Genomic DNA, 71,772 nt, shown 5'->3' on the forward strand with positions numbered 1-71,772 from the left:
TTTGTTGGTAAAGTAATGTCTCTTTTTAATATGCTGTCTAGGTTGGTCATAGCTTTTCTTCCAAGGAGCAAGTGTCTTTTAATTTCATGGCTGCAATCACCATCTGCAGTGATTTTGGAGCCCCCAAAAATAAAGTCTGTCACTGTTTCCATTGTTTCCCCATCTATTTGCCATGAAGTGATGGGACCAGATGCCATGATCTTAGTTTTCTGAATGTTGAGCTTTAAGCCAACTTTTTTTTTTTTTTCATTTATTTTTATTAGTTGGAAGGCCAACTTTTTCACTCTCCTCTTTCACTTTCATCAAGAGGCTCTTTAGTTCCTCTTCGCTTTCTGCCATAAGGGTGGTGTCATCTGCGTATCTGAGGTTATTTCTTCTGGCAATCTTGATTCCAAATTGTGCTTCATCCAGCCCAACATTTCACATGATGTACTCTGCATATTTTAAATAAGCAGGGTGACAATATACAGCCTTGATGTATTCCTTTCCTGATTTGGAACCAGTCTGTTCCATGTCCAACTCTTTGTGACCCTATGGACTGTAGCCCACCAGACTCCTCTGTCCATGGGATTCCCCAGGCAAGAGTACTGGAGTGGACTGGCACACCTTCCTCCAGGGGATCTTCCTGACTCAGGGATCAAACACTCCTTTCCTGCATTGGCAGCTGAGTTCTTTACCACTAGCACCACCTGGGAAGTGGGTGGTTCCCTAGCCAAAAAATAGGCTTTCTTGGAGTCCAGGGATGGTACTAAAAACAATTTGGATCAGCTGGTCCAGAAGCCACTCTATCACACACGAGTGCTTATGTATGTGTTGCTGTCTAGGCTGGATGAAAGCTTTGTGGCTAGAGCAGTGACCTGACCCTAGTATCTGCCTGGGCAAAGCAATATAAAAAGCCCTTAAGATAGAATAAGTTTACCAAGTTTACTTATACCTGGGTATTTGCACATTAAATCCTTTCTGCAATTAAAAGATTTACTCTTAGTGTGATATCCTGTAAGCTGAAGCTTTCAGTTTACAATCCTTTTTTTTTTTTAAAGCCACATAGTAATGGGTGTGAATACTCAAAATCCAGATGATATGTTTCAGATTTGTATCAAACTCAAATTATATGAATTTATCAATAAAAGTCAAAGCAATTTAAATCTGTATTTTTGTGCTACATCAAAGATGGTAGACAGACCTTGTCTTATGAACATGCCAAAATCAGCTACCTGCAGAACAACGTCAATGAAAAAGACCAGAACCAACCAGAAGAGATCTTCTACAAAAAGACATAAAAAAAGAAACTACAGTGAGACTGGGAAGGAGGGGCAGACATGGATATAGTCATGTTCCATACCACACCTCCTGGGATGGGAGACCCACAAACTGGTACAGTTCTATTGCAGAGGTTCTCTCATAGGAGTAAGTTTTGAGACCCACATTGGGCTCCTCAGCCTGAGGGTCCTGCACCAAGAAGTTGAGCCCCAGAGCATTTGGCTTTGAAGGTCAGTGGGGCTTATTTCTCCCAGTCCATTGGGACTCACAAAATTGACTCCCCCTTTAAAAGGCATACAATCTCTCTGCAATGAGACCCAGGGTAAAAGCAGAAAATTGACAGGACCTTAGGCCAGACCTACCTGCTGATCTTGGGGAGTCTCTCAGAGAGGGAGGGGGGTGGCTGGCTGCAGCTGACCCTGGGGACTCAGGCATCAGCAGCAGCCATACTTGTGAGTTCCTTCTACCACGTGGACACTGACTGGATGGGCAGGCACTGTTGTGGGATCCTCTCTCTAGCTCATCAGTGCCAAGACCTGGCCCCACCCAACAGCTGTTAGGGGCCAGTGCTGGAACACCTCAGGCCACACAACTTACTGGGTAGGATTACAGTGGACAGGTTGTATAAGGGGAGGCGGGGGAGAGGGGTACCGGACCTCAGACTCAAAACCACAATCTTGCAGCCAGTGGACCCAGCCTATCCACAGCTAGCCACACCATGTCCTGGGACAAGCTGGGCCTGGTCCTGCCCACTAACATGCCAAAACAAGCTTAGGGCCACCGCATACCCAACTGTGTCAGGAAGCACACCCCCGCCCCCCCACTGACACCAGCTCTGGGATCTCTGGGCCCCACAGCCTGACTCCAGGGTCTAGCTCTGCCTGCCAGTAGTCTGGCACTAATTTGAGGACCTACCCTGGGACCTGGCATGAAGCCCATCACCAGTGGGCAGGCAACAGCCCCAGTCTTTTGGACCTTGGCTCCGCTTACCAGTGAGCCAGCACTAGCCTTGCAGCCTCTGGGGTCCTGAAAAAGGCTGCCCAGAGACAAGGCCCCACCAACCAGCAGCTGGCAGCCTGTGAACCAGGCATGGCACCCAACCATAATAGGAGCTAACTAAGCTTACCAGACTCCCCACATAGCCTGCCTGCCACAATCAAGGACCCACACCACCCTCTTGGGGGGAATGCCTAGAGCATATAGCATAGGAAATGAGAGGGGACTGCACTGCTAGAATGCATAAGATGTTTCCTAGAGAAGGCCTCTTCTGCAAGGAACAGACAAAATGAGAAACATGTTCCAGACAAAGGAAGAATGAAGTAGATATACAGCTTAGCCAAGAAGAATTCAGGGTAATGATCATAAAGATGATCAAAGAACTTGGGAGAAGAATGAATGCACAGAGAAGTTAGAAGTTTTTTAACAGTAAGAACAGATATAAAGAACACAATAACTGAAATGGAAAATATACATGAAGGAATCAAAAACAGACTAAGCAACATAGAGAAATGAACCAGTGAGCTGGAGACCTCTGGGACTACAATAAGCACACTAACTATTTGCATTATAGGGGTCCCAGAATGAGGAGAGGGGAAAAAGGAGCTGAGAACATACTTGAAAATACACTAATTGAAAACTTCCCTAACCTGGGAATGGAAACAGTCATGGAAGCAGAGTCCCAGAGAGGATTAACCCCAAGAGGAAAATACCAAGACATTATAATTTAAATGAGAAAAATTAAAGAGAATATTAAAAGCAGCAAGAGAAAAACAATAAATATACAAGGGAATCCCCATAAGACTATCAGCTGATTTTTCAGCAGAAATTCTGCAGGCCAGAAGGGAGTGGCACAATATATTTAAAGTGATGAAAGGGAACAACCTCCAACCAAGAATACGTAGCAAGGCTCTCCTTCAGATTTGGTGAAGCATCATGGATGAGCAAAAGCAAAAGAAAACAGCACCACCAAACCAGCTTTACAAATGATAAAGGAACTTCTCTATGCCAAAAAACCCACAATAAATGCCACAACTAGAAACAAAATTATGCAATGAAAAAGCTCACCAGTAAAGGCAAACATACAGTAAAGGTAGAAAATCATCCAAGCACAAAGCTGGTAGGAATGTTAAAAGACAAATCATCTATATCCACAATAAGCAGTTAAGGGATACACAAAATAACTATATAAAACATACCAATAACAGTAACCGAGGGGAGAAAAGTACAATGCATTTGAAATGAAGAGACCAGCAACTTAAAACAATTGTGTGTGTATATAATATATAGATTGCTATATAAGAGTCACGTCTGACTCTTTGTGATCCCATGAACTGTAGCCCACCAGGCTTCTCTGTCCATGGAATTCTCCAGGCAAGAATACTGGAGCAGGTTGCCATTTCCTCCTCCAGGGGGTCTTCCTGACCCAGGGATCAAACCTGGGTCTCTTGTGTCTCTTGCCTTGGCAGGTGGGCTCTTTACCCCTGAGTTACCTGGGGACTGCTATAATATACAGATTACTATATAAAAACCTCATGGGAACCACAAAATTAAACATCTATAATGCACACACAAAAAGGAAAACCAAACAACATTTAAGATCATCATCAAATCATGAAAACAAAAGGGAAAAAAAGACCTACAAAACTCCCAAACAATTAACAAAATGGCAATAAGGATATCATGTTGATAATAATCTTAAACACAAATGGACTAAATGCTCCAATCAAAAGACATACAGTGGCTGAATAGACACAGTAAGACCTGTACACATATGCTGCCTATAAGAGACTTCATTCAGATCGAGAGACACACAATGAAAGTGGGGGGATGGATAAAGTTATTCCATGCAAGTGGAGGTCAGAAGAAAGCTAGAGTAGCAATACTTATTAGAGAAAATAAGACTAGAGGGCAACTGCAAAAAAGCATAAACGTGGACGTGGACGCTAAGTAAGACACTGCTAAACCACCAGTGGGTCACTGAAGAAATCAAAGAGGACATTAAAAACAGAATACTTAAAGGTAAATGAAAACATGCTAATCCAAAATCTATGAGATGGGATAAAAGCAGTTTTAAGAGGGAAGTTTACAGCAATACAAACTTACCTCAGGAAACTAGAAAAATCTTAACAACTTAACTTTACACCTAAAGGAACTAGAGAAAGAACAAAACCCAATGTTAGTAGAAGCAAAAGACCAGAGTAGAAATAAAGACTGAAAAACAAAGAAAAGACCAATGAAACTGAGTTGGTTCTTTGAATAGATAAACAAGACTAAAAAACTTTAGCTAGCCTCATTAAGGAAAAGAGGGGAGGGCCCAAATCAATAAACTGAAAAATGAAAAAGGAGACATTACAACCCAGGCCACAGAAATACAAAGGATACTAAGAGACAGCTACAAACTATATGCCAGTAAAATGGGCAAACTAGAAGAAATGGACACATTCTTATAAGGGTACCATATCCCAAGACCAAATCAGGAAGAAAGAGAAAATATGAATGGACCAATCACCAGTAGTGAACTTATTAAGCTAATAATTTTAAAAATTCACAACAAACAAAAGTCCAGGACCAGGTAGCTTCACAGGTGAATTCTACCAAACATTTAAAGAAGAGTTAACACCTATCCTTCTCAAACTATTCTCAAAAATTTCAGAGGGAACACTTCCATATTCATTCTATGAGGCCAGCATTACCCTGATACCAAAACCAAACAAAGACACCACAAAAAAATAAAATTACAGGCCAGTATTACTCATGAACATAGTTGCAAAAATATTCAAAAAATATTAAGCAAACTGAATCCAATATAGTAAAAGAATCATTCACCATGATCAAGTAGGATTTTATCTCAGAGATGCAAGGACTTTCCGGTACCCACAAATCAATCAATGTGATATACCACATTTAAAAAACTGAAGAATTAAAACCATATGATCATCTTAGTAGAGGCACTAAAAGCTTTTGGAAAAATTCACATCCATTTATGAAAAAGAAAAAAAAACAACTCTCCAGAAAATGGGCATAGAGGGAACATAAGATAATAGAAGCCATATATGCCAAACTGACGCCTAACATCATACTCAATGGTGAGAAGCTAAAAGCATTTCCTCTAAGATCAGAAACAAGACAAGAATGCCCACTCTTACTGTTTTTATTTAACAGTCTTGGAAGTCCTAGCCACAGCAAAAGAAAAAGAAATAAAAGGAACCTTAATTGGAAAAGAGTTGAAATTGTCACTGTTGCCAGATGACACAATACTATTCATAGATCCTAAAGATGCCACTGAAAACTACTAGGGCTAATCAATGAATTTGGTAAAGCTGCAGGATACAAAATTAATATACAGAAACCTCTTGCATTTCTGTATACTAACAATGAACTATCAGAACAAGAAACTTAGGGAACAATCCCATTTACTGTATCAAAACAAATAAAATACCTAGGAATACAGCTATCTAAGGAGGTAAAAGATCTGTACTCAGAAACTTATTAATAAGACACTGGTGAAAGAAACTGAAGACACCATAGGTGGAAAGATGGTGCCGTGTTCTTGGACTGGATGATTTAATACTGTTGGAATGAGTAAACTATCCAAGGCAATCTACAATTCAATGTGATCACTATCAAAATACCAAGGGTATTTTTCATACCTAGAACAAATAATTTTAAAACGTGTATGGAAACAAAAGACCCCAAACAGCCAAAACAATCTTGAGAAAGAAGAATGGAGTTAGAGGAATTATGTTCCCTGACTTCAGAGTGTATTAGAAACCTACAGCAATCAAAAGAGGATGGTACTGCCACAAAAACAAGACACAGAGATCAATGGAAAAGTATAGACAGCCCAGAAATAAAACTGAAGTACTTATAGTCAGTTAATCTATGACAAAAGAGGCAAGAATATACATTAGCAAAAAGAGAGTCTTTTCAATAAGTGGAGTGGGGAAAACTGGAGAGCTATGTGTAAAAGAACAAAATTAGAACATTCTCTAACACCATATACAAAAATAAACTCAAAGTGGATTAAAAACATAAATGTATAAAGTTCCTAGAGGAAAACACTGGCAGAATACCCTTTGACATAAATTGTAGCAGTATTTTATCTGTCTCCTAAAACAAAGTAAATAAAAGGAAAAATAAACAAATTTGACCTAATTAAACTTAAAAAGCTTTTGCACAGCAAAGGAAACCATCAACAAAATGAAAAGATAACATACTGATTGGTAGACGATATTTACAAATGATAAGGGGTTAATTCTTTAACCCCTTAAGGCCTATAAGGGGTTAATATCCAACACAAATAAACAGTTCATAAAACTTGGCATCAAAAAACAGCCTGATTAAAAAATGGGCAGAATTGAACAGATATTTTTCCTAAATAGGAAATGCAGATAAGATAGGCACAAGAAAAGATATTCAACATTGCTAATCATCAGGGAAATGCAAATCAAAGCCACAATGAGATGTCACCTCACACCTGTCAGAATGGCTATCATCAAAAAGAATACAAATAACAAATGTTGGTGAGGATGTGGAAAAAAAAGAATCCTTGTACACTGTTGGTGGGAATGTAAATTGGTGCAGCCACAGGAATAAATAGTATGGAGGTTTCTTAAAATACTACAAAATGCAAGAAACTACGAATAGAATTATTATATGACCCAGCACTACATATCCAGAAAAAACAAAAACATCAACTCAAAAAGATAATACATGCATCCCAATGTACATAGCAGCATTATGACTGAAAAGATATGGAAACAACCTAAGTCCATCAAGAGATGAATGAATAAAGATGTGGTATCTATATACAATGGAATACTGCTCAGCCAATTAAAAAAAAATGAAAATTTTGCCATTTACAGCAACATGGATGGACTTGGAGCGTATTATGCTAAGTGAAGTAAGTCAGACAAAGACAAATAGTGTATGATATCACTTATATGTGGAATCTAACAAACACAACAAACTAGAGAATATAACACAAAAAAAGCAGACTCACAGATACTGAAAACAAACTAGTGGTTCCCAGTGGGGAGAGGGAAGGGGGAAGGGGTAATACAAAGGATAGGGGATTAAGGGATAGGTACAAACTATTATGTATAAAGAAGCCACAAGGATATACAATACAGGGAATATAGGCAATATTTTATAATAACTAAATGGAGTATAACCTTTAAAATTGTGAGTCACTATATTGTACACCTTATATAATAGCATCAACTATATTTCAATCAAAAAAAAATTTAATGGGACCACAGGGTGGCAGGGGAGGGGGGGAATATGTATTCTCTGATTATCTGATCCTCTCTATATACAAAGAGTTACCATAGGGATTTTGTATTCATTTATTTAAGTATGACCTGAAGACTCTGAACTTTCATATACACTATAAAAACATCTCCTGAGTTCTGTCATTACTATTTTTTAAAAAAGCCTACATTTTCTGTCATCTATCTACATAAGGATTTAAAATTTCAACCTGTAGATGGCAGAATAACATCAAAAGCCCTGGAAAATGGTTGTTCAAAATTGTTACCAAGAAAATAGAGGAACTATCTATTATTAGTACATTTGTTTAAGGACCACAGCATCAACAGTTCTGCAGTGTATGCAAATCATCTTTAGTGAATATCTAAGTATTTTTTAACCATCACTCCACCATTCAAATATATGCTTAACACCAAATACTAGCAACAGAGATAATGTATCAAAATCAGGGAGGATAAACTCCAAAAAATTCATTTTTGAAAGTATTTATGGAAGGTCTGGGGGAGGGTCACATTAGAAAGGAAATATCAATAATATCATGCTGAGATTATCATTTAGGGGCTTATTATTACTAATTTGGAAACACATTTACTGTCCAAAAGGTATGAGAAAGTTGGAAGATAATCTTTTACTACTCGTGCCAAATTGCTTTCTAAACAATGCCAAATGATAATATACTCAGTGAGATAGGAGAGTAATTTCTAATCCAACAGTAGAAAACAAAAAACACTCTTTTTCAGTTTCTGATATTAAAAAAATTAAGTTGCCCCCCTCAATAAATCTTGGTATTTGTGATGCAAGTATTATTCCCTCATTTTAAAGACTCCCAATTAATGCAGAATAGATAGATATTTCAAGAACAAGACCAAGAATCTAACAAAGGAATTCTAAATTCTAATTCTAGAGTTAGCCCTATTAAAATTATCTACAAGGCACAATGCCTTGTATTACACCTAAAATCTGCTGAAAGTATTAACCAATGCTTTAAGTTATGAAACAAATAAAATAAAAACAAAATTCCATTCAAAAGAACAATCTACATTCCAAAGACAACTTGAATAAAAGATCATTATAACTGAAGAAAAAGACCCTAGTGTGCCCATATTATAAATAAGATTCTACTACATGATTTTAAAAAGCATAAAAATTAAGTGAGAAAGTAAAGATTATTCAAAAAGTTGTTATGAAACAACTGGATAACAACTTGGAAACAGAAAACTAGTGAAAAGCCATATCCATAACAACGACATCAAATACCAGGGTAATTACATCATCACATGATGGGGAAAATTATGCAAAGAGAACATTAAAAAAAATGACAGAGGAAAAACTGATTTCACTACAATATAAAAAATACCGTGTGTAAGACATACACTTAAAGAAAAAAGATGGGAATAAGATAATATTCTTAATATAAAAGGAATTTTCAAAATTCATCTTCATTTCAACCAGAAAAAAAGAAAAGCTATTTGAACAAAAGACAAGCAGTAAATGCTACCTGAGCACGTTAAAAATAAGCACTGACAAAACAATAAAATAAAGGACAAGGAATGTGACATGAGAACTATGGGCAAAAACCACAATGTTATCACTAAAAGGTCAAGATGCAAAAAAGACAGACATATTTGACTATTAAATTGAAGATGGAGATCAAAAGGTACAAAGAAGTCCCAGCGGTATAATGTTAAGCATGGTGACTATTAGTAATACTATACTGTATATCTGAAAGTTGCTAAGAGCAAATATCTTAAAAGTTCTCATTACAAGAAAAAAGTGTATAACTATGTGTGGTAATGGAAGTTAATTAGGCTTGTGATCATTTCATAATATATACTATACAGAACCATCCTCTGCTAGCTGCGATGCTTTGGCCTTCCCTCATGGTTCAGATAGTAAAGAATCTGCCTGCAATGCATGAAACCTGGGTTGGATCCCTGGGTCCAGAAGATCCCCTAGAGAAGGAAATGGCTCCAGTGATCTTGCCTGGAGAATTCCATGGATAAAGGAGCCTGGTGGAATATAGTCCAAGTGGTTGTAAAGAGTAGGAAACAGCTAAGAGACTAACACTTTCACTTTCATCGAATCATTATGTTGTAATATAATATAATAAACTAATATAATAAATTAGTATGCTAATATACTAATTTAATATAATATATAAAATGATAAGCTAATATAATAAAACAAATATAACACCAGTTATAACTGAACTTTAAAAAATTGAACAGCACTGTCCCCATAAAAATGACACTGAGGAAAAAGTCTTTGTAGCTAATAGGACATTTAAAACAACAGAAAGGAGTAAATAATTCACATATAAAAAAATGCACAGGCTCAATAAACAAAAAATTCACAGTTTTCAATAATTAAATATAAATACAAACAGTAAATAATGAGAACTGCAAAGACTTCCTTTGAAATAGTCACTAAACACATTATGGCAAAAACACATATTCACACACTCCTGGAAATATTTTTCAAAAGTGTAAAAGAGCCTACACTGCTTCACTCAGATTTTACTTAGAATTTATCACAGGGCAATAGAGATGGAAAAAGTTTTATGAAAGAGTATTAAATCTTGCTTGATTTATGATAAAAAAATTAGGGTTAGATATTTAATTATAACCCATAGGGAAATGGAAAAAATATGAAGACATATTCATGGATAAAATATCGTATAGATATTTAACACTTTCAAAGAAAAGAATCTGTGAAAATCATTAAGACAAAATTAAAGTGAAACATTATGATGTAGTACAAGGCCAATTAGTAACAGCTATCTTAATGCTTCTCTGTATATGTTTTATGCTAATCACTTTATTAATGCCCACCATCAATCCCATGGACAAACTGGAAAATGAACCTTGGAGACGTCAACTTACCCTAAGGTCTTCCAACTGAACTGCAGACAGAATGTTGTTTTCACTTCTCAATAGTCCGTTTCGGTAGTTTTGAGTGAAATTTTCTGTAGGTGTATATTTTGTCTTTATAATCAGAACAAGATAATTTTAATTAGAAACCAGAAGAATTTGAACATGATTAAATATGTTTACTTTGCAGGTAAAGTACAGAAATACTACTCTAGGCAAGTGGGAAAAATTAAGTATGGATTTTAATCTGGTTTAAAAATGCAATGTTTTTCTTAATGCACATGCATTTGATAATTAAGGAGAAAACATCTTATATACTACTTTCTAATATATATTGATTTTAGAAAACTTGGAGAAAGCCATAATAATAACAGTGTGTGTCTCTGGAAGTTGAACTTACTTCATCATCCAGATTTCAGCTTAAGGTTTGGCATATTTGCAATATATTTGACAAATGTCTATAGAATGCCTTCAATGCAGGAGACCCTGATTTGATTCCTGGATAGGGGAGATCTGCTGGAGAAGGGATATGCTACCCACTCCAGTATTCTTGGGCTTACCTGGTGGCTCCACTGGTAAAGAATCTGCCTGCAATGCGGGAGATCTGGGTTTGATCCCTGGGTTTGGAAGATCCCTGGAGAAGGGAATGGCTACCCACTCTAGTATTCTGGCCTGGAGAATTCCATGGTGTACAGTCCATGGCATTGCAAAGAGTCAGACATGACTGAGTGACTTTCACTTTATACATAGGTAAATTCACAATATATCTTGTATTAACGTTACCTTTGAATGTGGAACCATTGATAATTTACACCTTCTGTTCATTTTTATTTTCCTGTACTTACCACAGGGCTCTCCTGGTGGCTCAGTGGTAGAGAATCCACCTACCAGTGCAAGATGCGGGTTTGATCCCTGGATTGGGAAGATCCTCTGGAGAAGGAAATGGCCATCCATCCCAGTATTCTTGCCTGGGAAATCCCACGGGCAGAGGAGGCTGGTGGGCTGCAGTCCAGAGGGTTGCGAAGAATCGAACACAACTTAGCGACTAAACAACTTACCGTTAACAGACAAATTATTTTTATAATCAGAAGACTTAACAAAAGTCAACTTTTGACCCTATCAGAAAAACTAAAACAAGAAATTAAAATTTAACAGAATGTTTTATAGGCTTACAGTTTTTATCCTCTTTTAAATATTTTTCTACAGTCTAAATTTTCTGTTAAAAAAATCCCTAACTATCAGCTTGTTAAAACAGGTATTGTCCCAATCATTTCAGTCACCTGAAATTTCCATATCTGTAAGGAAGGAATGCCAGAATTAATATATTTAATTAGCAAAGCACCAGTGAGTTGTTTTATGATTATCAAGAGACCTATAAACTGCAGAAAATTAAAGTAAAACGATGAGCGTTGGGATGTGTGAGGCTGGAGGTAGGGGGTATAGGTGGAGCAGTTAACTTACCTGGCTAAACAATACTTAATTACCAAACAACAGGGTCAAATGTAATAGAAGGCAGAAACCTTTTCTCAACAAGGAAGAGAAAAGCTTATGCAGAACAGTACCATTTCAGCATGCAGAATTAGCACCAAAAAAGCAATACATCAAAATGACATAAAAAATAAAGGAAACTTGGCAAAACTATACCCAAAAAGTCAAAATGCAAAAGATGGACAAATTTGATCTCAGAAATTAACTGAATGCCCTGTCCTGTAAACATCTAACAGACTGAGAAAAAAAAGTCAATGCAAGCAAATGTCAGTTAAATTATATTTATTATATAAAGAGATGCTATAACTTGATATGAAAAAGAAAGCAACTCCAATAGGTATTACAAGAGCAAAGACATTAACATTTGATTAAAGAGAAACAGAGCTACTGAAAAAATGCAAATATTTAACCTAATTAATAATTAAGGAAATAACTGAGATGCTTTTTCTTATTTGATGCACAAAGTTATTACAATTTCTACTTTTTCTATTTTCTAAATGTACTCAAATGTGCTATATTTAGTAATAAAAAATTGAGTCATTTAAAAAAATAGGAAGTATGAAAATTTCTGCCAATGCAGAAATCATAAAAGCATTAAAATGTAAAGGGCAGTGAGGCTCAGATCCCTTGAAGCCAATTCCTTTCGTTTTGGTTCCTGAGATTGTCAATAACAAGGCTGTTTCTGATTTATACTATGACAACCTCCCAAGTACAGGGGTATAAATGTTAATATATATGTAAATGTATGTATGTAAACTTTTCCTTCAGGCAGGCAATTATTCCAGGGAAGTACCTCTTCAGATTCTTCAGAATCACTCACTTCAGAGGACTCATATGATTCCTTTTGCTGATAAGGTCCCATTAAGATCTCCCCTTGTAGTTCTCAACCAGTAGGGACGCCTTTGGTGTTGAAGAGGCTGAAGATCTACTTTAGTACTGCCTGCAAGAAAACAGTGTCCCAGGCTTTCTATAGTTGGCTTCTTAGGGAATCTGAAGTTGGCCCTGTCCTTGAGACATAACCAAAAGGACATTTTCTGATGTGATGCCAAAAGTACATCTTCCGCTTGCTCAGATCACAGCCTCAAAGATGCATCACACAAAGCTCAGAATGCACACGGGATGGAGCAGCACCAGAGCAACCACCTCAAATCAAATAATCATGTCAGAGTAACTAAGTTTGAGAGACTGAACTTAAAAACCTACAGCTTTGTTGAGCATGCTTTTGTCTTTTTCATAAGTTTTACTGAACCCAAAGGTGGAAAGTAGCAGAGCCTAAATTTACCGAGCAAAAGTAATTGTCTGAAACTTGAACTGTGCTAAATAATCTGTATAAAGGCAACTCTACAGAAAACAATATACAAGCAGGAAAAGTTAAGTTTCATCTGTAGTAATGATTCAGTCAAATGACAAATTCGGTTATTAATAATTTAATGTTGAAGTCCTTATCTACATCACTGCAGTAAGACTACATAGACATTTATTCTCTAGTAGTGAATTCCCATTTGAATAGAAATAGTTGCTAAGTAGAAGAGTTTAAATTTACAATTTCACTATAGCTGAAGTGCCAATCAATTTAAAAATTATATATGTATATACATATGTATGTGTGTGGTAATGTATTTTCTCTCTTCCTCTCCCCAGAAAGAGATATGAAACCCTGACTTGGGGTTTTACTAGTTTTTGAGTTAATATTCCTCCAGTCTGCTGAAGAACTGCCACATATTCTGAATGTACCCACACAATCTGGTGAGTCAGCAGCTATGTCACAAACCATGAAAAAAGGGAAGCAGCTAATAAGGCTTGGCGACCTTTTTTGTTTATTATTTTAGGTTACAGCAGGCACCCTCCCTTTGATGTTTTGTAGTCAAAGATGAAAACTTTCAACTTTGAAGCATAATGAACATAATTATACATTTACTACAATCACTTACACTTTGCCTTACACACCACCACAAAAAGATATCTAACAATCATTTTTCTGCTTTTTACATTTGTTAAAATAGCTATGTTGAATACGTACATTTGCAGAATACATTTGTTAACCATTTGATAAACATACTAAGCCAAACAATACAAAGAACATCAATTACATTTTTAATCTAATAACTGTACCAATCATTGTAAGAAGATACAACTGAAGTGGAATTATAGGATCTTCCTTGATGCACTGCAAAGGTATTACACCTTGGTCCTAAGAATGATCTGAAGGTGCTGAAAGAGGTGATTCTCTGGAAGGTGACCCAGGATTTTCTTCAGGTGGAAAAACTGTGAGAGTACAAGCTCGAATGCCACCAAGTGACTCTGGAAGGTCAAAAACTTTATGCCATTCATCCTTTTCTGGGTCATATTTCTGGACAATTTCTACCATACAACGATTATTCCAAGAATATCCACCTACGACATAGATTTTATTTTCAAAGACAGCAACTCCAACATCACTTTGACCTCTTAACATGGCAGCAATTGGTGTCCACTGGTCAAGGGTTGGCGAATAGTATTCACAGCTTAGAACATCATCATAATCACTTGTTCCTCTGAAGTGATTACCACCAATGACATAGAGCTTGTCTCCAACCGTACACATGCAATGCAGACCTCTGACTGTAGTCATTGGAGCCTTCTGTGTCCATTTGTCTGTATCAGGGTCAAAACACATGAGCTCATTTTGGAAAGTGTCATGAGTAATTCCTCCTGAAATATACATTAAGCCTCCATACACTGTTCCAGCATGGCCATAGTGGGGTTCACTCATTTTCGCAACATAGCTCCACTCATTCATTCTTGGATTGTAACATTCTACAGTGGCCAGTTCACCAGCTGCACTTCGCCCACCAACAGCATACAAATGTCCCTTGAGGGCGCTCAAGTGAAAAAACGTGCGCTTTTCATTTAATGATGCAACCTGCATCCACTTATTATATCGAGGATCAAATCTGAAAACCGTATCAACAGCAGTTTTTCCTTTTGTATCATAATTACTTTGACCACCAACTACATAAAGAAAGTTCCCAATGACAGCAATGCCATGCTGATAACGAGGAGCATCCATGGGGGCTAAAGATCTCCACTCTTGAGCCCTCTCATCATACATCCGTAATTCTTTACTGACAACCAGCTGCTGCCTCAAAACTCCTCCTAATGTAACCAAGTGTGTCGAATCAGATCGAATGGCGGTTCTATCTGACTGCATCACTGGCTGCATATATGGCATCATTTGGTAATTGCTAGCTTCCAAAAGCAAATTCACACACGTATTGTCTGTTCTCATGAAATCTACTGTCTGCACATAATTAATGAGATCCTGTGGTGTCATCAGTGGAAATCGAATATTCTTCATTAATTTTGCAGCATAATCCATCCGAGGATCTTCCAACCTTAGCCAGCGACAGGCAGCCTTAAAGAGCTCAAGTTCAGTACAGTGCTTAAGACTATTACTAGAAAGCACAAAGGCAAGCCGTTCAAAAGGGAGTTTTAGAAACTCCCCAGTACTCAGTAAGGCAGGAAAATTCTTCAGAATGAAATTATTGACATATTTATCTACTTCTATAAGATTGTAGGTGTTAGCAATTCGTCCAACTTCAACACAGTTATCTAAAGAGACTCCTGAAATAAGAAACACTTTACAGAAGTCTAAAACAGGCAAGATTTGCAAAAAGCTGGCAGCTTCAAGAGTGTCCTGAAGAGTGTCCATATTAAGAGAAAGCTTTGCAGTATAAATAAAATCAATTATTTTCTTCAGACCAACTTTGTTCACCCCGTGAAGCTTAATGCACATTAAATCCTGTTCTTTCATTCCACCTGTGAACATAGCCTTGAAGTAATCACTAGCAGACGCCATCATAGCTCTATGAACAGGGAAGATTTCATCTCCATCACCTGGTACCAGAGTCACATCACAAAGCAATCCTTCTAATCTAAGTTGATCAAAACCTTGCAATACCACCGAACTGTGAGTATTGCTAGTAAAAAAACGTGTGGTTCCTGCCTTGCAAGGCTGTAAATGGGCGGAGACGCCCATGTCACCGTTACCGAGAGACACTTTCATGTGAACGTCTTCCTCTTGCACAAAGATGTATGCCGGACAAAGAGGTCACGGCCGGAAAGCTTTAAAGGAAACGAGGATGTCCCAAGAGCAAGAGAGCTCGCTTTCCTTATCAAGGGCAAACTGTCACTGCAGCACGCCTCAGAACACAACAGTCACACATTGAAAACTGTCCTGCAGCTGGCCCACAGAGGGCTGTGGACCTCAAATCTGACTACTATGTAGACGATTCATCACCTGAGGCAGTTAAGTGACCCGGTTCATCTGGTCCGGCCTGCGCTGCTCCTCTTCCCGCAGTTCTGCGCGGGCCAAGGGGGAGGTGCCGCCACGTCTTGCGGCCCGGCGTCTCGCTCGACGGCGAGGGCCGGCACCTCAGAGAGCGGCCCGCCGCTCCCTCCGCTGCCCTTTGAGCGTCGCCGCGCCTACCGGCCCGTCCTGGAGCAAGGACCTGGAACACGAGCTTGCGCCTGGAACACCGGCCGAGCCCCCTACGCCGAGCCGGTCCTTCCGGAAAGGCCTCGTCCCAGGATCCCCCGGGCTAGGAGCGGCCGTGGCGGCTACTGCGGCTGCGCAGCCGTCCGACCTCGCCAGTAGGCGGGCATGTGGGGGATGGGAGGATGTGGGCGGTGCCTCGAGGAGGCGGGGTTTGGGTCAGGCGGGGCTGTGCTGGGTGGGCCAGCGGGGTATCTTCAGGGTACTTTGTATGTGGTATTATTAAATAGGAATGGGTGCGCGGATGTTATTTTTGATATAAATCTTTCACTGCAGCTGAGCTGTTCCTCTAAATGAATACTTCGAGATTTACAATTCTTGGCGTCTGCCTTTTGGATAACAATGAAATGCAGCTTTTCTGGAAGCTGAAGCCTGGCAGAAGGCTTCCTTAGGGGAAATATGCTTTTAGTTTTCCTCTATATTAAAAAAACAAACAAACAAAAAAAAACTTTGTTAATTCTCATCCCACGCTGGGAATGCCCTGGCAGGTAAGTGGTTAGGACTGGGCACTTTCACTACTGTGGCCAGGGTTCAAACCCTGGCTGCAGAACAAAGAGCCTTCAAATTCCTCAACCAAAAAAACGAAAAAAAACCCTCTATCCCACACAATTTAATAGACACTTCAATTATAACTCTGGGTAGATATTTTCAAATTTTAATCATTTAAAACAGGTCATTTGCCTCTCTTAAAATACCAAATTATGACCATGTTATGTAATAATATAGGCTGAATTTTTGCCGTGCAGCAGAATTCCATCAGTACATTTTTCGTGCTTTTGTTTTCCACTCACAAGTTTCTAAATGGATAAACAATTGTCATTTGTTCCTGAATATATACTTCCTTGTTCTCTAATGTTATAGACTCCGAGCACAAAACTTCCCGTTTTGGTATAAATCCTAACGCTAGAACGCTGCTTGAAGACATACAAAACTTTTTTCCAAAATAGTGTCACCAGAGATGTTTTGAAAAACTACAAATTGGCACTTTCCATTGGCACTTGCCATCTACCTCTACAAGGATTAAATCACTCCTGCTGTTTTAGCTGCTGACCTTCAACACCACCTGATGGGTGTTCAGAGTTGAGATCAGAAAGGAGGCACTCTTTTGCTCTGGAAAAACTGGCAGAACAGGTCTTCAGATATTTTCAGGAGCTGATTTTATGAGCCCAATTCTTGCATCTCCTCATATCTAGAAAAGCACTAAATTCCTTCATGGTGATGTCTGCTCCCTTGTGACTAGCAAACCCTTCTGCAAAAACATGTGCTTGATTGCACATACCCCTCTCTTCACCAAAATCACACATATACCGACCTGTTGGGGCCCAGCCTCCGAAGGTCCAGGAATACCCAAGGGATGAGTGGCGTCGGCGAGGAAGAAGACAGACACACACAGAAGGTTGCGTAGAAGAGGTAGCTTTTTTTTTATTTTTAGGATAGCTCAGTTTTTATAGAATGAACGTTACCTCCCCCTTAAGTCACCACATATTACATCAGATATTGGTTTGTGCTTCTGTCAATATTTTTCTTTCCCATGTTTTTCCCCTATGCATTCATCTAGAACGTTTCCAATTACAGGGTTTTTTCTTAAATGTCCCGTACATAGTCTTCTTGCCTCAATGGCTTAACATTTTCATTCTAATAAAACAATGTTCTACAAATCTCAGGTATAGTGTAAATTCTTTGGACAATAAAACAATACATGGGATGGGTCACAGTAACATGTTTGACATTTCTGAGAATAGTACCATAAGAAAAACCTTGGTATTTTTCTTTACCTGAAACCACAAAACCTCAATTTACAATGATTAACTATTAAACAGCAAAAACACCTTCTAAAGCAGCAAAACACCTCTATTAATAATGAGATAATGGCAGTGAAGCTGGTTAATATAAATCTTCTATTGAAATCCTATGTACCCCATTTCCTAACTCTACAAAAATACCCATAATATCCCATGTTGTTTAAAGAAAGGGAAACAATGGACAAATAGCAGCAAGGAAATAGCAATAATGAAAACCCTCTCAACCAAGGAGCAAGTAAACTGAAGCAGTATATCTACTTCTAAATCTAAATGCCTCTACTCTTTTCTATTCTAGAACATTATAATCTTTTAAGCAAGCAGCCAAACTATACCTGTGGCCTTTTCTTTTTTGACTTGATGTTTATGGTCGTGTCCTGAGCCAGAGCAATCATGAGCATTTCCAAAAAGGCTTGGACTTTTCCAGGGAGGCCTTATTACTATATATTATATTTCCAAAAATTAATAGAAAGCCCAACAACAGTAAGACAGAAGGAAGAAAGGGACATACCGGGCCCCCGGGACAACCTCGAGGGGAAGAGCTGCCTTGCAGGTTCCTCTCTCGTCCCATGACCTTGTCACGGCCTGGGCATGTCCTGGCGGCTCCCGACACCAACCTTCCCTCTACCTCTTTGGAGCAGCTTCCCAGAGTATGTGAAATGCTATCTCCAGGGCTATAGTCCTCATTTTGCCCCCAATAAAATTTAACTTGCAACTCTTTTTAAGTACTTTTTTTTTAAGTCGACACTTTGAGTGTATATTTACCCTGCTACTGATCTTTCCCTTAATGGATATTTTATTAACTTACATTTTTAAAACATCAAATATAGTTGATTAACTTATATATTAAAAATTACTAGTTAATTTAAATTTGGGTATATGAATAAATGTATACTTTGACAACTGCTTCCAACATTTTCCACAGTTTGAAGTTATTACTCTCTTTTACATCCTTCCAGTTTCTTTATGTATAAGCTAACTGATGAGAATATAGATATATTCTTTTATTACACTCTCCCTTGTTTTTATATAGAAGATAACATACTATACTCACTGTTCTGCACCTATCTTTTTTAACCTGGAGATCTTAGTCATTTACAGAGAACTTTATCTTTTTAAATAGCTGTATTGTTTCCTACTGAATGGATGGGTCCTACATTATTTGATTAGTCCCCTAAAGATGGACATTCAGCTAGCTCCAGAGGTCTTCTGTCGTTTCTGACAAATGGCAGCAAGGTCCAAAATGCTCAGGTCACTGCTATGTTCCATCAGAGGCTTCAGCAAATCATCAAACTGTTCAGCAGAAGAGGTTGGTTGGAATGAGACCAGCATGGAGGAATTCTTCACTGGGTTTCATCAGCATGGACAAGTCCTGGAGGCCTGCTTGAAGCTGGGGACAGAAGAACTCCCCTGAACTGTGAAAATTCCAGAATGGTTGTGAAAAAGCACTTCCAAGGAAACAGTTTCTCTCTGGAAAAGAAAGAACAGAGCTGCAATACCTGGGAAGTTGTCAGAGCAAGAAATCATGAAATCCTTCTCTTTATTATCAAGCTTGCAAGAGAGTCTAAGAGCTGAGGAATTAGAGGTATGCTCTTAAACAATTGCTATGGATGGATACAACTCATCATACTCCCACGTTAGTAATTTCAAAAGCCTCTTTCTTTCTGCCTTCATCATAAAATAAATGGATTAAATTTGTCAAAACATTTATTGGTAGTATTAAACAACTATACGTAAAAGCATTTAGTTCATAGCAGGCACCAGACAATTGCAGATAATCTTACTAATGTACTTATATACTTAAATATCTATTTTACTATATCTCTTCTATTTCAGTATTTTTGCTTGTTTTGTGCTAATTACACAAGTGTTCATCTTTTTATTTTAAAATTATTAAAGTTTTACTTTCAAATCTTTTTGCATTTGTTTTCTCTTAAGAAATTTATGTCGAGACTGATTTCACAAACTCAAAGGGTGGAAGTGCAGTTCATTTATTCATTTCAATAAAGTTATGTATCTAAATCACAGGTTTTATGCCTTCGAAGGATTAAAAGGTGACGATGAAGGAAGAAAATGAAGTGCCAGCCCTCTTGGAACTTCCTTTTTTGCTAGAAGGAAACATAAAAGTATTAATCAATTGGTTAATTCATTTGAACTACATTATATACAACACCATATGCAAAAGAAAAGGCTCCTGTCACCAGAAACTGGAGGATGCAGTTTCAAGACTCTAAGACTTGACGCTGGATGTACAGTTGTAGAACTTAACAGAGTGCTATGGCTAGAAGTGGTAACCTGGGAATTGGGTTATCCTGGTCCTGGAAAGCCCAGAAAGGACTGAGGACTTTTAGGAATAGAGTAGAGAAGAGGAGGACCAAGAACTGAAGCTTAGGAACCTTCACGTTTTAATGTAGGGAAGAGAAAGGAGACTGAAAAGAACCCCGGAATGGAATGCAACACAACAGAATGATAACCTGGAGACAAGTGGTGACGAGAGAATGTTTCAGGAAGAAATACATTTAAAACATGGTATCTTATATTAAGAGAAAATGAAGGCTGGTTTGGCAGAGTTAATTCTGCAGAATCCAGATTGGAGTATACCAACTAAGGTTAAATAGGAGAAAAAGGTTTTGGAGACAGAATAAATAGAAACCTCTTCTGAGATTTATCTGTGAAAGAAGGAAGAGAACTAAGGTAGCACCTGGAGAATAAAAATGTATGTTTCTATTGATATAATTTAAAAAAATTTTACGAACATTTTTTGGGGTAGATTTCAAGAAATATATGTAGTAGCACAAACCACACAAAATAAATATTTTATTTTTTTAAAAAAACTGCTTATATAACAGGCTAAAATATTAAGCATCACTGTTAAACCATTTGTAAAGACTAGTGGGCTAGAATGCCTTTTCATATGCTCTGTTTGCTCTTTTTAGTTTTTTTATTTGTATTTCATTTTAAAACATTAACTAGTTGTATACTGTCCTTGTGAATTATGTCTTTGTGTTGTTTGTTAGATGCTCAGTCATGTCTGACTCTTTGTAACTACATGGACTACAGCCCACCAGGCTCCTCTGTCCATGGAATTTTCCAGGAAAGAATACTGGAGTGGGTTGCCATTCCCTGCTCTGGGGATCTTCCCAAACCAGGGGTCAACCCTGGTGTCCTGCACCACAAGAGAATTCTTTAACCCTGAGCCAGAGGTTGGGGCTTCCCTGGTGATTCAGAGGGTAAAGCATCTGCCTGCAATGTGGGAGACCTGGGTTCGATCCCTGAGTCAGGAAGATCCCCTGGAGAAGGAAATGGCAACCCACTCCAGTATTCTTGCCTGGAAAATCCCATGGACAGAGGAGCCTGGTAGGCTACAGTCCATGGGGTCGCAAAGAGTTGGACATGACTGAGCGACTCTCTTTCTTTCTTTCTTGAGAGCTTAACTTGAATGGGACACAAGGCAAAAAAAAAAAAAAGTGTATTCAGAAATGATTGTCCAAGTAGACCAGAACAATCAGAAGAGATATTCCACCTGGTCTTCTGCCCCATACATCTGGTCATTATGTTATTGTGCCCCTACTATCTAATGATAAACTAACTTTTCATCAGAATGTTAACTACAAATGGGTGCTTGCCAAGCGCATTTGCCATTTGCTTCTGCAGGGAGTGGGCTTCCCAGGTAGCTCAGCTGGTAAAGAATCCACCTGCAATGCAGAAGACCCCAGTTTGATTCCTGGGTCGGGAAGATCCCCTGGAGAAGGGACAGGCTACCCACTCCAGTATTCGGGCCTGGAGAACTGTATAGTCCATGGGGTCGCAAAGAGTTGGATACGACTGAGCGACTTTCACTTTTTTCTGCGGGGACTGAATTCTTTGCTGCTGCAGCTGCTGACCTTTGACACACCTGAAGGGAGTTCAGGGTGGAGAACAGGAATGAGGCACTCTGTGCTCCAGGAAAACTGGTGGAACAGGTCTTTTAGTTAGATATTTTCAGGAACTGATTTCATGATCCCAATCCTTGCATCTCCTCACATCTAAGAGAAAGTGAAAGTGTAGATTCTTTACCATCTGAGCCACCAGGGAAACCCTCACATCTAGAAAAGCACTAAATCTTTTCATGGTGACATCAGCTCCTTGTGACTAGCAGAAAACCTTTTGTAAGATAAGTGCTTGATTGCATGAACTCTCCCTTCACCAAAACCACATGTATTTAGCTCCCCCTATCTACCTTTCTGGGCCAGCTTCTCAGAGTTATTTGAGTTGCCATCTCCCAGGTTACAGTCCTCGTTTTGCTCCCAGTAAAACTTAACTCGCAACTCTCCCATTGTGCATCTTTTTAAGTCGACAAGAGAAAGAGAAGTACCTTGTTTTTAACTCCAAGAAGTAGCTGATCCAAATGGTCCACCTGGGAAGAGTGATTTTTTTAAAAAGTAAATTAATCTCTTAACAGAGCCCTATGAGCAGGGCTCATTCATTATTTTTTATGTCTGGTGGTTAAAAATAGATCTCATATGTTATGCTACTATAGGTCAAATACCTTGGAAAGCAGACTGATAATTGGATGAAGGCTGCCCCAGGAGGGGGAAATAACTTTGGGCTGAATGACTCACCTTAGCCAAGAGCAGTTTCCAGAGAAGATCTGCATGCATGAAGCATGACACTCTATCAGTAGCTATAAAGAATTAGTTCTTAGGTCTTTAAGAGAGATTTGAATGGTGCATCAAATGTCTATTATAAACGCCAAAGTGCTAGATTATATTCATAGGATTGTAGGAAACAACTGAACTATAGAAATAATATTACTAGACTTGATTTGTAAACTAAATATTGTTGGCTCCATTTTGGACGAGGCACTGCTTTGAACAAGAGCAGTGTTCTTGTTCAAGAACAAGACCACTTGTTCTTATTCAAGAAGAATTGAACAAGAATTTAATAAGAATTGAATTCTTGTTCAATTTTTCCCGTTAGTTTCCTTAAGAAGGTACCGTAGAGGTTGGTTCAACAAAATAATTCATAGTATTTCTCTGTAGTCTTCTTCCTGTCTCCAAATTTCTTAGTCATCTGCAAAAACAGTGCCATCTTTCCAAGTCTTGTTACCCAAGTAAGAGATTTCAGGTCCCTTTGGAAAGCATAGAAAGATCTTCAAGAGCCATGACTACAAAAAACTCAGTAACAGAGGAGGCGAGTAACCCTGGAAGGGAATGTAATAGGTGGAAAAGAATATCATACTATTCAATTATTGCCTCATTATCAGTGGCAGAAATCAGTTCAGCAGTCTCTATAGGTATTGTTCTTTGTTTTCCAAAAATACAAAAATTGAGTAACTGTACCTTTACTTTGGGTTTCCCAGATGGTGCTAGTGGTAAAGAACCTGCCTGCCAATGCAGGAGACATAAGAGACACAGGTTTGATCCCTGGGTCAGGAAGATCCCCTGGAGGAGGGCATGGCAACCCACTCCAGTATTCTTGCCTGGAGAATCTCATGGACAGAGGAGCCTGGTGGGCTACAGTCCATAGGGTTGCAAAGAGTCAGACACAACTGAAGCAACTTAGCATGCACCATTTTACTTTATTATTCTTTTTTTAAAAGTTATTTTTGTTTTTTTGTTTTTTCTCGCTCTTCTTCTCTTGTATGGATCTGGTCATACTCAAATTTTCAACTGGGTTCATAATCTGCAGAAAAGTCTAACAAGATTGTGATGGACAGGACTTTCCTAGTGATCCAGTGGTTAAGAATCTGCCTGCCAAAGCAGGGGACATGGGTTTGATCTCTGGTCCAGGAAGATTCCACATGCCACAGAACAACAACTGAAGTTTGTGTGCCTCGAGCCTGTGTTCCACAAAAAGAAAAGCTATCATAATGAGAAGTTCACACAACCCAGTGAAGAGTATACCCTGTTCTCCACAATGAGAGAAAGCCTACATGCAGCAATGAAGATCCAGCACAACCAAAAAAAAGAAAAAAGAAAAAAGACTGTGATGGACAAAGGACACTGAAAACAGTGGCCTTCTGATGTTTATTGTAAGCAGTTTATGGATGTGATACTTGTTGTCTCCACCAGAGGGCGTTACAGTGGCAGATGGGATGGGACAATTGGCTTGGGCACCTCCAAAACCATGTGGATAAGGATGCAGAGACTGGGAAACCAAGGATGGAATCCAGGTGGAGGAGGACACCTTATCTGTCTTCATAGAACTTCCCTAAGAACTGCCTTCCAGCCATGATTTCAGGACCTGGAAGCTATGAATGATAAAACCAGTGTGAAAAAAAATTTGAAGCTAATCTTAAGAAAGCCAGAGGCTAAGAATTAGGCGCTGAGTCACAGGAGTGAGAATGTTCTAAGGTTGCTGGGGTTTACATAGTTCTTACCTCTTCTCAGGCTTTATTTTTTAACTCTCACCTGGATTCTGTGAGATATCACAGTATTCCTAGAATAATGACCTTGCAGCTCATATCAATGCAGACTGTCATATCTTCTTAGAAGTGCATGTATTTTTTGATGACAAGTCATGATGTCCCTTTAATTATAAAAAGACACAATTTTAAAATGTTTTATCATAGATTATCCACCTAAAATTTTATATTACAAATATATACTTTATAATAGGCATAATATTTTATAACTGTAGTACACATATATATTATCAATAAAAATAAATATATTAGAGGTGTGAGCTCAACATTTTTTCCAGTCATGGTGGAAGGTGAAATGCAGAGCACCTGTATCTCCATACTCCTGGGGACTCCACTTAAAAACATGGGTGTGCATTCTCTGCAATTCCACACATTTATTAAAAGTTGAATTTTTTGGGTCACAAGGAACAGCACAAGATTTATATACATACAATTTTTTGGACATGCTAAGTGTACCAAGGAGAGCTAGATTGTGTCATTGCATGCCCACAGCACTGAATAAATGTAACAATCCCTTCCCCCAAGGTGGCAGTGGGCTGTTAGGAAAACTCAAGTGCCCCCGTTGGGGGAGTTTGTAATTTCCTCAGTTCTGTCTCGCTGCAGCAAAAATTTGAAGTGACGGATGACCAGTGTTACAGCTCTGTGTTACAGCTCAGTTTTATTTAGAAAGCAAAGGAAAATACATCCTTGAGGCATGAGGGTGGGCCAACCCAAAAGACACGAAGAGAAGAGAAGCCCCCTCTCCCCACCCCCTCAATTTTGGCTCCTCTTTTTATTTGTCTTTTTTCTCCTCCCCCTGAGCCTGCCCTATGTAAACTGGGCTAGCCAGGAGGGCTGTTTGTTTCACCTGAGGTCCTCACTCTGGTCCTTGGACCTTCCTTTGTTCTATTTTCACGGGCTTTTCCCTTCTTTGTCTTTTAGCCACTGCCATTTTGGACTCCTTTTTCCTATTCTAACTACCTAACACCCCCAAGTCACCCCTTCTAGAACCTGGGTTCACAGGGAGCCCCTCCCCTGCTCACCCTGTGCCTCATTCCTAATACTTCTCTTATCCTCCTACATTATCTGCCTGGGTAACTAGCTAACCTATCACCAGGGCAAGTGCAGTAAGATCTCAGGTTCCCTTGAGTCTCAAGGTTCAAGTAGCATATAAATATTCAGTGCTGAGTCAAGGCCTTAATAATGAAACAGGAAAGAAGGGGACAGGGCACAGCTTTGAAAGAATGACATAGCCCAAGGACACAACATAAACCATTAGAATCAAATGGGTCCAAGACGGCAGACAAGTCAACTTTGACTAGACCTTGATCCTCAATCAGCAAGCTAAATGACATGCCCAGAGGTGCCATGACAGCTCCAAGGCACCATCAAAAGTCCAAAAGCTGGGCGGTGGCCCAACTCCTAGAAATCTCCACCCCTTCCCCAAAATAGTTGGAATAATCCTCCCACTCATTAGCCTATGAAATTACCCAGCCCATAAAAGCTAACCACACCACATTTTGAGGCCTCTAGACTCTCCCTCTGTGACGGCCCACACTCTTGTCTGTGGAGTGTGTTTCTCTCCAAATAAATCCACTTCTTACCTATCACTTCATCTCTCACTGAATTCTTTCTGTGATGAGACATCAAGAACCTGAGCTTCATTAGGTCCTGAAACCAGGTACCATGGGTCTTGGTTCAGTTCGAATCCTCTTCATGTGGGTTAGAGTCCCAAACTGGGTTTTGACTGGGTTTGAGTCCCAGCCATGTGGATTCAAGTCCTAATCTAAGGTAGACACTTTCAGTAGAACTTCATACAGGTTTAGCACCAACCACTTGCAAAGGGGCGGTATCCACTGGAAAGAAGGGACTCTTACAAACCACCTGGCCTCAATTACCACTGTCATCTGTGAAACAGAAAAGAAAATAATGGTCCCCAACCTGTCTTGTGCTCAAAGCTGACTCTGCCTCTTACCAGCTGTGGCCCCAGAGCAATCCCCTCTCTTCTTCTTCTTTTTTTTAAATGTATAACTTGACATTTATTTGCAAACCAGTGTTATATAAATAAAATATACAAGAAGCTCTCTCCAAAATATGCTTTAGCTGCTGAAAAAGGGCACATTTTTTGAATGGACCTTCAATTAATCAAGAGTGAACAGTGTGGCCCACTGTGTATTTTCTCCACTTCTTTCTGTTTGCAATGGCATGGGTATGGAGCATTCCAGCACACATATGTCTGTCCTGAGGCCAAGTTCATTTATACAACACCAGAATTCAAGCACAGGTGTCTATTCAAGTGGAAGAGAGAACATGTAATTTCAGGCAGGCAAAGTCAATGGGGATTTCAGTGATGGTAAGAATACCCCCTCTCCAACCTCTCAATATGTAGTTCTACATTCAAAAAACACCAGAAATGGCTATGTTGTTGTTGTTCTTGTTTAGTCGCTAATTCGTGTCCGACTCTTTTGTGACCCTGGTCTGTAGCCCACCAGGCTCCCTTGTCCATGGGATTTCCCAGGCAAGGATACAGTAGTGGGTTGCCATTTCCTTCTCCATCCCCTCTGTTCTTGAGCCTCATGCCTCTCCACACCTCTCTAAGCTACAAGAAAGAGATAAAACAATACTGTGAAACCATCTGCAAAGTGCCATGCTTCACCCCCTCTAACTGATCTGCATTTGAACGCTCCCCATGGAGTCTGTGTCCCAGTCAGATCCCACCCGCCTGGGCCAGGTCTCTGGATGTCCTTAACTCTGCCCTAGGCTTTGCATATGGGGGAAGGGGGTGACACTTCTAATCAGGCAGAAAGTGCTCTTCAATAACCTCCTGGGAGGAAAATTTCCCTGTTTTTATTACATTTAGAGAATATCAGTTAGCTCTTATACACATCCTTTGGAAAAGGATCTCTCTTGAGACCTTTCCTCCAGAAAGGATATTTATTGTTCTACCATATATACTTGTTTTTTCTAAAGGAGAATGCTGTCACCTGTCTCTGTTCAGGGGGAAATAGAGTATCCTATGAACTCAGATTCAGGGAAAGGAAGGGATCCCTCCAGCCTTTATTGGAGAGCTGGCTTTGGCTTATAAAATGAGGCAACTGTTAGGCAGGGAAGTTGACAATGGTGTTGCTGACACAGCACCATCCTGGTTCCCTTCATTTGTATTTGTGAATATAGCCCACTTTAAAACTTCATTAATTTTCCCATAATACTGTTGTTAGAAAAACAAGTAACCACTAAACAATCATTTGATGCTTGCAAAAGTGAGAAACTGTAACAAAGACCACAGCATATTATACAGACCAGTCAGCCCTTTCCTTTCCCCCCTCAGCACCCTGAACATTATGGAGTTGTGGTATGGAGTGGATCAGGTTATACCTGCCTCCTGGGGCAGATTCCCCACTGAGCATCTAGGAAATAGAGAAAATGATCTTTATACATCCCCAAAGAGGAACTCAAGATTTGACAGTAGTAAGCCCTGAGTTCAGAAGTGTGAGGGGAAAAAAAAACCTGTAACCCTGGTGGGGCAGAGCTTCAATCTGCACCAAAGACAACACAGCCTCCCTGACGAAAACTGCAGTGCCGGGCACTCTACTCCCAGCCTTAAGGAAAACATGCAGCTGATCAGGTGATGCTAAAGAACCCACCTGCCGGTGCAGGAGACATAAGAGATATGGGTTTGACCCCTCGGTCAGGAAGATCCCCTGAAGAAGGAAATGCCAACCCACTCTGGTATTGCCTGGAAAATCTCATGGACAGTGAAGCCTGGCAGGCTATGGTCCGTAGGGTCGAAAAGGGTCGGACACGACTGAAGCAACTTAAAACACACAGCTGATCACACCACATCGCCTCTTCTCTCCCCATGTGACCTTCTCTGAGCCAGTAGAAAACACAGGACCCTGGCTCTGTGGTTTAGTAAATGGTGGTGACAGTGAAGGCAGGGATTGGAGCTCTCAGCAAGGCTGCTGTGGGTGATAGTTCACCTCCCTGCTCCATGCGGAAAGCATTCATAGCTTACTACTTTCCCAGCTTTAGCTTCACCATAGCTACTTTTCTTTCCTACCTCTACCCCAGAGCAGTCGTAGAAAGCCCTGAGTGGGTGGTACAAGGGCACGAATGTGTGTAGACACCTTTCTCTGACTGCTGGGCACTGCAGACCCAGGGTCTAGTGGGGCTGCTGAAACAGGAGTCCTCTGCTCTTTCTCCTGCAGACAGGAGGTAGCTAAAGGGAAGGGAGAGGGACTTCTGAGGTGGCCCAGTGGTTAAGACTCCACCTGCCAATGCAGGGGACATGGGTTCAATCCCTGATCCAGAAACTAGGATCCCACCTGCCTTGGGGCAACTAAGGCCGTGCACCATAACTACTGAAGCCCATGTGCCCTAGAGCCTGTGCTCTGCAACAAGAAAAGCCACCACAATGAGAAACCCATGCACCACAACTAGATAAAGACTGCACATAGCAATGAAGAACCAAAGATAAACAAATAATTTAAAAAATAAGCAGTTTAAAAAAGATAGAAATAAAGGGAAAGGAGAGCCCTAAAAGACCTCAGCAAAACTGGAGGGGAAGGGGAATAAAGCGTGTACACACTCAGGGAAGAAATCTCCACATATCTTCAAATTAACATGCACGTCGCTCTCCAGTCATGAGAAGGGGACTGGATTCAAAGCTAGGGACCTGAAGATGGACCCATGAGTTGGGTCATCCCTCCTGCTGACCTCCAAGCAGCCAAGCTCTGAAGGGGTTCAGAAGCAGGAGAACTTCTCTCTTAAAAGTGGCTTTTTAAGATGTCAGAACGTTAGAAAAGTATCCACTGCATAGTGGATGCAGAACTGAGTGAGAACTGGGTGGAGGGTGGGAATGCTGCCACGCTTGCAGACTGAGATGGACGTGCTAAGGCCTAATAAAATGATATGTGCTACTTGAAGATCTACTATAGCTGCAATATTCATCTGTTTTGACAAAAACTTTGAACTCAAATAAACTCTCCCACTGGCTGGTGACCTTGCACAAGGATTTAACGCCTCACTGAGACTGCACGTGGCCTGACTTGACAATATCAATGCAAGGCATAGGGGTCAAACAGCCATCAGTGATGGAAATGTTCACAGTGCCGCCACACAGGGCCTGCAGGAAAATGAAGAGAGAATGAGGAAAGGGTTAGGGATTGAGTGGGTGGGAAGAAGGGAAACTAACAAAGTAGGAAAGATGATCCCTTGGGTGGGGAGGAACAGGAGTATCCCTATAACTTATCACTAATCAAGACTGGCATGCTGCAGTCCATGGGGTCGCAAAGAGTTGGACAGGACTAAGCGACTGAACTGAACTGAATCAAACTTCTCCCACTGCCTGACTCCCTCCCCAACCATCTGATTCTGGCGCCACCTGCTCGTGACTGACTAGAACACTGACAAAGTGATGGACTTGGCGCCATCCTGACAAGTGTGTGATGTAGCCTGGGGACAGATAGTGGAAGAGGGAAAGTTAGGCTTTGAGCACAATCAGGGATGTTCTGAGGCATCCCAAACTCCCTTTTGGCCTTCCTTACAGCCATTGTTTCTGATATTGGGCGGGATCTTGTACTCAGTGCCAACACCTGGCCAATCAGGGTTGAGGTGTCTTCTGCAGGCTTCCCAGGTGGCATTAGCGGTAAAGAACCTGCCTGCCAGTGCAGGAGACATAAGAGACCTGGGTTCACCCCACTATTCTTGCCTGGAGAACCCCATGGACAGAGGAGCCTGACAGGCTACAGTCCATAGGGTTGCAGAGTCAGACATGACTGAAGCGACTTAGCACGCACTAGCTGGGCTCGTTAGTTATATGCTTGATACAGTCATGGGATATCTTCTTCAGGACACAGAAAGCACACGCACCACAGGTGGTTCTGCGATTTATGACAAGAGTGCAATTTTTCTGGGCTTACCTTGGACCACTACTCAACCAACTGAAGCCAAGGTGACCAAAGATTCTAAAGACTTTCCACATCCCTCTCCAACAATACGACCTGGGTTAACACCATTGAAGGGCAGAGTGACGTGATGGCTGAAAAAGAAGAGCCACAAAGAAGTGGAGTCACCTCAAAGGAGGAGTCCCCATGAAATTGAAAACAGAGCCACTGAGCTACCCGTGTTGCCATTTCCACCTGGAGGAGAGAGGAGGCCGGGGTCAGCGTAACCACACCAGTTCTTCAGCTGCCTTGGTGCCCATATCCAGGCTGTGAGAATCAACCTTTATCACCTACAGATAAGTTCACACAGAGCAAGTAAAGCCTGGGAAGAATTACTACCTGCTTTTTTATTATACAATGAATAACACTTCTCACTCATTCAAAAACAATCTGATTCTTCTAACTTGAAGTTCAGACAGGATGAGTAACCACACACGCAGAAGACCCAGGACTAGGGAACCTGGAGGAGGAGTGTCTCAGGACAGTGACCTTCGTTTTGCTCCCGTTGACGAAGACTACTCACCAGGAGAGGCAGTGGCTTGGAGTGCCCATGACTGGCCATGGTTCACATGACAAGTTACACCTGACTCACAGATCTTTGCTTTTCCTTAGGAGCTGGTCTACAATCTGAAGTCATACACTAATACAGCCTAGCATCCCACCCTCTGACCTCCACCTTCAATTTCTCCAAATTGTCTAAATTTCCCTCCAGCTGCCAAGTAGTCAAGGAATTACAGTCTGTGGGTCCTTAGTTTCTTCTTCTCCATCACCAGCCTCTGATCTGTTCTCTCTCTCCACGTAGATGTTATGGGCTGAAATGTGTACTCCATACAAATTTGTTTATTAAAATCTCAATATCCAGTTACCTAAGAATGCAATGGGATTTGGAGGTAAGGCCTTTAAAGAGGTGATTAAGTTAAAATGAGACCCTTAGGGTGGGGTCCTAATCTAATACGACTAGTATCTCCCCACCTTCCTCCCAACCCTGCTGGATCTTAGTTTCCCTACCAGGGATTGAACCCATGCCCCTTGAAGTGGACGTGCAGAGTCCTAACCACTGGACCACCTGGTGTCTCACTGGTGTCCTCATAAAAGGAAGAGATACCAGGGATGGGCACACACAGAGAAAAGGCCATGTGAGGACACAGCAAGAAGGCAGCCATCTGCAAGCCAAGGAGAGAGGCCTCTGGAGAAACCAAATCTGCCTATGCCTCAATCTTGGATTTCTAGCCTCCAGAACTTTGAGAAAATAATTCTCTGTTGTCTAAGCCACCCAGTCTGTGACATTTTGTTATGGAAGCTCCTGGAAACTAACAGAGCGGACTTCCTGGCCCATCAGTTGAGCAACATTTTTCATGCCCTCATGTCACTCTTGTGTCATCACTCCTGTCTGGCAGAAGTCAAACCCTCTGCCTCTTCCACACCTGACCTCAGGTACGTGGTGGAGGCCTATTAGATAAAATCACACAAACGAGTATATCGTACTACTGTAGTTCTATGGTCTATGACTAGTGGGCCTCTCCAGTACTACATGGAATTCATAATTTCATTCACCCTGTATCTTTGGTAAGTTTCTTCTGTGTGCACTGAAGGCTTCCCAGGTGGTGTAGTGGTGAAGAATCCACCTGCCAATGCAGAAGATGCCGGTTCCATCCCTGGGTCGGGAAGACCCCCTGGAGAAGCAACCCACTCCAGTATTCTTGCCTGCAAAATCCCATGGACAGAGGAGCCTGGTGGGCTACAGTCCACGGGGTCACAGAGAGTGAGGCACACACACACAGGTGCACCTAGGATACATAAGTGATCAAAGTCATAAAGCTCCCTGGTTTCTTGGAGCTTGTATCATCGGTTCCAGCATCAACTCTCTTATTCTTCACAAACGATTTCAAACATTCTCCTCTTTGACAAACTTCCGTCCCCCCAGTCTCAGATGTGCTGAGTGCCACTTCATAAAGGAGTAAAAGCCACTAGAAAAGAACTTTTTTGTCACCAAAGTAAAAAGCATTTACCACCTTTCTTCTTCCTCCTTCCTGTTAGAGTGACAAAAGTTTCCCAGACGGTAGTCCCTCTTTGAGTTTTCCAGCTGGAAAGGTGCTTTTATTGCCCCAGGCATGTACATTTCAGTCTATGTTGTGACTTCTGGCTGACTTATCTATTTTCTTCCAGAACATGCATCATTGCTCTATTACTAGTCTCAGGTGCTTAGGATTTACTTGGTACTCAAGAACCATTTGGGAAATGAATGAGGAGGGGGCCGGCTGGAGAGAGGGCCCCCGCAGCGTGTCCTGGGACAGAGCCCCCAGAAAGGACCAGACTCTGAGGGATGCTCCCTCAGGCTGTCTAGCAGAGGCCACCACAGCTTTCTCCTCAGGAACCGTGCTCTGCCTCTGTGGCTTCTGGAAGACAAGTGCTGGAGGCAGCCTTATAGATGAAGTTTGGGCACACACAGCTTTCTGGACACGGGGGGAAGCCTGCGGTGCCCCCATCAGAGGTCTGCTGCTCTCAGTTCTTCTATCAGGGTTCTGCACCCAGGGCTCAGCTCCGTGGCCTCTGAAGCCACTCCACCCAGGGGAAGCCTTGGAACCTCAGCACCCCTGAGCTCAGCCTCAGCCTCAAGCAGCCTTCTTCAAAGGGCTGCTTGTGGTCTGGGCCTGCTGGAGCAGGCACCTCCCTTCTCTGCTGCAGGGCCATGGAGATAACCATGGTAATGATAGTTAATACAGAAAACTGCATATAACCCCCAAATCTCATCTACTAACTGGAGAATATTTATATATTCTAATAATGTAGTTGTGAAAAACAGAATAAATAGGCAAGCACTTTAGACAAATTTAAGGCCTGGCCTGGTTAGAGTTGCCACATAGACTTGGCAAATAACACTGTCCAGAGCCCACCTACCCCATGCCCCCGAGTCCTAGAGCCATGGCAATATCAAGACTAGCCCAGGGAGACCTCAACAAGGCCCCTATCCACTAAAGTTGAGGGGTTGGCATCTCAAACTGTCTCTAGAGGATCAATATTCTTTTTGGGTATGCTTTTATATAATTATACCAAAGGTATCACTGTACAGTTAATTTCTATATATTTATCATGGAAATCTTTCCAGGGAAGTTCACATAGATTGTCCTAATTTTGTGTTTGGGGTGTGATACACTTGATGTTTTTTTCAGATGTTTTTAAACTTAAGGATCAGAGAAGTTAGCATCTCCCACATGGGGGCTCCTGGACAAAGGGATGTCTGCAGGCATGTGAAGGAGCAGTGCCCAGGCTCCGATGCTAAGACTGTGTCTAGCACAGAGGAGAAATCACACAGCATGCTTGAAGCTCTTTCTGGAGCCCCTAAATCTTAGCAAGTTGTTTGGCAGATCAAAACTACTTTGTGAAACGTATAAATAAATGATACAAATAATCTCAATGTTCATTTCACTAATCTCAGACTACCTCTGGTGACAGTATAGGCAAAACAATGTTATAAAGACAAAGATAACTTATAAGGAAAAAAATACAGTAAGGGATGGGAGAAGGGGATGTTTCCAGATTTTCAGACATAATTTTCACAATGCTTCACATCAAAAATTCTTCCCAGTGTTGGGATTAGGGTTAGGCAAGTTAGAGAGTTCCCTCAAATACAGAGAGGGGGTGACAAGTGACTTAGTAATGTGGGAAAAATATACATTAGTGCAATATTTTAAAAAATTAAAATTAATGATAAAAGTCTTGATGAACAATATATAAAAATTATAAAAGACAAGATCTGGCCCCACAACTTAAAAATTCTAAGAGGTGTACAAGTTGGGGGGGGCTGGGAGGGGCTTGTGGCACAAAGTTAAATTGTGACAAATTTCATGCATTCTATATATTACTCACCAAAGAAACCTAAATGTACTTACTTGTTAAATATTTGGACACTTCTCACATAACACTGGTAAAAAGTGGTGTGATATGTTTACCTGAGATGCTGAAGCTTTTATAATGAAAAGTTTAGGTCACTTTTCAGTCTCAATACATACAGAAGAACTTGATGAAAACTTTGATCCTGTCAAAAGAGAAAGAGCCCCATAAAGATGTGGCAACAAGATGGTTATCACTGTTGTCAAAGCTATCAAAACATTGGACTGCCATAGAATTGTAACTTTAACTACGAGACAAGAAAAATACGTCCTATAATTTGGAAATGCATCATGGATGAGATGGAGAAAAGAATTAATATGAATCAGAAATTCATATGCTGTCTCTCCAAAACTTTCAGCAAGCTAAAATTAAATTAATCCTCTCCACTGAAAATGAGATAAGCAAAGAAGTAATTCTGACAAAATTATTGTTCAATTTGTCTTCAAAAATGTCAGCAAATTATAACAAATTCTGGTTTTGGTATAAATAAAATGTTTAAAGTTAAAATAATCTGAATTTTAATACACCCACGTTTCAATACTTTTTAACTACTATAAGGCTGTTGAAGGATTCTTTATGAGTTACCAGGGAAGCCTGAAAGCGAAAGTGTTAGTCTCTCAGTCCTGTCCAACTGTTTGTGACCCCGTGGACCGTAGCCCACCAGACTCCTCTATCCATGGCATTGTCCAGTCAAGAATACTGGAGGGGGTAGCCATTCCCTTCTCCAGGGGAACTTCCCAGCTCAGAGATAGAACCCGGGTATCCTGCATTGCAGGCAGACTCTGAACCGCTGAGCCACCAGGGAAGACAAATTAATCATTAGTTCAGTTCAGTCGCTCAGTCGTGTCTGACTCTTTGTGACCCCATGAACTGCAGCACGCCAGGCCTCCCTGTCCATCACCAACTCCCGGAGTCCACCCAAACCCATGTCCATTGAGTCGATGATGCCATCCAACCATCTCATCCTCTGTCGATTCCCCTTCTCCTCCTGCCCTCAATCTTTCCCAGCATCAGGGTCTTTTCCAATGAGTCAGCTCTTTGCATCAGGTGGCCAAAGTATTGGAGTTTCAGCTTCAACATCAGTCCTTCCAATGAACACCCAGGACTGATCTCCTTTAGGATGGACTGGTTGGATCTCCTTGCAGTCCAAGGGACTCTCAAGCGTCTTCTCCAACACCACAGTTCAAAAGCATCAATTCTTCGGCGCTCAGCTTTCTTTATAGTCCAACTCTCACATCCGTAAAATTTAATAAAATCATTGTAATAATATTCGTCTCCGGATTGGAGATGTCTTTCCCCCTTCCCCTGGAAATAATCCTGAATCTGAAAACACATCACAACATGCTCTGATTTCCAGCCGTCAATCGCAGCTTAAACGGGCACCGCTCTGGCCAAAATCTCCTCCCAGGAAGGGGAGGGTGGACGCAGAGTCAGGTGCAGAAAATGCGAGGCTCTGAGCGAAGCTGCGGCAAGGTTCCCCTGGGCAGTCGGGTTGGAAAAGGAAGTTTACTCACGGCTCCCGCGTCCCCACGCGCTCCCTGAACCCCGGCGGCGCCTCGCCCGGGATCCCGGGATCTCCCGGTGGATCCGGCGCTCCAGTTCGCGGCGCTGGAGGCGGGTCGCGCTGGGTGGGCCTTGTGGTCAGCGCGTTATGGCGAGTTCGGGCGCCCCCTCCCGGCCGCTGGGGCGCAGCGAGGGCAGCTTTGAGAGCCTTGAGTTGTATGCCTGAGACTCCGTTTCACTACAGCGCTGAGTTTGGGGATTCCTGGTCTCTCAGAGGACGGCAATGGTGATGATCACCATCCTCCAGGACTGGAGAACATCATTCTTGTTGTCGTCAGTGAAGGAGCTGGCAGGCCCCCGCCCTCCCCGGGGGGGGGGGTGGGTGGTTGATTGTGCTGCATATTTATCCAGCTGCTCTGAGGACCTTCCTGAAAATGAGATGCTTAATTAGGCCAGAATTGTCATTTTCAGCACTTTCCTCATTTTAGTTTCCACCTAAAAACTTTCCCTGTCTATTTCCGGCATCAGAGAAATGTCACAGCTTCGATGCTTCTTTTGTGTAATTACACTGGAAATGAAATACACTCATGGAAAAGTCTCAGTCCAACAGGATGTATTCATCTAAGTGAGTCAACTCAGGTTGAAATAAAACCCAAAGCTCGATCTAACTCTCTTCTTTAAGTCTAATAAGAAAACTTAAGAGGTGTGACCCCCTACTCTATTTTGACAGTTTTTAAACTGCACCAAAATATATCTAGCCACAACTCTCTGTATTTCCTTTTTAAGATCTAATACATAAGGTTTGAATTCTTCCACAATGATTTACAGGACCATAGCTCTCATTTTCTGATGGTCTACAGATAATAGTGGCATAATACTGAACATGGGTTCATACATACAGTTCTCTTCATTCTGTCACCAAAGTGTGCTGACTGCATAAATATGTGACAATGTGCTTGGTGATGTGGATTCCAGGACAGTCAGGCAGGGATGGTGGCTGCCCTCCTGGGAGCAGGGGCGAGGACCTCGGAGGCAGGATGAGAGGAAGGAGGCAGCAGGAGGTCAGAGCAGCTGAGGGCCGGGTCTCAGAGCTGAGGTAGAGGAGGGACTGGGAACAGCAGGAAGCTCTACTTTCAGACAGTCTGGGGCTCCTGAATGTAACTGACACCAGAATTTGATTTCCTCTTCTAAAAAACCAAGACAACTTCAGTAGTGGTCACAGAGGATAGCATGTTCATCAGATATAAAGTTTGCAAATTATAGGCCGAGAATCTGAACTTAATGAATGATAGTAGCCTTTCATATCAATATAACCAATAGTAAAGTCTTTAGTCCATTCTCAGTTCAACCAGGAGAAGCTTCTGGCCCTTAACGCTGTCAGGGGTCTGTATGTTGAGGCCCCCAATGCAAACTCTAGGAGAGCGGGCTGCCCATAGGATTGTGAAGAAGCAGAGCCCAAGATTCCAGTCTTAGAGAAGTGACTGGAGCATTCTGGAAAAAAATCTTACAGCACTTAAATCCTTTTGCAGAGAACCAGCACCTCAGAAAATTGTCCAAAAAACCAAACCAAAACAAAACAAAAACATGGCTGCTCTGTGAAAAATACAAATGAGATAAACTGTCCCTTACCTCATCCTCAGTTAGTCTCAGACCACCTCTGGTAATATTATTTTAAGACAAAGATTTTTTTAACGGCTAAAGAGACCAGGAAATCAGTTATACAACGAGATAGGGGAGAGGATGGCAAGAAATGGGACATTCCTATACTTTCATCCAGGGAAGATGGCAACAGTACTTCTAAAGCTATTTCTTGGGTTAGTATTGGGGTAAACTAAGAAAGGACTTTTCTTAAGTATGAAATGTAAAAGGCACCAAATCTAAGATGTCAAGATAGATAATATTGTAATTCAATGTTAAAAAAAGAAAATGCCAAAACACACACTGAATGAAACATCAAAATTTTAAATAAAGACAAGAAATGACCCTGCATTTGCACGGCCATGTCTTACAAGGGAAGATTTCACTTCAATGAACTCTGGGAAATTTACTTTGAGTCTATAAAAGTCTTACCAAAGAAAATGAAAAGATAGACCTGGTAAACTTCCTCAATGCTTCGTACAAGACATTGCCTCTTTTTCCTTCCCTGCTTCCTCCCTCCCTCTCTCCCTTCCATTCTTCTTTCCTTTCTTTTTGGCTGCACAGCACTGCATGTGGGATCTTAGCTCCCTAACTAGGGATCAAACTGGCACCTTCTGCATTGAAAACTCAGTCTTAATCCTTGGACCACCGGGGATATTTCCACTAACTCTTCTTTCCATACAACACTCAGGTGGGTCCTGGCAGCAGTGTTTCAGAAACCCAGGTTAAAAAAAAAATAAGGCTGTTACAGAGTCACAAAAAATTGTCAAGCAAGAACAGAAATGATCTTGAATATATGAATGAGTTTGCTTCCATTAAAGCAAAGAAAGCAAAATTAAATTATTGTTGTAATATAAAGAACTGTAGTTTAAATAGAATTTAATAAAATGCTGTTTAATACTCATATGCATTTTAATACCATACAGCAAATATTTAAATATTTTCATTAAAATATTTCAAAATATAAATATTTTAAACAAGTTAAATATGATCAATATTAATTGTTTTTAAATATTAATAAATTCGTACATATAAAAATACAGTGCTATGAGTGTTTTAATATTCCTACTTCTCAGTTAATTAATGCTTACTCCCCAACTTCAAGGCCGATACCTTAAAAGACATCCTGAAAGTCCCAGAGCACCTCCAGGGGCGCACAGCTCCCCCGTCCTCGGCCGGGGTGGGGACCGCGCTCCGATTCACCCCCAGGAGTCCCCAACACCGTCCTGTCGTCCCATCGCCGCGGCCAAGTTCCCTGTTCCCTGAGCTGTCCTTTCATCGCGTCAGAAACGAGCCCGAATCTAAAATAGGCTCCAACTCGCTCTGATTCTCCGCCTCAAACCCCTTAGTAAACGTATTTTCTTTGTAAAGACATGCCAAGTCGCTCAGCTCTGTCCGACTTTTTGAGACCTCCATGGATTGTAGCCCACCAGGCTCCTCTGTCCATGGGATTCTCCAGGCAAGAATACTGGAGTGGGTGCCATTTCCTGCTCCAGGGGACCTTCCCAACCCAGGGATCGAACCCAGGTCTCCCTCATTGCAGGCGAATTCTTTACCGTCTGAGTCACCATGAAAGACCTCTGTAAAAATGGCCTCGCTCAAGTTTCTGGGCGAAAAGAAAGCACCAAACTCAGGGGAAAGCAGAAAACGCAAGGTTCCGGGCTTGCCACCACACGAAAATGTCTCTGGCGAGGGCTCGGAAATGAAAGTTTCTTCGTGCACTATTAAAGCCGCACCAACTTGGTCTCTGAGTAGCGACGGTTTCCTGAAAAATGTCTCTGGCGAGGGCTCGGAAATGAAAGTTTCCTCGTGCACTATTAAAGCCACACCAACTTGGTCTCTGAGCAGCGACGGTTTCCTCTCTGGCTGCCAAGCCCGCTGAAACGAAGTCTCAGAACTCGCAAACAGTCTAAGAAAACCGATAAAAAGACATCCTGAGCCTTCCTGCGGACTGCTAGAAAACCGCGCTGTGACAGGACCGGGCGGAGAAACCTTTCGCTCATTGATTAGTGGTGCCGCGCGCCCCCTGGTGGCCCTCCAGTGAATCACGGAAACTCTCTATGGCCAAGATCTATTTGCTAGTGGCAGGAGTCATGCTCTGCTCCATCCCTGCTTGTCCTCTTGACAACAAAGCAATCTCCAAACATTTGAGACAGATGAAAACCATCCCCTCTCAGTCATGCCTAGAGTACAGACACGACTTCAAGTTTCCTTGGAGAAGAGAGAATATCACCCCAATCCAGATGACTCAAGGCACCTGTTATCACCAAGTGATGCTCCAGCAGATCTTCAACCTCTTCACCACGGAGAGCAGCTGTGCTGCTTGGAACAGCGCCCTCCTCGACAAACTACTCTCCAGCCTGGGTCAGAGCCTGGAAAGCTGGGAGAAGTGACTCTGGATTGTCCCGATCTGGCAATTGCTGTCCAGAAGTATTTCCAAGGAATCCATCTCTACTTGAAGGGAAAGGCATACAGCCCCTGTGCCTGGGAGGTTGTCAGAGTGGAAATTGAAAAGTGCCTTTCCCTCATGTAAGAATCCTCAAGAAAAGTCAACAGATAAAATGAAAATTATACTTGTGACAACTCTCTACTCAATCAGATTGTTGTTTTCTCAACTCTCCAAAGTGAGCTGGACTTCTGTTTGCTTACAAGCTGAAAAATAACTGAAATAAAAATCGTAGTTTTACAAAAATAGAAAAACAAAGTCTCTTTTCTTAAATAAACAATTTTATAACACAATGTAAAAGATCTTTATGTATTTGGGGGTATTTACTATTTTCAACATCCGAAGTTTACTTTTTTATGGGAGTTTTTAGGAGAGTATGTTGTTATTAAAAGTATTTGTCAGTTAACCTAATGTTTAACCTCTGTAACAGGTAAACAGAAAAATGTCAGGAATTTGATTCTAATGGACACTTTCCTTTCCTTTTTGAGGAGCACAATGCAGGCCTTCTTGATCAGGTGAATCTTCTAGTTTCTCTTCTCCAAAAAGTGAGTCAGGGAAATGGGTCCCCTTGTTTTTCAATTTTTCCACTATTAACATGTGACTTCAATTTTGTCTGTAGTACTTGAGTCTATTCTCCTTGAAGGCAAAGGGAAAAGATTAGTGGATCACATGAGATGTTTCCAAGGGCCAGGACTACACGGGGGTAATGGCACTTCTGCTCACATTACCCGGCCCAGACTTATCCTCATTGGAGTCTCATTGCAAGGAAGTTTGGAAATAATTGGATGATTAAGACAAAAGGAGACAAGTTCAGTGCACAAGACCATTTTTTCACTATTTGTCCTAATGGAGCTCTGGGTGGGTGTGCAAGGGGAAAACCAATATATATATATATATATGTGTGTGTGTGTGTGTGTATATATATATATATATATATATATATAAAATAGATATTTGTATTATTGTTTCTCCTATCATTATCATCCTTGTGAATTGATGTTACTTGAATATTGATTGAGCTCAAGAAATGTTTCGGCCCAGACTAGATGTCTAGGAAATAGGGTTCAGTAATATAATTTCTTTCCCTTCAGAAATTTTACAGACTCCGGAGGTATTCTGAGGATAAAACAGGGCATGTAATATCTTACTATTCAAGCTTCTTCAACAAAATAGCATAGACTGGGTAGTTTGCAAAGACCAGAACTGTATTGCTCAAAGGTAGTTCTCAAGTCTGGATATCCGAGAACTGTGTGTCAGTTTGGTCCAGTTGTGGTGAGAGCCTGCTTCAGGTCTCACACTGCAGAGTTCTCCTTGTATCATCACAGGGAAGCAGAGGGAGTGGTTTATATCCACCTCTTTTATAAGGGCATTATTTCTTTATGTGAGGAAATGATCCTCACACCCTAATCATGTCCCAAAAGGTCTGTCACCTATATCATTACTTTGGGGTTTATGACCTTGTGATACGACTTTGGTGGGGTCCTAAACATTCAGAATATAAAGGTCTTTAAAGTCTACATGCTTGACATGCAGAAGTAAGAAAATAGTCACACTGAATAAAAAAGAATTAGCAGGTTAGTAGGAAAAATAAGGAAACCAGGGATTCAGATCTAAACTCTAGATTTTCAACCTGTTGTAAGGCTTTAATTATTACATGTCAAAAACTGGAAGCCAAACTAAAATAAGCTTACCATCCATGCAATGGAATAAAATAGAGCATGGAAATGATCATTCATCATTCCTTGTGAGGCGTCTCTGAAGTATCTCAGGATCAGTGTAGTAGTAATTGCCATGTCGGTAAAGATCCACCAAAGAGTATTGTAGTAAACTGCCTGCTTCTTGCTGTGAGCTATGAGCATCAGGGAGAGTTTGAGTTCAGATACATAGCTCTGTGTATGATTCCCGGCATGTTCTTTTCTGTCATGACCTCAGTTCAGTTCAGTCTTTCAGTCATGTGTGACTCTTTACGACCCCATGAACTGCAGCACACCAGGCTTCCCTGTCCATCACCAACTCCCAGAGCTTGCTTAAACTCATATCCATTGAGTCAGTGATGCCATCCAACTATCTCATCCTCTGTTGTCCCCTTCTCCTCCTGCCTTCAATCTTTCCCAGCATCAGGGTCTTTTCCAGTGAGTCAGTTCTTCGCATCAGGTGGCCAAAGAACTGGAATTTCAGCATAAGTCCTTCCAGTGCATATTCAGGACTAATTTCCTTTAGGATGGACTGGTTTTGTTCTCCTTGCAATCCAAGGGACTCTCAAGAGTCTTCTCCAACACCATAGTTCAAAAGCATCAATTCTTTGGCACTCAGCTTTATGGTCCAGCTCTCACATCCATACATGACTACTGGAAAAACCATAGCTTTGACCATACAGACCTTTGTTGGCAAAGTAATGTCTCTGCTTTTTAATATGCTGTCTAGATTAGTCATAGCTTTTCTTCCAAGGAGCAAGTGTCTTTTAATTTCATGTCTGCAGTTACCATCTGCAGTGGTTTTGGAGCCCCCCAAAATAAAGTCTGTCACTCTATCCTTTGTTTCCCCATCTATTTGCCATGAAGCAATGGTACTGGAAACCATGTTCTTACTTTTTTGAATGTTTTCAGTTTTCAGCCAGCTTTTTCACTCTCCTCTTTCACTTTCATCAAGAGGCTCTTTAGTTCCTCTTTCCTTTCTGCCTAAGGGGTGGTGTCATCTGCATATCTGAGGTTATTGATATTTCTCCTGGCAATCTCCAGCTTCTGCTTCATCCAGCCTGGCATCTCACATGATGTCCTCTGGATGTAAGTAAAATAAACAGGTGACAGTATACAGTCTTGATGTACTCCTTTCCCAGTTTGGAACCAGTCCATTGTTCCATGTCCAGTTCTAACTGTTGCTTCTTGACCTGCATACAGATTTCTCAGGAGGCAGGTAAGATGGTCTGGTATTTATTTCTCTTGAAGCATTTTCCACAGTCTGTTGTGATCCACAAGGTTAAAGGCTTTAGCCTAGGCAGTGCAGTAGAAGTGGATGTTTTCTGGAATCATGACCTAATTGAGGACAATCAGGGGTGAGGCATCCTCCTGAGTTTAATATAGTGCTGGGCAAAGGCTGAAAAGTGTGTTGCACTTGCTACTTGAATCCCCAGACCACGTGTGCCTTCAAGGAAGGAGACTCCTGGTGGTTTTAGCAACAAACTCAGTATGACTGGTACCAGCAGAAATAGAGTGGAAATACCAGCCACTGTCTATTATAATTCCAGGAAATAGGGCCCAGATGAAGCAAAATAGCTTGGTCATTTGTAAATGCCTTCCAGTAGTAGGAGGAAATCTGAGAAACTGCTTTAGCCAAAATGACTTGTTGAGGACTTCTCTGGTGGTGCAGTGAATAAGAATCTCTCCTCAGGGGAGACAGGTTCAATCCCTGGTCCGGGAAGTGTCCACCTGCCATGGAACAACAAAGACAGCACTCCACTGATCCTGAGACCCTGCTCTAGAGCCCACATGCTGCAGCTGCTGAAGCCTGCATGCTGGAGCCCGAAGAAGACTCACAGGAAGGAAACCAGGAGCTGCGAGGAAGAGTGAGCCCCATTGGATACAACTAGAGAAAGCCCAGGGCTCCCGGGCTCAAGGGAGACTCCAGCCTGGCTCTGAGGAAATACTTCCACGGAGTCACTCTCTATCTGCAAGAGAAGGGGCACAGCCCTTGTGCCTGGGAGGTTGTCAGAGCAGAAGTCATGAGAGCCTTCGCTTCCTCAACACACTTGCAGGAGAGATTCCGGAGGAAGGACTGACAGACACCTGGTTCAACACAGAAATGATCCTCACAGACCAGCAAGACCACACTGCCTCCTGCGCGGCCGCGTCAAGGACTCTCATTTCTGCTGTCATCCTGCCTGAAATGAATCAGGTTGTCAAATGTTTTCTGGAATATTAAGTAACATCATGTTCTACTCTATAGACACTGGTTCCTCACAGATGCCGAAGCTGATCTATCTACGTATTTAACTACCCGAGTATTTATTTATCTATTTTAATATTTATTTAACTATTTATAAATATTTAAATTATTTTGTTGACAAAATACTAGGTATGTATACTTATGGGAAAATGGATATTTTGTATTTAGTCCATTTATGATTTTTCTTCTTTATTAAATTCTTACTCTAAAACACTTACTTTTTTTTTCATTAAAACAGAAACACCAATCCTGAATGGAAATTTGGTTAAAAAATGCATTTTACAATTCCTTGAGCCCTCTTTAGGATTTGCATGTTAGAAGTAAAAATATTCTAGCTTTAGTTATGTTGTTTGTTGCTCTGAGGGACTTGAAGAGAACAGAACCACTCCAATGCTTTTTGTAACTCTGAGTTTTTTCAAAATAAGTAACCTAAAAACAATGATGAAAAAAAAATCCATGCTTCAGGATTTCATGAATTCTTGGGAAGGATTTTCTGCCTCTTATTGGTTGTGGAATTTTTTCCCCTGGAAAACAATTGTAGAAATGCTTGAAGACGTGGTATTCAGTTGGCGAGAGGTCAGGTGAATATCTTATCCTCACACTCAAATATCACAATCATTCACTTCCCCCCAGGGTAGAAATCCCTATTTCTCTCCTCATTCACTCTGCATGAAGGTGTCCTCTCCATTCAGACAGCTGTGTCCTTCTCCATTACGGTTTCTGGTTGTCAATTTCCCCTTAAGCCTGCAAACCACCAACTAAAAGCAGAACCTGAGAGAAAGTTCTAGATCTGTCAGAGACTCTCCTATGACTTCACCTGCTCTGCCTGCCAAGCACTGCAGGTCCAGACTATCCAGGCTCCCAGAGAAACACAGTACATAGAGGGAACCCTGCCCCCCAGTGAACAATGGTGGAGACTCCAGGGGCTCCTCTGAGCGTCCACCTGGGCTCTCATCCGTGCTGATTGCACTAGGAGGAGCTCATCTAGTTCAGGAATCTCACTTGCTCAAAAAGCCCAAAGCACCTGAAACTTGGAGATGAAAGTCAGCAGCAGCTTGAGAACTTGGAAGAAGAACAAAGATGTTTAAAGTGTTCACTGGAGCAGCAGCGGGTCCTCAGGACATGGAACAACACAGATGAGCTGCACTGAGGCAAGTGTTTCTCCACAACATTCCTTTTCAGAGAATGAGAAGACTGAAGTGGATGCTGAGAGCACGGAGACAGAGCACGAATGCCTGGCCTCTAGCTGTGTCCCCAGCACGGGTGACGTTCACACCACAGCAGCCTGCAGAGTCCTGGAAGGCACGAGGGTCACTCCCTCATGCAGATTGTTTCTTCCTTAGGACCCAGCAAGTTATCACAGAGCAGGACAAGAGGTGCCTGGGGACAGTGCAATCCAAGGAAGTTCTTAAATTCCATCATGATGTCTTTGCATCTTTGAGAGACAAAATCAAACAAGATTGAATAGAAGGGACACAGGCAGGGATTTTAATACCTTTAGCAACAGTGGGTCAGAGCTTTCCTCGCAGGACATATGTCAGTAACGTGCACACTGGAAGAATACAATTTCTCAAAGTAACAAAGATCTTTGTGGAAATTCATGTATTTAATGTAGGCAATCTTCAGGACATTGATGGATCAATCATCTTTCTCTTCTTTCTGGTTGGGACATATAGCACTCAGTAGCTATATGTAAAGTCAGAGGGATTTTTAAAATAATTTTATTTATATTCATTATTCACTGGGCTGGGTCTTCATTGCCGCACGGCCTTTTCTCTAGTTGTGGCTAAGGTGGGTCCTCTCTAGTTGGGGTGCACAGGCTCCTCACTGTGGTAGCTTCTCTCATTGGGGAGCACAGGCTCTAGGGCACTTGGCTTTGGTAGTGGTGGTCCCGGGGTCTAGAGCACAGGCTCAGTAGTTGCGGCACACGGGCTCAGCTGTTCTGCAGCACGTGGCATCCTCTAGGACCACATGTGGTCCCATTGGCACGTGGACTGCCTACCACTGGGCCACCATGGAAGCCCCTCAGAGAACATTTAAAGTACATTGAGAGGTTTGGAAACCTTCTTGAGGATTAGGGTCCTAAACAGGTAAAAAACATTCCTATATTAGTGCTAAAATATCATTTCACTGAAAAATCATTTTCTAAATAAAATTTTCATCTCAATTCTACAGTATTACTTAATGATGTTTGATAGGTTGACCAAGAAATTTTTAAAAAAAATTTTTTTAAGCATTTCCTTGCTTTTTTATTTTTTAAATTTTTTTCCATTTATTTTTATTAGTTGGAGGCTAATTACTTTACAACACTGCAGTGATTTTTGTCATACACTGAAATGAATTAGCCATGGATTTACATGTATTCCCCATCCTGGGAAATATTTTAAAAAAGATAACCCTACAAGACTATGAGGCTTATTTCACAATTCAAGCCAGTCTTTCCCTGCTAAGGAGAACATTTTCACTGCTTCCGACTAGGAAGCACACGTGTTCCTCCATCTTGGTCTCACACAGGCCTCCTCAACAACCACATCTTGACCAGAATTTGGAAGATAGAGTAGAGGTTTCTCACTGGACTCCATCAGGAGACAACAGGATGACCCATCTGGACTGGAGGTGAGAAATGCAGGTGAGAATAGCAGGTTACCTGAGGAGGTCTCCTGGAAGGGCTCCTTGTCAACCAAAAAAACAACAGCCCAAAACATGATTCCTGAGAGCTTCATTTTATTGGGAGGACTTGCTGAGGACTACAGGCTGGAGGACAGCCTCTCCTCAGCTCTGAGAAACTGCCCCACAGACGTAGAGGAGGTCAGTATGCAGGTGATTGTGGTGAAGGGGTGACGTGCAGATCAACTCACATCTTGGGAGAAAGTGGCTGAGAATCAGGAGGAACAGATATCTCTCTGAAAGATTTTAGAGCATTTCTATCCATGAGAAGTTGTAAAAATTGGGTTCATAAATTTCCTCTGGAAATTATCTAACTCTCTGCTGACCTGCTGTTTCAGTTTTCCCAGAGCACAGAGTGCCTCGTTCCTGATCTCCATCCTGAACTCCTATCAGGGCGTGCTGGAGGTCAGGGACTGCAGTGGGTAGTGACTTCATTCTGCAGAACCTGATCCTGAAAGATGTTTTCATTTGTCATTCTGAAGGAGAAACATCAGAGCTCATGTGGCAAGGAACTGTAGGCTGCTTTTTCTTTGTTCCTAAACTCACAAGAAAGGTCAAGAATTTAAAATACATAGAAAGTAGGGCTCACCTCTCATAGGGTTAATAAAACTATTTTACTATATTTCATTGAAGAAACCACTCATAAAAGCTAAGACTTCCTTCTGCGAGGCTTGTGTGATCGGACATGCCCAAACAGGGATTAAAATCAGGTCACAGCAGTGAAAGTGCTGGATCCTAACCACTAGACAATGAGCAAACTCCTGCTTTTCTTTTAGCTGGCAGAACAATCTATTCCCTTCCAACTACTTAATAGTGATTTTGTCTATTTATGATTAGATCTAACATTTGCGGACTTCAGATCACACACTTTGCCCCACAAAACAATAGACAGTGACCCTTTGGCATTTGAAATTGATTAAGGGGTCTTTGTCAACTCATTCTCCTCCTATCACTTATTTCATTGCTTCCTTAATGTCATGTTCATTTGCACCCTTCCTTTTTTTTTTAACGGGATCTTTCAGACAAACCAAAGCCCCCAAGGTTTGCTCCTGAATCTTTGCTATGGTTGGAATAGTTCATTTGTCTAGATGTATATTTTTCTCCAGGAGTGTGACCCTAAGAGTTAATGAGAGGATTCAGTTAAAATTCTAAAGAACTTGGAAAGTGACTAGTCCATTAGTAGCAGGAAATAAAATTCAGGTATTATTTTTAATATCATAATTACTATCATCCGGATTAAGATCGGGATGTTTTGGAATCATTTAATTCCATTTCATTCTAGTTTTTTTCAAAGCAGCTTCTAATTGCGTGAGTGGATTTATTACCTAGACAAATGCTCAGCAAGGCTGGCTGCAAGACACTGCCAGAGAGGGTTAGTATTCCAGCAATTGGCATTCTAGTTGTCCATCTCTTGTTAGCTGATGGGTTTGACTTCTTCCTTCTCTCCTGAAACGAATCCTACGTGCATTAATTGAAAGAAAAATGAGGTAGCTGATCTTGCAGAGCAAAGGACAGTCACTTGACCGGGACTTAACCTTCGTTGAGCTTCTGTCAGAAGCAGCAATGTCCCAGCCTTTCTGCTGTTCACACTGGCCTCATGCTTCCCCTCTGCCACAGCCTCAGCCCCAGCTGTGCTGCACTGAGGTTTGTTAACTCAGAATTCATCATTGTGCCGGGGAAAACCACTTCCCTTCGTTCATGTTCAGACATTCAGACTAGATTAGTTTTCTTTTTTGCCCACAAAAAAAAAACTGGAATTTTACTTTCTAGGAACATGGCAAAGGGAAACAACAACAAAAACCCTAAAGTATTAAATATGATAGAGACACAGCCGCTCTGCCTTCTTTACTTCGCTTTATTGTTCTTACCTCAACATGAATTAGGTCTGGAGCAGGAGCAGCAAGACAAATCCTGGCCAACAAGTCACTTAATGAATGTAGAAACTAAGTGAAAAATTATAGTCAAGTGAAGGAAAAAAGGTTATTCCTCCCTGAAGGAGTAGTCTGATTCTCACCGGCCTTTGTTCTCAGAGGGAGAAAGAGACAGAGGAACAGAGAAGTGCAGTGGAATCAACTGCCTGAATGAATGACTGAAACTCACTAGATTCTGTGACCTAAGCTTCCAGTGAGAGACAACACCATCACTAAATCTCCTTCCTCCAGCTCAGAAACTCTGAGGAGAAAAGTGTTGAACAGTTTAAGTAGAAGTGTTGAATAATAAAATCTTTGTCATTTGATTGACAAATATCCAATTGGATGGATACATTTGAAGTTATTGGGAAATAGGTAAAATTAATACTTTAAATTGATGACATTTTCTTTTAACATATTGTGAATACATAAATGAAAATCAAAGAAGGAAGTAAAACTATATAGAAACAATTATAAAATGAAAACTACCATGTTCCCTATTTAATGGTCTTGCTTAGAAAGCATGACATCAGAGAACCTACCTCAAGATTCCACCAGACGCTGTCTCTGCCAGCCCAGCAGGAGCCTCATCTTCCCCATGGCCTTCGTGCTCTCTCTACTGATGGCCCTGGTGCTGGTCAGCTACGGCCCGGGAGGATCCCTGGGCTGTGACCTGTCTCAGAACCACGTGCTGGCTGGCAGGAAGACCCTCAGGCTCCTGGGCCAAATGAGGAGGCTCTCCCCTCGCTTCTGTCTGCAGGACAGAATGGACTTCGCTTTCCCCCAGGAGATGGTGGAGGGCGGCCAGCTGCAGGAGGCCCAGGCCGTCTCTGTGCTCCACGAGGTGCTCCAGCAGACCTTCACCCTCTTCCACACAGAGCGCGCCTCTGCTGCCTGGGACACCACCCTCCTGGAGCAGCTCCGCACTGGACTCCATCAGCAGCTGGACCACCTGGACGCCTGCCTGGGGCAGGTGATGGGAGAGGAAGACTCTGCCCTGGGAAGGACGGGCCCCAAACTGGCCGTGAAGAGGTACTTCCAGGGCATCCATGTCTACCTGCAAGAGAAGGGATACAGCGACTGTGCCTGGGAAATCGTTAGACTGGAAATCATGAGATCCTTCTCTTTATCAACCAACTTGCAAGAAAGTTTAAGAATGATGGATGGAGACCAGAACTCACCTTGACATGACTCTCACTGACTAAGATGCCACATAACCCTCACATATTCACCTGTGTTCATTTCAGAAGACTCAGATTTCTGCTTTAGCCACAATGTTTCCTGAATTCAATCAGCAGTACTTTCTCTGTAGCAATAAGCAAGTAGCTATAAAAAGTATTCAACTGCACAGGGATCAGTGCATAATGGATGACTGCCCTGATGTTATTTATGTTTATTTATGTATTTATTTTCTTTTATCTCATCATATTTATATTTTCATATAAAAAGTTTGTCTGCATTGTAATAAAATTTAGAAAATATGTTCATTTACTTAATCTCATAATTAGATTTATTTATTAAATTCTTATGAAAGTAAATTTGCTTTTCATTCAGTTCCTTTGGTTCAGTCACTTAGCCGTGTCCAACTCTTGTGACCCCATGAACCGAAGCATGCCAGGCCTCCCAGTCCATCACCAACTCCCGGAGTCCACCCAAACCCATGTCCATTGAGTCGGTGATGCCATCCAACCATCTCATCCTCTGTTGCCCCCTTCTCCTCCTGCCCTCAATCTTTCCCAGCATCAGGGTCTTTTCCAATGAGTCAGCTCTTCCCATCAGGTGGCCAAAGTATTGGAGTTTCAGCTTCAGCATCAGTCCTTCCAATGAACACCCAGGACTGATCTCCTTTAGGATGGACTGCTTGGACCTCCTTGCAGTCCAAAGGACTCTCAAGAGTCTTCTCCAACAACATAGTTCAAAAGCATCCATTCATCAAGAGGTTCTTTAGTTCCTCTTCACTTTCTGCCATAAGGGTGGTGTCATCTGCATATCCGAGGTTATTGATATTTCTCCCGGCAATCTTGATTCCAGCTTGTGCTTCCTCCAGCCCAGCATTTCTCATGATGTACTCTGCATATAAGTTAAATAAGCAAGGTGACACTATACAGTCTTGACGTACTCCTTTTCCTATTTGGAACCAGTCTGTTGTTCCATGTCCAGTTCTAAGTGTTGCTTCCTGACCTGCATACAGGTTTCTCAAGAGGCAGGTCAGGTGGTCTGGTATGCCCATCTCTTGAAGAATTTTCCACAGTTTATTGTGATCCACACAGTCAAAGACTTTGGCATAGTCAATAAAGCAGAAATAGGTGTTTTTCTGGAACTCTGTTGCTTTTTTGATGATCCAGCGGATGTTGGCAATTTGATCGCTGGTTCCTCTGCCTTTTCGAAAACCAGCTTGAACACCTGGAATTTCCTGGTTCACATATTGCTGAGGCCTGGCTTGGAGAATTTTGAGCATTACTTCACTAGCATGTGAGATGAGTGCAATTGTGCAGTAGTTTGAGCATTCTTTGGCATTGCCTTTCTTTGGGATTGGAATGAAAACTGACCTTTTCCAGTCCTGTGGCCACTGCTGAGTTTTCCAAATTTGCTGACATATTGAGTGCAGCACTTTCACAGCATCATCTTTCAGGATTTGAAATAGCTCAACTGGAATTCCATCACCTCCCCTAGCTTTGTAGTGATGCTTCCTAAGGCCCACTTGACTTCACATTCCAGGATGTCTGGCTCTAGCTGAGTGTGAGTGATCACACCATCATGATTATCTGGGTCATGAAGATCTTTTTTGTACAGTTCTTCTGTGTATTCTTGCCACCCCTTCTTAATATCTTCTGCTTCTGTTAGGTCCATACCATTTCAGTCCCTTATTGAGCCCATCTTTGCATAAAATGTTCCCTTGGTATCTCTAATTTTCTTGAAGAGATCTCTAGTCTTTCCTGGTCTATTGTTTTCCTCTATTTCTTTGCACTGATCATTGAGGAAGGCTTCTTATCTCTCCTTGCTATTCTTTGGAACTCTGCATAAAATGAGTATATCTTTCCTTTTCTCCTTTGCTTTTCACTTCTCTTCTTTTCACAGCTATTTGTAAGGCCTCCTCAGACAGCCATTTTGCTTTTTTTGCATTTCTTTTTCTTGGGGATGTTCTTGATTCCTGTCTCCTGTACAATGTCACGAACCTCCGTCCATAGTTCCTCAGGCTCTCTGTCTATCAGATCTAGTCCCTTAAATCTATTTCTCACTTCCACTGTATAGTTATAAGGGATTTGATTTAGGCCATTCCTGAATTGTCTGGTGGCTTTCCACACTTTGTTCAATTTAAGTCTCTATTTGGCAATAAGGAGTTCATGATCTGAGCTACAGTCATCTCCCAGTCTGGTTTTTGCTGACTGCATAAGAGCTTCTCCATCTTTGGGCATGAAGAATATAAGCAATCTGATTTAATGTTGACCATCTGGTGATGTCCATATGTGGAGTCTTTTCTTGTGTTGTTGGAAGAGGGTGTTTGCTATGACCAGTGCGTTCTCTTGGCAGAACTCTATTAGCCTTTGTCCTGCTTCATTCTGTACTCCAAGGCCAAATTTGCCTGTTACTCCAGGTGTTTCTTGACTTCCTACTTTTGCATTCCAGTCCCCTATGATGAAAAGGACATCTTTTTTTGGGTGTTAGTTCTAGAAGATCTTGTAGGTCTTCATAGAACCGTTCAACTTCAGCTTCTTCAGCATTACTTGTCGGGGTATAGACTTGGATTACCTTAATATTGAATGGATTGCCTTGGAACATATTGCCTTTTTCATTATGAAGACATAAATACTTATTTTGTCTACATAAACGTATCGTGGAATAGCATTTGTGCATTTATACTACAGAATAGTCGTAACACTTTTCAGGAAATGATTGTCAAAAGGTGAAATTCCTGGAATTCCCTGGCAGTCCAGTGGTTAGGACTCCATGCTTCTAGTATAAGAAGCTCAGGTACCAGGAATATCTGTCCAGGGAACTAAGACTCTGCAAGCTGTGGAGTGCAGCACCCCCTCCACCCCCCCCAAAAAAAACAAACCAGGTAGAAAGGAGTCTCTGACACTGTGGTAAATGATTAGTCCTGAAGTCACAAGTATAACTAGTTTATACCCAGTCAGCAAAGAATGGTTGGTGTCAGTATGTGGGGGTGGCGGTGGGGGGGGACTCACCTCCTCCAGGGAAGTTGCCAACATGAGGTGCTGCGTGGCTGATCCTGACGCTTGTTACTCTTCCTCCCACCTTCTCCTCAGCCCTGCTTTACTGAACAATCCACTCCCTTACACAATATCTTCACTGCCTCCAACACAGGAGCTGTGTTCTGTGATGGTTTCTAGCTTCAAAGTTTCTCTCAATGGAAATCACTGGAAGACAGCACAAGTGAAGGGAGAGTTCTCAAAGTTTCAAAACCTTTAGAATTGCAGCTCTGCTACTTAACAGCAGGGTGGCCCTGAAAAATGTCACAGACACTAAGGAGAAGGACATGGCAGCCCACTCCAGGATTCTTTCTTGCAAATCCCATGGACAGAGGAGCCTCGTGGGCTACAGTCCACGGGTCACAAGCGTCAGACACGACTGAACCAACTTAGCATGCACGCAGGCAGGCATGCTGTCTTGATCTTCTTCTCAAGTATGGGGAAAAGAACAGTAGTTTTTCATAGGACTACTCTTTGGATCAAGGAGTCCATATTATAAGAAGGATAAAAGTGTGCCTGGCAGGAATAATCAGGACAGTGAGAGTCCCAGAGTAGCTGCCCACAGGGACGAGACAGGACAGCTGACCTGAGCCAGTGACTGAAAGGCAACACTAGAAAGACGCTAGGTCTTCGGTAAAAATATTTAACTTGGGTGCTAGTTTCACAGTACATTCGGTGTGTGAACTCTCCTGTGCTCAATGCTGAAGACAGTTCCAATTTCTGTGCTTCAGACTTCTAGAAGTATTCTTAGGAAGCCATAGAAATTCTTTGAGAAAGAAGGATTAGTAGAAAATGCTTTGATCTACTATGAAAATGAATAATAGGGAAATCAGAGAGATCTCATATAAATGCAGAATATCACACACATTATTCATTAATAATGTTTCTTGCTTCTTTAGTATGAGTAATACTCTACTACTCCTTTAAGATATTTCAAAAATTACCTTCTCAATTCTCTGTTGGGTTTCAGTCTTTCAGCAGCAAAGAAGAGACAGAAAGAAAAGAGCAAGGGCCATGAAGTGTGAGGTTCTGCTCTCCAACCCTGGGCTGTCCTGGGTTTGATCCTAGCTGTTTTCCATAAAAACATCAGTCAGGTGCTGGCAGTGTCACCTCCAGGATTCAGTCCTTCTCAGAAATTAGTGCCTTTAGAGGAGAGATTGCTACAAGTATATGCAGGTGTCTTATAATGCAAGTGAATAAGTGAACAATTTCTCTGAACAAGTGGCCATGAAGTCAATTTTATTGGTCAAAATACGTAAACCACGCACATGCATATGTTCACAATAACAATGGCTACATTAACCCATATTCAAGACCATTTCAGTCCTTATATGTGCTCACACATTGACCAAAACGGGATCTTATCATCCTTTTTAGGTTTTGCCAATCTGACTGGTGACACAGAGCATCTAGCAGCAACCATTAGTTTTCCTGTTCCTAATTGATGGTGGTTGTCATCAGTCATACTCCAGCCTTCTAGTCCACCTCTTGGAATTGGTTCGGGAGAACTCTGAAAGAAAAACAATCTGCAGGCAAAGGAGAAATGTGCTGGAAGGAACTGGAGCCCCAGCATCACAGTGTAGAGTTGAGAAGAGCTGTGGAGTTGAGACTTTAGTTTTAAGACCAGTACGCTAGAATAGGGGACAGCCTTTCCCCATCATATTCACTGGAAATGCAGGTTTCTTCTGTGAATTTCTGATCCACACACAATGCACCCATTGCTCTTCCATTGTCACTTTAGCCATGTAAAGAAGTTCATCATTCATTTTTGTTCAAACTCTGTGATCTCCAGCTAGAGGACAAACAGATTTCAAGGTCTTCAACCAGATCCCAGGCTCCACACTCACTCTGCCCTCCTGCCATCTGGCTGGCATCCAGTCTGAGTTTCATTTGTGACAAAGACACTTGTGGTTCTCCTGTGTTCAGGGCCCAGAAATGTTTTCTTTTCAAACTCATGAGCTAGGTCATGAGCTGCTCTCGTTTTCAGAGCTTTAGAAATCAGTCTTGATGGTGATATCTTCCAAAGATGCATGCTGGAATCATATACCCAACTGCCTATTTCACAGTTGATACCTACTGAGCACACATGATGCTGAAATCAAAAGCATTTAGATTGCAGCTTTTTAAGCAACTTATCCATATGATTTGACATTTTGAAAAAGTAATGAACCTCTCCAATGAAAAACTGACTACATAAAAAAATGAATGTTTAATAGATGATCCTTGGTTAAAAGACATGAGAGGAAAAAGGATTTTGAGATTGGTTAAGTTGAGATTGGTTATTTAAGATAGTTACTGGGTCATAATTTATCAAATATGGCATGCCATCAGTGAAGAGAGATATATACAAAGTAGCAATTTTGAAAACATTACTGATGATTTTGCTTCCATTAATGCCAGGAACGTCAAAGTACTGTTGTGGCATAAGGAAAATATTTCAACTTGATGTGAGTTTAAGACATACATTTTAAAAGATTTTTCAAACAATTAATATTACAAGAGAAATTTACCTTTTATATTACTATTGAATGAAATAATTTTCTCAATCCCGGAGGCTCCTTTAAGTCTCAGTCTTGTCCCCAATCTTCCTTCCCACTGGAGGATCCCAATATCTAGTAGATTTCTGTCCGGATTGTAGATGCCTTTCCCATTGCCCCTGAATTAGTTCTTTTCCCCAGAAACAGTCCTGAATCTGAAAACATACCACAACATGCTCTGATTTTCAGCCATCTGCTGCTGCTACTGCTAAGTCGCTTCAGTCGTGTCCGACTCTTCGCGATCCCATGGACTGCAGCCTACCAGGCTCCTCTGTCCATGGGATTTTCCAGGCAAGAATAACTGGAGTGGGTTGCCATTGGATTTCCAGCCATCAATCGCAGCATAAACCAGCACCGCTGTAAATCGCTCTGGCTAAAATCTCCCAGGAAGGGGAGGGTGGATACAAGGGCAGGTGCAGATATCAAGGGCTCTGAGAGAAGCGGTGGCAAAGCTCCCCTGGGCAGTCGGGCCCGAAAAAGAAGTTTCCTCTCTGCTCGCGTGGCCCCAGGCGCTCCCTGGGCTCCGGCGGCTCCCGCCGAGGGCGACCCCCGAGTTCTCCCCGTGGATCCGCCGCCCGAGTTGGCCGCTCTGTACCTGGAGGCGGGTCCAGCTGGGTTGGCGGCGCCGGTCTGTCAGTTCCTGAGAGATCGGGCGCCCCCTCCCGGCCGTTGGGGCGCAGCAAAGGAGTTTGGAGGGCGGCTTAGCTCAGTGCAGGACCTGAGCTGTTTCCCTGAGGCCCAGGGGAAGTGCTGAATTTCAGGACTCCTGGTTTCCCTGCTGATGGCCATGGGGATGCTCTGCTCCATCCCTCACAACTCACCCGTTAGCATACGTCGTCTTGTATTCTTCCAGTCGTTTCCCACATTCATATAATTTGGTAGCATTAAGTATGCTTTACCTATATCCACAAGTACCGTCAGCTTGGGGTTTTCTACAGTGGATTCACTGAAATGTTTGTAATCCAAATCTCGCGCAGGTGTCATAACTCTCAAGGACCTTATCCGTCATGTATCTCAATTTTATGGTGAGGATCACTTAACAATCTTTGAGTCATCTTGGACAGTTAACTATGATTATTTTATAATTATTAGAATTATTAATTTTGTCAAGCACAGTTAGACTCTCAGTAATACCTACCACTTGATAATTTCATTTTGCTTCTTGTACAAAATAATCAGGATACTTTGTAAATCGTTCACCTTATCTAGAATTTGGAGGAGGCGTTAATTAATGGAAATAAGAGATTTGTAACATCTAGGTATGAAACAAAAAGGAACAACTTGTGTTAGAAGTAAAATAGGGAAATAAGTGAGAGTTCAGTACATGCAGTGTGCTCAGGTGTTTATGCTGTGGATAGGGAGTTTGGAATTTGACATATTAAGTTTTGAAACCGGGATTTGCAAATTCATTCTTAGATTATTTCATTCAAATAAAGTCTTAACAGGGGGCTCTTGGAAAGGAGAATATTAACTCAGTTTTAACTATGTTGGAAGGATTAAGTGAGTCCGTTACAGAGGCTCTGGAATTTGTCGTTGTTGTCACTGTCATTTTTGATGAACACTGATAGTCTGTGGAATTTGTCTGGCGAAAGTGTTAGTAGCTCAGTTGAGTCCGACTCTTTGTGACCCCATATACTGTACCTGTCAGGCTTCTCTGCCCAAGGAATTCTCCAAGCAAGAACCCTGGAGTGGGTTACCATTTCCTTCTCCAGGGGATCTTCCCAACTCAGGGGTTGAGCCTTGGTCTCCTGCATTGTAGGCGGATTCTTTAGCATCTGAGCCACAGGGAAGCCTGGTAGATCCTTGGTAATTAGGTTCACAGTACAACATGAACAACATTTAATTAGTAAACAATTCAAAATGGATGTGCCATAAAAAGTGAGGGTAGCATCAGGGAATGTGTTCTTTCTCTGCAAATAAATACCGAGAAGGAAACATCCTAATGAATCCTTGCCATAAACACAATACCCTGGTATCTTTTCATTACCATGTTACAGACTGAATGTGTGTGTGTTCGCCAAATTCATATATTGAAACCCTACCCCTTAAGACTTCCCTGATGGTCCAGTGGCCAGGATTCCATGCTACCAAAGCAGGGAGCCTGAGTTGGATCTCTGTTCAGGCAACTAGATCCTGCATGAGGCAGGCAAGACTTCCCATGGCCCAAGTAAAGATCCTGCATGAAGCAAGGAAGATGCAATATCCAGCATGCTTCAACTAGGACCTGGCCCAGTCAAATAAGCACATAAATATTTTTAAAATTCTTAAAAAACCTGCAGAAACTGAACCCATGAATGTGATCCTATCAGAAACTGGAATATTAAAGAGATCATTAGGGTTAGCAATCAATAAAATGCAGGTCTTACTTTTAGTATAATAATTTTACTGTTAACCAGATTAAGATCAGGATCTTTTGGAATCATTTCATTCCCTTTCATTCTAGTTTTGTCAAAGCATCTTCTCATTGCCCAGGTGGATTTATCAACTACACAGATACTAGGCAAGACTGGTCTCCTAAACCCTGCCAGAGAGGGTTTGTATTCTAGAAACTGGGGTTCTGATTGCCCGTCTCTCTTCTATCTCCCCTTAAACTGATCACATGTGGATTAAAGGAAAGGAAAATCAGCTAGCTGGTCTTACAAAGCTGAAGGCAGTCTACTGACTCAGGACTTGGCCTTCATTGAGCTTCTCTAATAAGCAGCCCTGTCCCAGGCTTTCTGTTGTTCATATTGGCCTCATCCTCCCCCTCTGCCACAGCCTACTCACCAGGCATGCCGCACTGCAGTTTGCTAACTCAGAATACCTCATTACGTCAGGGGAAAATCACTTCCCTTCTTCATATTCACGACGTTGAGACTTACTCTTGTTTTCTTGTTGCCCACAAAACAACTGTGCAATTTTACTTTCTAGCAAAGTTGCAAACAGAAACAAACAAAAAAAAATCTAACGCCTTGAAATTGATAGAGATGTAGCCCCTCTGGCTTTCTTTTAACCTTTATTGTTCTTGTCTCATCACCAAATAGAACCAGAGCAGAAGAGGAATACCAACATTGTCCAATAAGTCACTAAGTGTATATGAACAGTTTAAATGAAAAATTATGCTCAAGTAAAGGAAAGAAGGTTATTTGTCCTGATCTAGTAACCTGGGTCTCACTGCCTTGCAATCTCAGAGGAGACAGAAACAGAGGAACAGAGATACCCAGTAGAATCAACTGCCTGAATAAATGACTGAAACTCATTAGCTTCTGTGACATAAGCTTCCAATGAGGGACAACACCATCACTGAATCTCCTTCCTCCAGCTCAGAAACCCTGAGCAGAACCATATTGTAGAGTTTAAGTAAAAGGGTTGAATAATAAAACCTATATTTGGCAAAGTAAATATTATTTATCTATGAAAAGGTAAAATAATTGCAGGTGGAAACTCCTCCACCAGCTTGCGCAAACACACTTTTGCTCTCAGCTTCTGAGCAGTGCTGACAATTTGGACACCTGGGGAGATGGGTCAGGAGAAGAAGAGGTCACCACCGAGAACTAGGGTCCTTCACACAACCACTCCAGGGGAGAGGGTGGGGTTTCAGGAAGACTATCTTCCCAATAAATAAACAAGCCCTCCACTGAAAGGAGATTCTCTTCCACAGGATGTGGTGAGTCCGTCCTCAGGGAGGGAGTCCAGCAGGTGAGGAAGGGACTCAGTCACTCCAGAGGACAGGCTGTGGCCCCATGTGATCTCTCCCTTGTGAGTGAGGTGCTGCTGGGGAAATACAACTATCTTGGAATTAGAATCTCCTCACCCATGTTCCCTGAAAAGAACTAGGATTGCGGTGGGTGTATTCGCCCAGTCTGTGGAGGACCACAGGTGTCCAATAAGAAAATGGTGGAAAGAAAGGGTGATGTCTGTAATAGACCTGCCCTCGTGGTTCCCTGAAGGGCAGGGATCTGCAGGAATGTGTTCCAGAAGGAAGAGAAATCTGGGAGGAGTTCAAGGACTGATAATAATCAGCTTCTTCTATAAATCAAACACTAAGGAAAACTGATCCTTTGTTTCCAAGAGCTTAACTGCCAGAGTGATCTGGTAAATCCCTTACAAATAGGGAAACGATAGGGCTGACAGAGCCTGGCTTCCTATGGAAACTAAGAGGGAAAAATGGAGCCTAAGAGCAAGCCAACAATGTGTTCATGGATGAGAGGAGAGCAACACTTATGAATGAGAGATAAAGGGCAATAACGTGTGTGATCACACATGTCCATCAATACAGACTTAAGACAAAGAACTTTCCCATTTGATTGAAAAATATTCATTTGGATGGGCACTTCTGAAGTCATTAGGAAAAGGCAAAATTAACAGTCTAGAAGGAAGAAAATTACTTTGACTGTATTTCTCAATACAGAGAAAACACAAATACATAAGAGAAAACCAAAAAAGGAAGTAAAAGTGTATAGAAATGATTAGAAAATGAAAACTACCATGTTCCCTATTTAATGGCCTTGCTTAGAAAGCATGGCATCAGAGAACCTACCTCAAGGTTCACCAGACGCCGATTCCACCAGCCCAGCAGCAGCCTCATCTTCCCCATGGCCTTCGTGCTCTCTCTACTGATGGTCCTGGTGCTGGTCAGCTATGGCCCTGGAGGATCCCTGGGCTGTGACCTGTCTCTGAACCATGTGCTGGCTGGCACTGAGAAGAACCTCACTCTCCTGGACCAAATGAGGAGACTCTCCCCTCACCTCTGTCTGCAGGACAGAAAAGACTTCGCTTTCCCCCAGGAGATGGTGGAGGGCGGCCAGCTGCAGGAGGCCCAGGCCATCTCTGTGCTCCACGAGATGCTCCAGCAGAGTTTCAACCTCTTCAACACAAAGCGCTCCTCTGCTGCCTGGGACACCACCCTCCTGGAGCAGCTCCGCACTGGACTTGGTCAGCAGCTGGCCGACCTGGACGACTGTTGGCAGCAGGTCACGGGAGAGGAAGACTCTGCCCTGGGAAGGAAGGGCCCCACAGATGCCGTGACAACGTACTTCAAGGGAATCCATGTCTACCTGAATGAGAAGGAATACAGCGACTGTGCCTGGGAAATCGTCAGACTGGATATCAGGAGAGCCTTCTCTCGCTTCATCAACCAGCTTGCAAGATAGGATAAGAATGTAAGATGGAGACCTGAACTCACCTTGACATGACTCTCGCTAACTAAGATGCCACGTCACCCTTGTATACTCACCTGGGGTCATTTCAGAAGACTCTGAGTTCTGCTTCAGCCACCAAATTTATTGAATTCACTCAGCCAATACATGTCAGTAGTAATAAGCAAGTAGATATCAAAGTATTCAACTGCAGGGTTATCAATCCATAAGCGATGACTGCCCTGATGCTATTTATTTATTCTTTATTTAGTCCATGTAATATTTTATCTCATCATATTTATATTTTCATATAAAAGATGTATATGTTTACATTGTATTAAAATTTAGAAAATATATTTCCCTCTTTCATTAAAATTATTTGTTTTGTTTATTAAATAGTTATCAAGATAAATTTCTTGAGTTTTTAATTTGAAAACCTAAATCCTTATGTTGTCCACATACACCTATCAGAAAATAGTATTTGTTCACTTTATACTGTGGAACAGTTCTATCATTTTCTAGGAAATGTTTGTCAAAAGGTGGAATACTGAGAATTTTCTGTGGGTGCGGTTGTTAGGACTCTTTCTTTCTTCAGGGAGCCTTGGTTGAGGAGCTAAGATCCTATAAGCTGTGGAGGTGCCAAATAGAAAAAACAAGAAGGGAAATTATGAAATTGTAGAAAATGTTTAATCTTGATGTCATAGGCATAGCTAATTTATACCCACTCATTACAGAATGATTGATATAAGTATATGAGGGAAGCAGTCACCTCCTGCTGGAAAGCTGATGACACGCGGTGTTGATGGCCTCTCCTGATTCTATTACTCTGTCTCCCACCTTCTCCTCAGTCCTGCCTGACTGAGCAGTTCACCCCCTTACACAGCACCTTCACTGCTTCCAACACAGGAGCTCTGTTCTCTTTTGGTTTCTAGCTGCATGGTGTAGTCAGAGTGGAAGCCACAGGAAGAGAGCCCAAGTGAAAGGAGTTCTAGAAATGTCAAAACCTCTGATTCCCAGCTCTGCTATTTACCCACAGTGTGACCCTGAAACATATCACAAACACTACAGGTCAGTTTCCTCATCTTTAATATGGGGACAATAAGAGTGGTTTTCATATAATTACTGTTTGGATTCAATGAGGGCATATCACACAAGAGGCATCAAACGCTCCTGGCAGAAATCATCAGGACTGTGAGGATCACAGAGTGACTGCCCTCAGGGAGGATACAGGACAGCTGGCCTGAGACAGTGACTGGAAGGTGACACTGGAAAGGTGCTGGGCCCCTGGCAAAGGTATTTTCTTTTCACCTTGGGTGCTAGTTCCATAGTGCTTTCAGTGTGAGAACTTTCCTTTGCTGTATGCTGAAGAGCATTCCAATTTTGGGGTTTCATGCTTCTAAAAGCATTCCTGTGAGTTCATAAAAAACTCTTTGAGGAAGATGAATTAGTAAAAAATGCTTGATCTCACATAGGTACGATAACAGGGAAAGAATAGAGATTGCAGATCAGTGCAGAGAATCAAAGACAATCAGAAACAGCAGAGAAACAGCAGGGGCTGTGAAGTGTATGGTTCTGATCTCCAGTTCTGGGCTGTCCCAGGTTCAATCCTACTTCTCGTTTCCATAAAATCCCTTGTCCATACTTGCTGGCAATGTCACCTCCTGGAGCCTCTCTTTTGCTACTGAAGGAACAAAACCCAACAAGTGGTTCAGAAGCCCGTTTTACCTCTTCTCATACCAAAGAAGGGAGAAACATTACTAATGAATGAAGTGCTTGATTTTCTGCAACCTCCAAGGGGACTTAGACCAAGGGCCACCTTCCAGGATTGCTGCTGCTAGTACCCGTGTCCCCAGGGCAAGCCACTTCTGAACCACACTTCTGGTTCAGTCTCCTGTGGGGTCACTGCTCCATTCCCCTGGGTCTTGGTGCATGCAAGATTTTGCTTGTCCCCTGCAAGGAGAGTCTCTCCCACAGTCCTGTGGAAGTCCTGGAATCAAATCCTACTGGCCTTCAAAGTCAGATTCCCTGGGGATTCCCAGTCCCTTTGCAGGCTTGGAAGCATGACATGAGGCTCAGAACCTTCACACCAGTGGGAGAACTTTTTTGGTATTACTGTTTTCCAGTTTGTTGGTTTCCCATCTGACAGGTATGGAATTTATTTTTATTGTGCTTGAGCGCCTCCTACATCTCATTGTAGTTTCTTCTTTGTGTTTGGACCTGGGGCATCCTTTTCTAGTGGGCTCCAGAGTCCTCCTCTGGATGGTTGTTCATCAGCTAGTTGCGATTTCGTTGCTCTTGCGTGAGGAGAGAAGTGCATGTCCTTCTACTCTGCCATCTTGAACCAGAAGCTAAGCCAAAACTTTGATATTTGACCATTTGAAATATGCTGAACTATCTCATGCACAAAAACCATATCTTTTATTCACCACCATGGAAATACGTGTGGCTGAGTTTTGAACAGGAGGTTCATTACTGGAAATACATATGTTGTCTGTCTTGTAATAGTATGATTTTCTTTGTTTTTTCCCTATGTCCTTTTTTAAATTAATTAATTTATTTTACTTGACAGCATTGTATTGCTTTTGCCACACATTGACTTGAATCTGCCATGAGTGTACATGTGTTCCCCATCCTGAACTCCCCTCCCACCTACCTCCCTATCCCACCCCTCTGGGTCATCCCAGTGCACCAGCCCCAAGCATCCTGTCTCATGCATCGAACCTGGACTGGCAATTCATTTCACATATGATAATTTACATGTTTCAATGCCATTTTTCCGTATCATGCTGCTCTCTCCCTCTCCCACAGAGTCCAAAAGACTGTTCAATAAATCTGTGTTCCTTTTGCTGTCTCACATAAAGGGTTATCGTTGCCCTCTTTCTAAATTCCATATAGAGCTTTAGTATACTGTACTGTGTTTTATTTCCTGGCTTACTTCACTCTGTATAATAGGGTCCAGTTTTATCCACCTCATTAGAACTGATTCAAATGTATTCTTTTTAATGGCTGAGTAATATTCCATTGTGTACATGTACCCCAGCTTTCTTATCCGTTCATCTGTTGATGGGCATCTAGGTTGCTTCCATGTCCTGCCTATTATGAACAGTGCTGTGATGAACATTGGGGTACACATGTCTCTTTCAGTTCTGGTTTCCTCAGTGTGTATGCCCAGCAGCAGCATTACTGGGTCATATGGCAGTTCTGTTTCCAGTTTTTGAAGGAATCTCCACACTGTTCTCCACAGTGGCTGCACTAGTTTGCATTCTCACCAACAGTGTAAGAGTATTCCCTTTTCTCCACACCCTCTCCCGCATTTATTGCTTGTAGACTTTTGGATAGCATCCATTCTGACTGGCATGTAATGGTACCTCATTGTGGTTTTGATTTGCATTTCTCTGATAATGAGTGATGTTGAGCATCTTTTCATGTGTTTGTTAGCTATCTGTGTGTCTTCTTTGGAGAAATGTCTGTTTAAGTTTTTGGCCCACTTTTTGATTGGGTCTTTTATTTCTCTGGAATTGAGGTGCAGGAGTTGCGTGTATCTTTTTGAGATTAATTCTTTGTCAGTTGCTTTATTTGCTATTATTTTCTCCCACTCTGAAGGCTGTCTTTTCACCTTGCTTATAGTTTCCTTTGTTGTGCAGAAACTTTTAATTTTCATAAGGTCCCACTTGTTTGTTTTTGCTTTTATTTCCAATATTCTGGGAGGTGGGTCATAGAGGATCCTGCTGTGGTTTATGCTGGAGAGTGTTTTGCCTATGTTTTCCTCTAGGAGTTTTATAGTGTCTGGTCTTACATTTAGATCTCTAATCCATTTTGAGTTTATTTTTGTGTATGGTGTTAGTGTTCTAGTTTCATTCTTTTACAAGTGGTTGACCAGTTTTCCTAGCACCACTTGTTAAAGAGATTGTCTTTTCTCCATTGTATATTCTTGCCTCCTTTGTCAAACGTAAGTTGTCCATAGGTGTGCGGACTTATCTCTGGACTTTCTATTTTGTTCCATTGATCTATATTTCTGTCTTTGTGCCAGTACCACACTGTCTTGCTGACTGTGGCTTTGTCATAGAGACTGAAGTCAGGCAGGTTGATTCCTCCAGTTCCATACTTCTTTCTCAAGATTGCTTTGGCTCTTCGAGGTTTTTTTTGTATTTCCATACAAATTGTGAAATTATTTGTTCTAGTTATCTGAAAAATACCATTGGTAGCTTGATAGGGATTGCATTGAATCTATAGATTGCTTTAGGTAGTATATTCATTTTCACTATATTGATTCTTCCAATTCATGAACATGGTATATTTCTCCATCTATTTGTGTCCTCTTTGATTTCTTTCATCAGTGGTTTATAGTTTTCTGTATATAGGACTGGTTTCTTTAGGTAGATTTATTCCTAAGTATTTTATTCTCTCCGTTGCAAAGGTGAAGGAAATTGTTTCCTTAATTTGTCTTTCTGTTTTCTCATTGTTAGTGTATAGGAATGCAAGGGATTTCTGTGTGTTAATTTTATATCCTGCAACTTTACTGTATTCTTTGATTAGCTCTAGTAATTTTCTGGTGGAGTCTTTAGGGTTTTCATTGTAGAGGATCATGTCATCTGCAAATAGTGGGAGTTTTACTTCTTCTTTTCCAATATGGATTCCTTTTATTTCTTTTTCTGCTCTGATTGCTGTGGCCAAAACTTCCAAAACTATATTGAATCATACTGGTGAGAGTGGGCACCCTTCTCTTGTTCCTGACTTTAGGGGAAATGCTTTCAATTTTTCACCATTGAGGATACTGTTTGCTGAGGGTTTCTCATATATAGCTTTTATTATGTTGAGGTATGTTCCTTCTGTTCCTGCTTTCTGGAGGGTTTTTATCATAAATGGATGTTGAATTTTCTCAAAGGCTTCCTCTGCATCTATTGAGATAATCATATGGTTTTTAATCTTTCAGTTTGTTAATGTGGTGTATTACATTGATTGATTTGCAGATATTGAAGAATCCTTGCATCTCTGGGATAAAGCCCACTTGGTCGTGATGTATGATCTCTTTAAAATGTTGTTGGATTCTGTTTGCTAGAATTTTGTTAAGCATTTTTTGCATCTATGTTCTTCAGTGATATTGGCCTATAGTTTTCTTTTTTTGTGACATCTTTGTCAGCTTTTGGTATTAAGGTGATGGTGGCCTCATAGAAAGAGTTTGGAAGTTTACCTTCCTCTGCAATTTTCTGGAAGAGTTTGAGTAGGATAGGTGTTAGTTCTTCTCTAAATTTTTGGTTGAATCCAGCTGTGAAGCCGTCTGGTCCTGGGCTTTGGTTTGTTGGAAGATTTCTGATTACAGTTTCAATTCTCGAGTTTGTGATGGGTCTGTTGAGATTTTCTATTTCTTCCTTGTTCAATTTTGGAAAGTTGTACTTTTCTAAGAATTTGTTCATTTCTTCCAAGTTGTCCCTTTTATTAGCATACAGTTGCTGATAACAGTCTCTTAGGATCCTTTGTATTTCTGTGTTATCTGTTGTGATCTCTCCATTTTCATTTCTAATTTTGTTGATTTGATTTTTCTCCCTTTGTTTCTTGATGAGTTTGATTAATGGTTTGTCAATTTTATTTACCTTCTCAAAGAACCAGATTTTGGTTTTATTGATTTTTGCTACGGCCTCTTTTGCTTCTTTGGCATTTTTTTCCTGCCCTAACTTTTAAGATTTTTTCCCTTCTACTAACCCTGGGGTTTGTAATTTCTTCCTTTTCAAGTTGCTTTAGGTGTAGAGTTAGGTTATTTATTTGACTTTTTTCTTGTTTCTGGAGGTAAGCCTGTTTTGCTTTGAACGTTCCCCTTAGCACTCCTTTTACAGTGTCCCATAGGTTTTGGGTTGTTGTGTTTTCATTTTCATTCATTTCTATGCATATTTTGATTTCTTTTTTGATTTCTTCTGTAATTTGTTGGTTGTTGAGCAGCGTGTTGTGCAGCCTCCATATGTTGGCATTTTTAATAGTTTTTGTCCTGTAATTGACATCTAATCTTGCTGCATTGTGGTCAGAAAAGATGCTTGGAATAATTTCAATTTTTTTGACTTTACCAAGGCTAGATTTATGGCCCAGGATGTGATCTATCCTGGAGAAGTTTCCCTGTGAGCTTGAGGAAAAGGTGAAATTCATTGTTTTGGGGTGAAATGTGCTATAGATATCAACTAGGCCTAACTGGCCTATTGTATCATTTAAAGTTGGTGTTTCCTTGTTAATTTTCTGTTTAGTTGATCTATCCGTAGTTGTGAGTGGAGTATTAAAGTCTCCCACTATTATTGTGTTATTGTTAATTTCCCCTTTCATATTTGTTAGCATTTGTCTTACATACTGTGGTGCTCCTAGTTGGGTGCATATGTATTTATGACTGTTATATCTTCTTCCTGGATTGACCTTTGATCATTATGTCATGTCTATCTTTGTCTCTTTTCACAGCCTTTGTTTTAAAGTCTATTTTCTCTGATGTGAGTATTGGTACTCCTGCTTTCTTTTGGACTCTGTTTGCATGGAATATCTTTTTCCATCCCTTCACTTTCAGTCTGCATGTGTCCCTTGTTTCAAGGTGAGTCTCTTGTAGACAGCATATGTAGGGGTCTTGTTTTTGTATCCATTCAGCCAGTCTCTGTCTTTTGGTTGGGGCATTCAACCCATTTACATTTAAGCTAATTGTTGATAAGTATGACCCCATTGCCATTTACATTATTGTTTTGGGTTCAAGTTTATACAACCTTTCTGTTTCCTGTCTAGAGAAGATCCTTTAGCATTTGTTGGAGAGCTGGTTTGCTGGTGCTGAATTCCCTCAGGTTTTGCTTGTCTGTAAAGCTTTTGATTTCTCCTTCATATTTGAATGAGATCCTTGCTGGGTACAGTAATCTGGGCTGTAGGTTATTTTCTTTCATCACTTTAAGTATGTCCTGCCATTCCCTTCTGGCCTGAAGAGTTTCTATTGAAAGATCAGCTGTTATCCTTATGGGAATCCCCTTGTGTGTTATTTGTTGTTTTTCCCTTGCTGCTTTTAATATTTGTTCTTTGTGTTTGATCTTTGTTAATTTGATTAATATCTGTCCTGGAGTGTTTTGCCTTGGGTTTATCCTATTTGGGACTCTCTGGGTTTCTTGGACTTGGGTGATTATTTCCTTCCTCATTTTAGGGGAGTTTTCAACTATTATCTCCTCAAGTATTTCCTCATGGTCTTGCTTTTTGTCTTCTTCTTCTGGGACTCCTATGATTTGAATGTTGGGGCAGTACACATTTTCCCAGAGGTCTGTGAGTTTGTTCTCATTTCTTTGAATTCTTTTTTCTTTTTTCCTCTCTGTTTCATTTATTTCTAGCATTCTATCTTCTACCTCACTTATCCTATCTTCTGCCTCCTTTATTCTACTCTTGGTTCCCTCCAGAGTGCTTTTGATCTCATTTATTGCATTATTCATTATATATTGACTCTTTTTTTATTTTAGGTCTTTGCTAAACCTTTCTTGCATCTTTGATCCTTCTCTGCAGGCTATTGATCTGTTACTCCAATTTGCTTACAAGATTTTGGGCCATTTTCACTATCATTATTTGGAATTCTTTTTCAGGTAGATTCCCTATCTCTCCCTCTTTTGTTTGGTTTGGTGGGCATATATCCTTTTCTTTACCTGCTGGATATTTCTCTGCCTTTTCATCTTGTTTATGTTGCTGTGTTTGGGCTGGCCTTTCTGTATTCTGGCAGTTGGTGGTTCCTGTTTATTGTGGAGCTTCCCTGCTGTGGGTGGGGTTGGACGGGTCGCTTGTCAAGGTTTTCTGGTTAGGGAAGCTTGTGTTGGTGTTCCAGTGGGTGGAGCTGGGTTTCTTCTGTCTGGAGTGCAATTAAGTGTCCAGTAATAAGTTTTGAGATGTCAGTGGATTTGGTGTGACTTTGGTCAGCCTCCTGTGTTGTTGGAGAATTTGCGTGGTATGTCTTGCTCTGGAACTTGCTGGCCCTTGGGTGGTGCTAGGTTTCAGTGTAGGTATGGGGGCATTTGATGAGCTCCTATCATTTAATGCTCCCTGGATTAAGGAGTTGTCTGGTGTTCTCAGGATTTGGACTTAAGCCTCCTGCCTCTGGTTTTCAGTCTTATTCTTACAGTAGCCTCAAGACTTCTCCATCTATACAGCACTGATGACAAAACATCTAGGTTAATGATGAAAAGTTTCTCCGCAGTGAGGGACACCTGGAGAGGTACACAGAGTTACATGGAGAAGAGAAGAGGGAAGAGGGAGTTAGAGGTGACCAGGAGGAGCAGAGGGGGTATCAAAAGGGGAGAGGGCAAGGTAGCCAGTAATCACTTCCCTATGTGCTCTCCACGGTCTGGACCCCTCAGAGATGTTCACGGGCTTACACAGAGAGGAGAAGAGGGAGGAAGGGGACAGCGGTGACCAGGAGGGTAAAAGGGGGAATCAAAAGGAGGGAGACAGATCCAGCCAGTAATCAGTTCCCTAAGTGTTCTCCACAGCCCGGAACACACACAGAGATTCACCGAGTTGGGTAGAGAAGAAAAGGGGGCGGGGGGAGATAGAGGAGACCTGGTGAAGAAAAAGGAGAGTCCAAAGGTGTAGAGAGCAATCAGGCTAGTGATGCGGCTCCCAAGTAAAAATGGCTATTGATGTTTGGGTTCTTAAAGGTACAAAGTTGATAACAAATACCAAAAAGCAAAGATTAAAAATCTTGAGTATGGGTTAGATTCCCAAAAATACAATATTAAAAAAAAAAGAAAAAAAGAAAACAAACCAAAATTAGTCACAGAGATCATAATATGTGAAGTTTTTATTATAATTATAATATAATACAAAATATTAATATACATACATTCATATAAAATATAATTATGAAAATATAATTATAATATATGAAGTTTGCTTTAAAAATAGGATCTTTTTTTTGCAAGGTAATAATAGGTTATAAAAAATGAAAATTAAAGGAGTAATGGGGACTTAAAAAATAAATAAAATTTAAAAAATTTTTAATGTTTTTTAAATTTAAAAAATGATAGTAGTAAAAGTATATCCAAGACTTTCTCTGGAGCTGTTGCAGACAGTGTGGGGTCAGTTCATCTTCAGATAGTTCCTTGGTCTGGCTTGTACTTCTCAAGGTCTATAGGCCCCTTCCTATGTAGTCGGTGCTAACTACAGGGTTTTAATCTATTGCACCTGTCACTTCCAAAGCGGTTCCCTCTGTTTATTTTAGCTTCTGTTTGCTGGTCTCTTCAGTGTCTAATTTCCACCCTGACACAAGGGGCGGGTGGTGGTCAGTTTTTTTTAGGCTCGCTTGTTCAGTCGTGCTTTGGGGAGGGAGGAACCCTGCGAACAGATATCACTGGCGTGTGCTCACAGTAACTCAGCCACACTGGTTTGCCCCTGCTCACGGCGTGTGTGCTTTCCCATCCACACTGCTCAGACTCTAGGATGCTCTGCCGGGAACTGTCTGAGGCGGGCCCTGGTTTACATGCACTTCCCAGGTCTAAGCCGCTCAGGTCCAGGTTCTCGGGTACTCCACAAAGGCGCAGACTTGGTTGGGACAGTGTTTTGGGCCCGTCCCAGGCGGGAGCCGCACAGGTGACCAGGTGCTAGGCGCGTATTCACCCCCGGTGGAGGCTGCGGCTTTCCCCCTCCCCGGTTCCCGCCGCTCGGTATCTGGCCTTCTTAGGTGTGCCCTGTGTCTATTTGGGGAGCTGGTCTCTGCCTGCGAGCCTCCCGGCAGATGTCGACCGTCCAGAACCCCAAGAAGTCTTGGTTAGCAGAGAAGTCTGCTTGCAGTTCGGTGGCTGCCTCTCTGGGGCCGATTGCCCCCTTCCGGCTCTGGCTGCCCTCCCCTGCCTGTCTCCTACGGGGATTGGGCCTGTCCACAGCCTGCTGGCTCTGCTCAGTCCTTTGTCCTGTGAGCCTGCCTGGCCCTGTCTTAGGTTTGGGCTTTTCGCGGGGCTCAGGGGATAGCTATCCCACAGTCTGGGTTGCTATCTCAACCTAGTTCCCTCAGATCGCCCTCAGGGTATTCAGGCCCAGACCTTGCCCTCAGCAATGCAGCCTGCTCCACCCTGTCCCTCCCCTGCCTGCAAGTGGGGGATGCCAGGGTCTGGGCTGCTGCTGCGCTGGGAGTTGCTGTTAGGCACGTAATCTGTGGGATTTCACTATTTACTTATTTTTCCTTCCGCTTATTTTGCCCTCTGAGATTCCAAGGCTCACCACAGACCCGCCAGAGAGAGTGTTTCCTGGTGTCTGGAAAATTCTCTTTTTTAAGACTCCCTTCCCTGGACAGACCTCCGTCCCTACCTCTTTTGTCTCTCTTTTTATCTTTTATATTTTGTCCTACCTCCTCTCAAAGACAATGGGCTGCCTTTTTGGGTGTCTGATGTACTCTGCCAGCATTCAGAAGTTGTTCTGTGGAATTTGCTCAGTGTTCAAATGTTCTTTCCTCGAATTTGTGGGGGAGAAAGTGGTCCCCCTTCCTATTCTTCCACCATCTTCCAAAGCATTCTAGTAAGATCTTCTAAGATGGATTTTGAAAATCAATATGTCAACATGTTGTACAGAAAAGATTTTTATTGAAGTATATCCAAGTTCCTGCAGTAACAAGCCAGGATTCATTCATCAAAATTGATCAACAAAGATCCCACCAATTTCTACATTTCATTCACCATATTTCAACTTTTATTATTTTAAGAATTTCCTATAATCTGTACTTTTCAAGATCAAAGCCTTTCTTTTCATTTTAAACTCCCCTCCCCCACACACATCCTCCATCAGGACCTTCTAACGGACAGTCCCTTAAACGGGGAGGAATTGACTCCCCAGAGCAGGAGCAAGTCTCCATTTCTTCTTCCCACCCAGCATCCTGCACAATGGTAGGATACTGCTGGTCCTCAGGGGTGTCAAGAAAAGTCTAAGTGTAATAATGATAATGATCATAATGATAAGCTTAAATAGTTTTACCAGTTAAACTGTTTGAAAATGCAAATCTTGCTACATTTTTTGTTTTTATTTTTGTGGGTTACTCTTGTCTTCTCAGGTGACCAGTATATTTCTTATCTGGGCATCACTTTACTTGTCCCACAATTCCTTGCATCATTTAGTCCAGTTGATTCTTCTATCCAATGCTACTGTTTTCTCAGCTTTAAAATAAGGACTTGGCAGTGGATATATGTGTACTTATAACTCTTTTATGTTGTTGTACAGCAGAAACCAACACAACAATGTAAAGCAATTATTCTCCAAATAAAATCAAAATAGGGATAATGAAAACACTGTACTCCATTCAATATACCATCTCATGTTATGTACTCTATATGATGTTAATATACCAACCTGCAAAATTATCTTAAATGAGTACATTATACAAAGCATC

General features: G+C 41.6%; 4 protein-coding genes and 2 long non-coding RNA genes across 6 annotated transcripts; 3 read left to right on the top strand and 3 right to left on the bottom strand.

Moving 5' to 3' along the window:
- Positions 1-12,153: 12,153 nt before the first annotated feature.
- Positions 12,154-16,496, bottom strand: KLHL9 (kelch like family member 9). The gene has a single exon (XM_020904919.2). It carries the CDS (start codon positions 15,931-15,933, stop codon positions 14,080-14,082), a length of 1,854 nt encoding a protein of 617 aa, XP_020760578.1. The 5' UTR covers positions 15,934-16,496; the 3' UTR covers positions 12,154-14,079.
- Positions 16,497-17,819: 1,323 nt separating this feature from the next.
- On the bottom strand, positions 17,820-23,651 carry LOC139033701 (uncharacterized). Its single transcript, XR_011486195.1, has 2 exons — positions 20,423-23,651; positions 17,820-20,329 (listed from the first exon to the last, which is right to left on the bottom strand). It is a non-coding gene; the product is annotated as an uncharacterized lncRNA (long non-coding RNA).
- A 26-nt stretch (positions 23,652-23,677) lies between these two features.
- On the bottom strand, positions 23,678-34,255 carry LOC139033700 (uncharacterized). The gene is made up of 3 exons (XR_011486194.1): positions 30,729-34,255; positions 30,528-30,646; positions 23,678-24,731 (listed from the first exon to the last, which is right to left on the bottom strand). It is a non-coding gene; the product is annotated as an uncharacterized lncRNA (long non-coding RNA).
- A 5,571-nt stretch (positions 34,256-39,826) lies between these two features.
- LOC139033705 (interferon alpha-1-like) lies at positions 39,827-43,804 on the top strand. Its single transcript, XM_070463177.1, has 3 exons — positions 39,827-39,947; positions 41,121-41,140; positions 43,616-43,804. Exons 1-3 carry the CDS (start codon positions 39,827-39,829, stop codon positions 43,802-43,804), a joined length of 330 nt encoding a protein of 109 aa, XP_070319278.1.
- Positions 43,805-49,139: 5,335 nt separating this feature from the next.
- On the top strand, positions 49,140-49,734 carry LOC110144825 (interferon omega-1). The gene has a single exon (XM_020904916.2). The coding sequence runs from the start codon at positions 49,147-49,149 to the stop codon at positions 49,732-49,734; it is 588 nt and encodes a 195-aa protein (XP_020760575.2). The 5' UTR covers positions 49,140-49,146.
- Positions 49,735-59,870: 10,136 nt separating this feature from the next.
- On the top strand, positions 59,871-60,428 carry LOC139033698 (interferon omega-1-like). The gene has a single exon (XM_070463173.1). The coding sequence runs from the start codon at positions 59,871-59,873 to the stop codon at positions 60,426-60,428; it is 558 nt and encodes a 185-aa protein (XP_070319274.1).
- The last annotated feature ends 11,344 nt before the right edge of the window (positions 60,429-71,772 follow it).

The sequence above is a fragment of the Odocoileus virginianus genome, unplaced genomic scaffold (assembly GCF_023699985.2).
Source record: "Odocoileus virginianus isolate 20LAN1187 ecotype Illinois unplaced genomic scaffold, Ovbor_1.2 Unplaced_Scaffold_37, whole genome shotgun sequence".
In the NCBI taxonomy this organism is placed as follows: Eukaryota; Metazoa; Chordata; class Mammalia; order Artiodactyla; family Cervidae; genus Odocoileus; species Odocoileus virginianus.

Coding starts and splice junctions, on each gene's coding strand:
- LOC139033698 (XM_070463173.1), top strand. CDS start 59,871: ATGGCCTTCGTGCTCTCTCTACTGATGGTCCTGGTGCTGGTCAGCTAT.
- LOC139033705 (XM_070463177.1), top strand. CDS start 39,827: ATGACTCAAGGCACCTGTTATCACCAAGTGATGCTCCAGCAGATCTTC. Junction 39,948..41,120: donor CAAACTACTCTCCAGCCTGG/GTCAGAGCCTGG, acceptor CTTTCCCTTCAG/AAATTTTACAGACTCCGGAG. Junction 41,141..43,615: donor AAATTTTACAGACTCCGGAG/GTATTCTGAGGA, acceptor GGATACAACTAG/AGAAAGCCCAGGGCTCCCGG.
- LOC110144825 (XM_020904916.2), top strand. CDS start 49,147: ATGGCCTTCGTGCTCTCTCTACTGATGGCCCTGGTGCTGGTCAGCTAC.
- KLHL9 (XM_020904919.2), bottom strand. CDS start 15,933: ATGAAAGTGTCTCTCGGTAACGGTGACATGGGCGTCTCCGCCCATTTA.